This window comes from Schistocerca gregaria, unplaced genomic scaffold (assembly GCF_023897955.1).
Source record: "Schistocerca gregaria isolate iqSchGreg1 unplaced genomic scaffold, iqSchGreg1.2 ptg000405l, whole genome shotgun sequence".
Lineage (NCBI taxonomy): Eukaryota > Metazoa > Arthropoda > Insecta > Orthoptera > Acrididae > Schistocerca > Schistocerca gregaria.
In genome coordinates this window covers 18,393-90,481 of record NW_026061842.1, presented here as the reverse complement: position 1 = coordinate 90,481, position 72,089 = coordinate 18,393, and positions in this window count along the sequence as shown.

Here is a 72,089-nt window from a genome sequence, read left to right as displayed (position 1 = left end):
AACACAGAAGAAGCTTCTAAGTTGAAGCAATAGCCAGTAAGAAGTAGTACAATTCAAGTTTTAGTTGTCGATTATTCACTTTTTAGCCGGCTTTATTGGCTTGGACATGACCTAGTACCTTCAGATTTTGCATGAAAAGAGGACTAGCAGCCGCGTTGCACGGGAGAATGTGAAAAGTGTTCATATGTAGTAAAAACCTGAGAAATCCGTCCGTTTTCGTCATTTGTCATCGAATCTACTTGAAGCCAGATCGTCACATTGGCCGCTCTTCGCTCTGAATCGGTTACATTTATAGTCTGCAAAGCTATGTCGCGTGCTGCGGTATGCAGAGACACTAAAAGCACCATAGTAGAACACAGAAGAAGCTTCTAAGTTGAAGCAATAGCCAGTAAGAAGTAGTACAATTCAAGTTTTAGTTGTGGATTCTTCACATTTTAGCCGTCTTTAGTGGCTTGGACATGACGTAGGACCTTAATATTTCGCATGAAAGGAGGACTAGCAGCCGCGGTGCACGGGAGAATGAGAAAAGTGTTCATATGTAGTAGAAACCTGAGAAATCCATCCGTTTTCGTAATTTGTTATCGAATCGACTTAAAGCCAGATCGACACATTTGCCGGTTTTCTTTCTGAAACAGTTACATTTATCGTTTGCAAAGCTATGTCACGTGCTGCGGTATGCGGAGCCACTAAAAGCACCATAGTAGAACACAGAAGAAGCTCCTAAGTTGAAGCAATAGCCAGTAAGAAGTAGTACAATTCAAGTTTTAGTTGTCGATTATTCACTTTTTAGCCGGCTTTATTGGCTTGGACATGACCTAGTACCTTAAGATTTTGCATGAAAGGAGGACTAGCAGCCGCGTTTCACGGGTGAATGTGAAAAGGGTTCATGTGTAGTAAAAACCTGAGAAATCCGTCAGTTTTCGTCATTTGTTATCGAATCGACTTAAAGCCAGATCGTCAAATTGGCCGTTTTTCTTTCTGAAACAGTTTCATTTATCGTCTGCAAAGCTATGTCACGTGCTGCGGTATGCGGAGACACTAAAAGCACCATAGTGGAACGCAGAAGAAGCTTCTTAGTTGAAGCAATAGCCAGTAAGAAGTAGTACAATTCAAGTTTTAGTTGTCAATTATTCACTTTTTAGCCGGCTTTATTGGCTTGGACATGACCTAGTACCTTAAGATTTTGCATGAAAGGAGGACTAGCAGCCGCGTTGCACGGGAGAATGTGAAAAGTGTTCATATGTAGTAAAAACCTGAGAAATCCGTCCGTTTTCGTCATTTGTTATCGAATCGACTTAAAGCCAGATCGTCACATTGGCCGCTTTTCTCTCTGAGACGGTTACATTTATAGTCTGCAAAGCTATGTCGCGTGCTGCGGTATGCGGAGACACTAAAAGCACCATAGTAGAACACAGAAGAAGCTTCTGAGTTGAAGCAATAGCCAGGAAGAAGTAGTACAATTCAAGTTTTAGTTGTGGATTCTTCACATTTTAGCCGTCTTTAGTGGCTTGGACCTGACGTAGGACCTTAATATTTTGCATGAAAGGAGGACTAGCAGCCGCGGTGCACGGGAGAATGAGAAAAGTGTTCATATGTAGTAGAAACCTGAGAAATCCGTCCGTTTTCGTAATTTGTTATCGAATCGACTTAAAGCCAGATCGTCACATTTGCCGGTTTTCTTTCCGAAACAGTTACATTTATCGTCTGCAAAGCTATGTCACGTGCTGCGGTATGCGGAGCCACTAAAAGCACCATAGTAGAACACAGAAGAAGCTCCTAAGTTGAAGCAATAGCCAGTAAGAAGTAGTACAATTCAAGTTTTAGTTGTCGATTATTCACTTTTTAGCCGGCTTTATTGGCTTGGACATGACCTAGTACCTTAAGATTTTGCATGAAAGGAGGACTAGAAGCCGCGTTGCACAGGAGAATGTGAAAAGGGTTCATGTGTAGTAAAAACCTGAGAAATCCGTCCGTTTTCGTCATTTGTTATCGAATCTACTTAAAGCCAGATCATCACATTGGCCGCTCTTCTCTCTGAATCGGTTACATTTATCGTCTGCAAAGCTATGTCGCGTGCTGCGGTATGCGGAGACACTAAAAGCACCATAGTAGAACACAGAAGAAGCTTCTAAGTTGAAGCAATAGCCACTAAGAAGTAGTACAATTCCAGTTTTAGTTGTGGATTCTTCACATTATAGCCGTCTTTGGTGGCTTGGACATGACCTAGGACCTTAATATATTGCATGAAAAGAGGACTAGCAGCCGCGGTGCACGGGAGAATGAGAAAAGTGTTCATATGTAGTAGAAACCTGAAAAATCCTACCGTTTTCGTAATTTGTTATCGAATCGTTTTAAAGCCAGATCGTCACATTGGCCGCTTTTCTCTCTGAGACGGTTACATTTATCGTCTGCAAAGCTATGTCGCGTGCTGCGGTATTCGGAGACACTAAAAGCACCATAGTACAACACAGAAGAAGCTTCTAAGTTGAAGCAATAGCCAGTAAGAAGTAGTACAATTCAAGTTTTAGTTGTCGATTATTGATTTTTAGCCGGCTTTGGTACCTTGGACATGAGGTGGGACCTTAAGATTTTGCATGAAAGGAGGACTAGCAGCTGCGTTGCACGGTAGAATGTGAAAAGTGTTCATATGTAGTAAAAACCTGAGAAATCCGACCGTTTTCGTCATTTGTTATCGAATCGACATAAAGCCAGATCATCACATTCGCCGTTTTTCTTTCTGAAACAGTTACATTTATCGTCTGCAAAGCTATGTCACGTGCTGCGGTATTCGGAGACACTAAAAGCACCATAGTACAACACAGAAGAAGCTTCTAAGTTGAAGCAATAGCCAGTTAGAAGTAGTACAATTCAAGTTTTAGTTGCCGATTATTCCCTTTTTAGTCGGCTTTATTGGCTTGGACATGACCTAGTACCTTAAGATTTTGCATGAAAGGAGGACTAGCAGCCGCGTTGCACGGGAGAATGTGAAAAGTGTTCATATGTAGTAAAAACCGGAGAAATCCGTCCGTTTTCGTCTTTTGTTATCAAATCTACTTAAAGCCAGATCGTCACATGGGCCGCTCTTCTCTCTGAATCGGTTACATTTATCGTCTGCAAAGCTATGTCGCGTGCAGCGGTATGCGGAGACACTAAAAGCACCATAGTAGAACACAGAAGAAGCTTCTAAGTTGAAGGAATAACCAGTAACAAGTAGTACATTTTAAGTTTTAGTTGTCGATTATTCACTTTTTACCCGGCTTTATTGGCTTGGACATGACCTAGAAGAATACTGAAGATAAGGTGGATAGATCACGTAACTAATGAGGAGGTATTGAATAGGATTGGGGAGAAGAGAAGTTTGTGGCACAACTTGACTAGAAGAAGGGATCGGTTGGTAGGACATGTTTTGAGGCATCAAGGGATCACAAATTTAGCGTTGGAGGGCAGTGTGAAGGGTAAAAATCGTAGAGAGAGACCGAGGGATGAGTACACTAAGCAGATTCCGAAGGATGTAGGTTGCAGTAGGTACTAAGAGATGAAGAAGCTTGCACAGGATAGAGTAGCATGGAGAGCTGCATCAAACCAGTCTCAGGACTGAAGACCACAACAACAATATGACCTAGTACCTTAAGATTTTGCATGAAAGGAGGACTAGCAGCCGCGTTGCACGGGAGAATGTGAAAAGTGTTCATACGTACTAAAAACCTGAGAAATCCGTCCGTTTCCGTCATTTGTTATCGAATCGACTTAAAGCCAGTCGGTCACATTGGCCGCTTTTCTCCCTGAAACGGTTACATTTATAGTCTGCAAAGCTATGTCGCGTGCTGTGGTATGCGGAGACACTACAAGCACCATAGTAGAACACAGAAGAAGCTTCTAAGTTGAAGTAATAGCCAGTAAGAAGTAGTACAATTCAAGTTTTAGTTGTGGATTCTTCACATTTTAGCCGTCTTTAGTGGCTTGGACATGACGTAGGACCTTAATATTTTGCATGAAAGGAGGACTAGCAGCCGCGGTGCACGGGAGAATGAGAAAAGTGTTCATATGTAGTAGAAACCTGAGAAATCCGTCCGTTTTCGTCATTTGTTATCGAATCGACTTAAAGCTAGATCGTCACATTTGCCGGTTTTCTTTCTGAAACAGTTACATTTATCGTCTGCAAAGCTATGTCACGTGCTGCGGTATGCGGAGCCACTAAAAGCACCATAGTAGAACACAGAAGAAGCTCCTAAGTTGAAGCAATAGCCAGTAAGAAGTAGTACAATTCAAGTTTTAGTTGTCGATTATTCACTTTATAGCCGGCTTTATTGGCTTGGACATGACCTAGTACCTTAAGATTTTGCATGAAAGGAGGACTAGCAGCCGCGTTGCACAGGAGAATGTGAAAAGGGTTTATGTGTAGTAAAAACCTGAGAAATCCGTCCGTTTTCGTAATTTGTTATCGAATCGACTTAAAGCCAGATCGTCACATTGGCCGTTTTTCTTTCTGAAACAGTTACATTTATCGTCTGCAAAGCTATGTCACGTGCTGCGGTATGCGGAGACACTAAAAGCACCATAGTGGAACGCAGGAGAAGCTTCTAAGTTGAAGCAATAGCCAGTAAGAAGTAGTACAATTCAAGTTTTAGTTGTCGATTATTCACTTTTTAGCCGGCTTTATTGGCTTGGACATGACCTAGTACCTTAAGATTTTGCATGAAAGGAGGACTAGCAGCCGCGTTGCACGGGAGAATGTGAAAAGTGTTCATATGTAGTAAAAACCTGAGAAATCCGTCCGTTTTCGTAATTTGTTATCGAATCGACTTAAAGCCAGATCGTCACATTGGCCGCTTTTCTCTCTGAGACGGTTACATTTATAGTCTGATAAGCTATGTCGCGTGCTGCGGTATGCGGAGACACTAAAAGCACCATAGTAGAACACAGAAGAAGCTTCTAAGTTGAAGCAATAGCCAGTAAGAAGTAGTACAATTCAAGTTTTAGTTGTGGATTCTTCACATTTTAGCCGTCTTTAGTGGCTTGGACATGACGTAGGAACTTAATATTTTGCATGAAAGGAGGACTAGCAGCCGCGGTGCACGGGAGAATGACAAAAGTGTTCATATGTAGTAGAAACCTGAGAAATCCGTCCGTTTTCGTCATTTGTTATCGAATCGACTTAAAGCCAGATCGTCACATTGGCCGTTTTTCTTTCTGAAACATTTACATTTATCGTCTGCAAAGCTATGTCACGTGCTGCGGTATGCGGAGACACTAAAAGCACCATAGTGGAATGCAGAAGAAGCTTCTAAGTTGAAGCAATAGCCAGTAAGAAGTAGTACAATTCAAGTTTTAGTTGTCGATTATTCACTTTTTAGCCGGCTTTATTGGCTTGGACATGACCTAGTACCTTAAGATTTTGCATGAAAGGAGGACTAGCAGCCGCGTTGCACAGGAGAATGTGAAAAGGGTTTATGTGTAGTAAAAACCTGAGAAATCCGTCCGTTTTCGTCATTTGTTATCGAATCGACTTAAAGCCAGATCGTCACATTGGCCGTTTTTCTTTCTGAAACAGTTACATTTATCGTCTGCAAAGCTATGTCACGTGCTGCGGTATGCGGAGACACTAAAAGCACCATAGTGGAACGCAGAAGAAACTTCTAAGTTGAAGCAATAGCCAGTAAGAAGTAGTACAATTCAAGTTTTAGTTATCGATTATTCACTTTTAAGCCGGCTTTGATGGCTTGGACATGACCTAGGACCTTAAGATTTTGCATGAAAGGAGGACTAGAAGCCGCGTTGCACGGGAGAATGTGAAAAGTGTTCATATGTAGTAAAAACCTGAGAAATCCGTCCGTTTTCGTCATTTGTTATCGAATCGACTTAAAGCCAGATCGTCACATTGGCCGCTTTTCTCTCTGAGACGGTTACATTTATAGTCTGCAAAGCTATGTCGCGTGCTGCGGTATGCGGAGACACTAAAAGCACCATAGTAGAACACAGAAGAAGCTTCTAAGTTGAAGTAATAGCCGGTAAGAAGTAGTACAATTCAAGTTTTAGTTGTGGATTCTTCACATTTTAGCCGTCTTTAGTGGCTTGGACATGACGTAGGACCTTAATATTTTGCATGAAAGGAGGACTAGCAGCCGCGGTGCACGGGAGAATGAGAAAAGTGTTCATATGTAGTAGAAACCTGAGAAATCCGTCCGTTTTCGTAATTTGTTATCGAATCGACTTAAAGCCAGATCGTCACATTTGCCGGTTTTCTTTCTGAAACAGTTACATTTATCGTCTGCAAAGCTATGTCACGTGCTGCGGTATGCGGAGCCACTAAAAGCACCATAGTAGAACACAGAAGAAGCTCCTAAGTTGAAGCAATAGCCAGTAAGAAGTAGTACAATTCAAGTTTTAGTTGTCGATTATTCACTTTTTAGCCGGCTTTATTGGCTTGGACATGACCTAGTACCTTAAGATTTTGCATGAAAGGAGGACTAGAAGCCGCGTTGCACAGGAGAATGTGAAAAGGGTTCATGTGTAGTAAAAACCTGAGAAATCCGTCCGTTTTCGTCATTTGTTATCGAATCTACTTAAAGCCAGATCATCACATTGGCCGCTCTTCTCTCTGAACCGGTTACATTTATCGTCTGCAAAGCTATGTCGCGTGCTGCGGTATGCGGAGACACTAAAAGCACCATAGTAGAACACAGAAGAAGCTTCTAAGTTGAAGCAATGGCCAGTAAGAAGTAGTACAATTCAAGTTTTGGTTATCGATTATTGATTTTTAGCCGGCTTTGGTACCTTGGACATGAGGTGGGACCTTAAGATTTTGCATGAAAGGAGGACTAGCAGCTGCGCTGCACGGTAGAATGTGAAAAGTGTTCATATGTAGTAAAAACCTGAGAAATCCGTCCGTTTCCGTCATGTGTTATCAAATCGACATAAAGCCAGATCGTCACATTGGCCGTTTTTCTTTCTGAAACAGTTACATTTATCGTCTGCAAAGCTATGTCACGTGCTGCGGTATTCGGAGACACTAAAAGCACCATAGTACAACACAGAAGAAGCTTCTAAGTTGAAGCAATAGCCAGTTAGAAGTAGTACAATTCAAGTTTTAGTTGCCGATTATTCCCTTTTTAGTCGGCTTTATTGGCTTGGACATGACCTAGTACCTTAAGATTTTGCATGAAAGGAGGACTAGCAGCCGCGTTGCACGGGAGAATGTGAAAAGTGTTCATATGTAGTAAAAACCGGAGAAATCCGTCCGTTTTCGTCTTTTGTTATCAAATCTACTTAAAGCCAGATCGTCACATTGGCCGCTCTTCTCTCTGAATCGGTTACATTTATCGTCTGCAAAGCTATGTCGCGTGCAGCGGTATGCGGAGACACTAAAAGCACCATAGTAGAACACAGAAGAAGCTTCTAAGTTGAAGGAATAACCAGTAACAAGTAGTACATTTTAAGTTTTAGTTGTCGATTATTCACTTTTTACCCGGCTTTATTGGCTTGGACATGACCTAGAAGAATACTGAAGATAAGGTGGATAGATCACGTAACTAATGAGGAGGTATTGAATAGGATTGGGGAGAAGAGAAGTTTGTGGCACAACTTGACTAGAAGAAGGGATCGGTTGGTAGGACATGTTTTGAGGCATCAAGGGATCACAAATTTAGCGTTGGAGGGCAGTGTGAAGGGTAAAAATCGTAGAGAGAGACCGAGGGATGAGTACACTAAGCAGATTCAGAAGGATGTAGGTTGCAGTAGGTACTAAGAGATGAAGAAGCTTGCACAGGATAGAGTAGCATGGAGAGCTGCATCAAACCAGTCTCAGGACTGAAGACCACAACAACAATATGACCTAGTACCTTAAGATTTTGCATGAAAGGAGGACTAGCAGCCGCGTTGCACGGGAGAATGTGAAAAGTGTTCATACGTACTAAAAACCTGAGAAATCCGTCCGTTTCCGTCATTTGTTATCGAATCGACTTAAAGCCAGTCGGTCACATTGGCCGCTTTTCTCCCTGAAACGGTTACATTTATAGTCTGCAAAGCTATGTCGCGTGCTGTGGTATGCGGAGACACTACAAGCACCATAGTAGAACACAGAAGAAGCTTCTAAGTTGAAGTAATAGCCAGTAAGAAGTAGTACAATTCAAGTTTTAGTTGTGGATTCTTCACATTTTAGCCGTCTTTAGTGGCTTGGACATGACGTAGGACCTTAATATTTTGCATGAAAGGAGGACTAGCAGCCGCGGTGCACGGGAGAATGAGAAAAGTGTTCATATGTAGTAGAAACCTGAGAAATCCGTCCGTTTTCGTCATTTGTTATCGAATCGACTTAAAGCTAGATCGTCACATTTGCCGGTTTTCTTTCTGAAACAGTTACATTTATCGTCTGCAAAGCTATGTCACGTGCTGCGGTATGCGGAGCCACTAAAAGCACCATAGTAGAACACAGAAGAAGCTCCTAAGTTGAAGCAATAGCCAGTAAGAAGTAGTACAATTCAAGTTTTAGTTGTCGATTATTCACTTTATAGCCGGCTTTATTGGCTTGGACATGACCTAGTACCTTAAGATTTTGCATGAAAGGAGGACTAGCAGCCGCGTTGCACAGGAGAATGTGAAAAGGGTTTATGTGTAGTAAAAACCTGAGAAATCCGTCCGTTTTCGTAATTTGTTATCGAATCGACTTAAAGCCAGATCGTCACATTGGCCGTTTTTCTTTCTGAAACAGTTACATTTATCGTCTGCAAAGCTATGTCACGTGCTGCGGTATGCGGAGACACTAAAAGCACCATAGTGGAACGCAGGAGAAGCTTCTAAGTTGAAGCAATAGCCAGTAAGAAGTAGTACAATTCAAGTTTTAGTTGTCGATTATTCACTTTTTAGCCGGCTTTATTGGCTTGGACATGACCTAGTACCTTAAGATTTTGCATGAAAGGAGGACTAGCAGCCGCGTTGCACGGGAGAATGTGAAAAGTGTTCATATGTAGTAAAAACCTGAGAAATCCGTCCGTTTTCGTAATTTGTTATCGAATCGACTTAAAGCCAGATCGTCACATTGGCCGCTTTTCTCTCTGAGACGGTTACATTTATAGTCTGATAAGCTATGTCGCGTGCTGCGGTATGCGGAGACACTAAAAGCACCATAGTAGAACACAGAAGAAGCTTCTAAGTTGAAGCAATAGCCAGTAAGAAGTAGTACAATTCAAGTTTTAGTTGTGGATTCTTCACATTTTAGCCGTCTTTAGTGGCTTGGACATGACGTAGGAACTTAATATTTTGCATGAAAGGAGGACTAGCAGCCGCGGTGCACGGGAGAATGACAAAAGTGTTCATATGTAGTAGAAACCTGAGAAATCCGTCCGTTTTCGTCATTTGTTATCGAATCGACTTAAAGCCAGATCGTCACATTGGCCGTTTTTCTTTCTGAAACATTTACATTTATCGTCTGCAAAGCTATGTCACGTGCTGCGGTATGCGGAGACACTAAAAGCACCATAGTGGAATGCAGAAGAAGCTTCTAAGTTGAAGCAATAGCCAGTAAGAAGTAGTACAATTCAAGTTTTAGTTGTCGATTATTCACTTTTTAGCCGGCTTTATTGGCTTGGACATGACCTAGTACCTTAAGATTTTGCATGAAAGGAGGACTAGCAGCCGCGTTGCACAGGAGAATGTGAAAAGGGTTTATGTGTAGTAAAAACCTGAGAAATCCGTCCGTTTTCGTCATTTGTTATCGAATCGACTTAAAGCCAGATCGTCACATTGGCCGTTTTTCTTTCTGAAACAGTTACATTTATCGTCTGCAAAGCTATGTCACGTGCTGCGGTATGCGGAGACACTAAAAGCACCATAGTGGAACGCAGAAGAAACTTCTAAGTTGAAGCAATAGCCAGTAAGAAGTAGTACAATTCAAGTTTTAGTTATCGATTATTCACTTTTAAGCCGGCTTTGATGGCTTGGACATGACCTAGGACCTTAAGATTTTGCATGAAAGGAGGACTAGAAGCCGCGTTGCACGGGAGAATGTGAAAAGTGTTCATATGTAGTAAAAACCTGAGAAATCCGTCCGTTTTCGTCATTTGTTATCGAATCGACTTAAAGCCAGATCGTCACATTGGCCGCTTTTCTCTCTGAGACGGTTACATTTATAGTCTGCAAAGCTATGTCGCGTGCTGCGGTATGCGGAGACACTAAAAGCACCATAGTAGAACACAGAAGAAGCTTCTAAGTTGAAGTAATAGCCGGTAAGAAGTAGTACAATTCAAGTTTTAGTTGTGGATTCTTCACATTTTAGCCGTCTTTAGTGGCTTGGACATGACGTAGGACCTTAATATTTTGCATGAAAGGAGGACTAGCAGCCGCGGTGCACGGGAGAATGAGAAAAGTGTTCATATGTAGTAGAAACCTGAGAAATCCGTCCGTTTTCGTAATTTGTTATCGAATCGACTTAAAGCCAGATCGTCACATTTGCCGGTTTTCTTTCTGAAACAGTTACATTTATCGTCTGCAAAGCTATGTCACGTGCTGCGGTATGCGGAGCCACTAAAAGCACCATAGTAGAACACAGAAGAAGCTCCTAAGTTGAAGCAATAGCCAGTAAGAAGTAGTACAATTCAAGTTTTAGTTGTCGATTATTCACTTTTTAGCCGGCTTTATTGGCTTGGACATGACCTAGTACCTTAAGATTTTGCATGAAAGGAGGACTAGAAGCCGCGTTGCACAGGAGAATGTGAAAAGGGTTCATGTGTAGTAAAAACCTGAGAAATCCGTCCGTTTTCGTCATTTGTTATCGAATCTACTTAAAGCCAGATCATCACATTGGCCGCTCTTCTCTCTGAACCGGTTACATTTATCGTCTGCAAAGCTATGTCGCGTGCTGCGGTATGCGGAGACACTAAAAGCACCATAGTAGAACACAGAAGAAGCTTCTAAGTTGAAGCAATGGCCAGTAAGAAGTAGTACAATTCAAGTTTTGGTTATCGATTATTGATTTTTAGCCGGCTTTGGTACCTTGGACATGAGGTGGGACCTTAAGATTTTGCATGAAAGGAGGACTAGCAGCTGCGCTGCACGGTAGAATGTGAAAAGTGTTCATATGTAGTAAAAACCTGAGAAATCCGTCCGTTTCCGTCATGTGTTATCAAATCGACATAAAGCCAGATCGTCACATTGGCCGTTTTTCTTTCTGAAACAGTTACATTTATCGTCTGCAAAGCTATGTCACGTGCTGCGGTATTCGGAGACACTAAAAGCACCATAGTAGAACACAGAAGAAGCTTCTAAGTTGAAGCAATAGCCAGTAAGAAGTAGTACAATTCAAGTTTTAGTTGCCGATTATTCACTTTTTAGCCGTCTTTATTGGCTTGGACATGACCTAGTACCTTAAGATTTTGCATGAAAGGAGGACTAGCAGCCGCGTTGCACGGGAGAATGTGAAAAGTGTTCATATGTAGTAAAAACCTGAGAAATCCGTCCGTTTTCGTCATTTGTTATCGAATCGACTTAAAGCCAGATCGTCACATTGGCCGCTTTTCTCTCTGAGACGGTTACATTTATAGTCTGCAAAGCTATGTCGCGTGCTGCGGTATGCGGAGACACTAAAAGCACCATAGTAGAACACAGAAGAAGCTTCTAAGTTGAAGTAATAGCCGGTAAGAAGTAGTACAATTCAAGTTTTAGTTGTGGATTCTTCACATTTTAGCCGTCTTTAGTGGCTTGGACATGACGTAGGACCTTAATATTTTGCATGAAAGGAGGACTAGCAGCCGCGGTGCACGGGAGAATGAGAAAAGTGTTCATATGTAGTAGAAACCTGAGAAATCCGTCCGTTTTCGTCATTTGTTATCGAATCGACTTAAAGCTAGATCGTCACATTTGCCGGTTTTCTTTCTGAAACAGTTACATTTATCGTCTGCAAAGCTATGTCACGTGCTGCGGTATGCGGAGCCACTAAAAGCACCATAGTAGAACACAGAAGAAGCTCCTAAGTTGAAGCAATAGCCAGTAAGAAGTAGTACAATTCAAGTTTTAGTTGTCGATTATTCACTTTTTAGCCGGCTTTATTGGCTTGGACATGACCTAGTACCTTAAGATTTTGCATGAAAGGAGGACTAGCAGCCGCGTTGCACAGGAGAATGTGAAAAGGGTTTATGTGTAGTAAAAACCTGAGAAATCCGTCCGTTTTCGTCATTTGTTATCGAATCGACTTAAAGCCAGATCGTCACATTGGCCGTTTTTCTTTCTGAAACAGTTACATTTATCGTCTGCAAAGCTATGTCACGTGCTGCGGTATGCGGAGACACTAAAAGCACCATAGTGGAACGCAGAAGAAGCTTCTAAGTTGAAGCAATAGCCAGTAAGAAGTAGTACAATTCAAGTTTTAGTTGTCGATTATTCACTTTTTAGCCGGCTTTATTGGCATGGACATGACCTAGTACCTTAAGATTTTGCATGAAAGGAGGACTAGCAGCCGCGTTGCACGGGAGAATGTGAAAAGTGTTCATATGTAGTAAAAACCTGAGAAATCCGTCCGTTTTCGTCATTTGTTATCGAATCTACTTAAAGCCAGATCGTCACATTGGCCGCTTTTCTCTCTGAGACGGTTACATTTATAGTCTGATAAGCTATGTCGCGTGCTGCGGTATGCGGAGACACTAAAAGCACCATAGTAGAACACAGAAGAAGCTTCTAAGTTGAAGCAATAGCCAGTAAGAAGTAGTACAATTCAAGTTTTAGTTGTGGATTCTTCACATTTTAGCCGTCTTTAGTGGCTTGGACATGACGTAGGACCTTAATATTTTGCATGAAAGGAGGACTAGCAGCCGCGGTGCACGGGAGAATGAGAAAAATGTTCATATGTAGTAGAAACCTGAGAAATCCGTCCGTTTTCGTCATTTGTTATCGAATCGACTTAAAGCCAGATCGTCACATTGGCCGTTTTTCTTTCTGAAACAGTTACATTTATCGTCTGCAAAGCTATGTCACGTGCTGCGGTATGCGGAGACACTAAAAGCACCATAGTGGAATGCAGAAGAAGCTTCTAAGTTGAAGCAATAGCCAGTAAGAAGTAGTACAATTCAAGTTTTAGTTGTCGATTATTCACTTTTTAGCCGGCTTTATTGGCTTGGACATGACCTAGTACCTTAAGATTTTGCATGAAAGGAGGACTAGCAGCCGCGTTGCACAGGAGAATGTGAAAAGGGTTTATGTGTAGTAAAAACCTGAGAAATCCGTCCGTTTTCGTCATTTGTTATCGAATCGACTTAAAGCCAGATCGTCACATTGGCCGTTTTTCTTTCTGAAACAGTTACATTTATCGTCTGCAAAGCTATGTCACGTGCTGCGGTATTCGGAGACACTAAAAGCACCATAGTAGAACACAGAAGAAGCTTCTAAGTTGAAGCAATAGCCAGTAAGAAGTAGTACAATTCAAGTTTTAGTTGCCGATTATTCACTTTTTAGCCGTCTTTATTGGCTTGGACATGACCTAGTACCTTAAGATTTTGCATGAAAGGAGGACTAGCAGCCGCGTTGCACGGGAGAATGTGAAAAGTGTTCATATGTAGTAAAAACCTGAGAAATCCGTCCGTTTTCGTCTTTTGTTATCGAATCTTCTTAAAGCCAGATCGTCACATTGGCCGTTCTTCTCTCTGAATCGGTTACATTTATCGTCTGCAAAGCTATGTCGCGTGCAGCGGTATGCGGAGATACTAAAAGCACCATAGTAGAACACAGAAGAAGCTTCTAAGTTGAAGGAATAACCAGTAACAAGTAGTACATTTTAAGTTTTAGTTGTCGATTATTCACTTTTTACCCGGCTTTATTGGCTTGGACATGACCTAGAAGAATACTGAAGATAAGGTGGATAGATCACGTAACTAATGAGGAGGTATTGAATAGGATTGGGGAGAAGAGAAGTTTGTGGCACAACTTGACTAGAAGAAGGGATCGGTTGGTAGGACATGTTTTGAGGCATCAAGGGATCACAAATTTAGCATTGGAGGGCAGTGTGGAGGGTAAAAATCGTAGAGGGAGACCGAGAGATGAGTACACTAAGCAGATTCAGAAGGATGTAGGTTGCAGTAGGTACTGGGAGATGAAGAAGCTTGCACAGGATAGAGTAGCATGGAGAGCTGCATCAAACCAGTCTCAGGACTGAAGACCACAACAACAATATGACCTAGTACCTTAAGATTTTGCATGATCGTCACATTGGCCGCTTTTCTCTCTGAATCGGTTACATTTATCGTCTGCAAAGCTATGTCGCGTGCTGCGGTATGTGGACACACTAAAAGCGCCATAGTAGAACACAGATGAAGCTTCTAAGTTGATGATATAGCCAGTAAGAAGTAGTACAATTCAAGTTTTAGGGATCGATTATTGACTTTTCACCCTTCTTTGGTGCCTTGGACATGAGCTAGGAACTTAAGATTTTGCATGAAGTGAGGACTAGCAGCCGCGTTGCACGGGAGAATGTGAAAAGTGTTCATATGTAGTAAAAACATGAGAAATCCGTCCGTTTTCGAAATTTTTTATCGAATCGACTTAAAGCCAGATCGTCACATTGTCCGCTCTTCTGTCTGAAACGGTTACATTATTCGTCTGCAAAGCTATGTCGCGTGCTGCGGTATGCGAAGACACTAAAAGCACCATAGTAGAACACAGAAGAAGCTTCTAAGTTGAAGTAATAGCCAGTAAGAAGTAGTACAATTCAAGTTTTAGTTGTGGATTCTTCACATTTTAGCCGTCTTTAGTGGCTTGGACATGACGTAGGACCTTAATATTTTGCATGAAAGGAGGACTAGCAGCCGCGGTGCACGGGAGAATGAGAAAAGTGTTCATATGTAGTAGAAACCTGAGAAATCCGTCCGTTTTCGTCATTTGTTATCGAATCGACTTAAAGCTAGATCGTCACATTTGCCGGTTTTCTTTCTGAAACAGTTACATTTATCGTCTGCAAAGCTATGTCACGTGCTGCGGTATGCGGAGCCACTAAAAGCACCATAGTAGAACACAGAAGAAGCTCCTAAGTTGAAGCAATAGCCAGTAAGAAGTAGTACAATTCAAGTTTTAGTTGTCGATTATTCACTTTTTAGCCGGCTTTATTGGCTTGGACATGACCTAGTACCTTAAGATTTTGCATGAAAGGAGGACTAGCAGCCGCGTTGCACAGGAGAATGTGAAAAGGGTTTATGTGTAGTAAAAACCTGAGAAATCCGTCCGTTTTCGTCATTTGTTATCGAATCGACTTAAAGCCAGATCGTCACATTGGCCGTTTTTCTTTCTGAAACAGTTACATTTATCGTCTGCAAAGCTATGTCACGTGCTGCGGTATGCGGAGACACTAAAAGCACCATAGTGGAACGCAGAAGAAGCTTCTAAGTTGAAGCAATAGCCAGTAAGAAGTAGTACAATTCAAGTTTTAGTTGTCGATTATTCACTTTTTAGCCGGCTTTATTGGCATGGACATGACCTAGTACCTTAAGATTTTGCATGAAAGGAGGACTAGCAGCCGCGTTGCACGGGAGAATGTGAAAAGTGTTCATATGTAGTAAAAACCTGAGAAATCCGTCCGTTTTCGTCATTTGTTATCGAATCTACTTAAAGCCAGATCGTCACATTGGCCGCTTTTCTCTCTGAGACGGTTACATTTATAGTCTGATAAGCTATGTCGCGTGCTGCGGTATGCGGAGACACTAAAAGCACCATAGTAGAACACAGAAGAAGCTTCTAAGTTGAAGCAATAGCCAGTAAGAAGTAGTACAATTCAAGTTTTAGTTGTGGATTCTTCACATTTTAGCCGTCTTTAGTGGCTTGGACATGACGTAGGACCTTAATATTTTGCATGAAAGGAGGACTAGCAGCCGCGGTGCACGGGAGAATGAGAAAAATGTTCATATGTAGTAGAAACCTGAGAAATCCGTCCGTTTTCGTCATTTGTTATCGAATCGACTTAAAGCCAGATCGTCACATTGGCCGTTTTTCTTTCTGAAACAGTTACATTTATCGTCTGCAAAGCTATGTCACGTGCTGCGGTATGCGGAGACACTAAAAGCACCATAGTGGAATGCAGAAGAAGCTTCTAAGTTGAAGCAATAGCCAGTAAGAAGTAGTACAATTCAAGTTTTAGTTGTCGATTATTCACTTTTTAGCCGGCTTTATTGGCTTGGACATGACCTAGTACCTTAAGATTTTGCATGAAAGGAGGACTAGCAGCCGCGTTGCACAGGAGAATGTGAAAAGGGTTTATGTGTAGTAAAAACCTGAGAAATCCGTCCGTTTTCGTCATTTGTTATCGAATCGACTTAAAGCCAGATCGTCACATTGGCCGTTTTTCTTTCTGAAACAGTTACATTTATCGTCTGCAAAGCTATGTCACGTGCTGCGGTATGCGGAGACACTAAAAGCACCATAGTGGAACGCAGAAGAAGCTTCTAAGTTGAAGCAATAGCCAGTAAGAAGTAGTACAATTCAAGTTTTAGTTATCGATTATTCACTTTTAAGCGGGCTTTGATGGCTTGGACATGACCTAGGACCTTAAGATTTTGCATGAAAGGACGACTAGAAGCCGCGTTGCACGGGAGAATGTGAAAAGTGTTCATATGTAGTAAAAACCTGAGAAATCCGTCCGTTTTCGTCATTTGTTATCGAATCTACTTAAAGCCAGATCGTCACATTGGCCGCTTTTCTCTCTGAGACGGTTACATTTATAGTCTGATAAGCTATGTCGCGTGCTGCGGTATGCGGAGACACTAAAAGCACCATAGTAGAACACAGAAGAAGCTTCTAAGTTGAAGCAATAGCCAGTAAGAAGTAGTACAATTCAAGTTTTAGTTGTGGATTCTTCACATTTTAGCCGTCTTTAGTGGCTTGGACATGACGTAGGACCTTAATATTTTGCATGAAAGGAGGACTAGCAGCCGCGGTGCACGGGAGAATGAGAAAAATGTTCATATGTAGTAGAAACCTGAGAAATCCGTCCGTTTTCGTCATTTGTTATCGAATCGACTTAAAGCCAGATCGTCACATTGGCCGTTTTTCTTTCTGAAACAGTTACATTTATCGTCTGCAAAGCTATGTCACGTGCTGCGGTATGCGGAGACACTAAAAGCACCATAGTGGAATGCAGAAGAAGCTTCTAAGTTGAAGCAATAGCCAGTAAGAAGTAGTACAATTCAAGTTTTAGTTGTCGATTATTCACTTTTTAGCCGGCTTTATTGGCTTGGACATGACCTAGTACCTTAAGATTTTGCATGAAAGGAGGACTAGCAGCCGCGTTGCACAGGAGAATGTGAAAAGGGTTTATGTGTAGTAAAAACCTGAGAAATCCGTCCGTTTTTGTCATTTGTTATCGAATCGACTTAAAGCCAGATCGTCACATTGGCCGTTTTTCTTTCTGAAACAGTTACATTTATCGTCTGCAAAGCTATGTCACGTGCTGCGGTATGCGGAGACACTAAAAGCACCATAGTGGAACGCAGAAGAAGCTTCTAAGTTGAAGCAATAGCCAGTAAGAAGTAGTACAATTCAAGTTTTAGTTATCGATTATTCACTTTTAAGCGGGCTTTGATGGCTTGGACATGACCTAGGACCTTAAGATTTTGCATGAAAGGAGGACTAGAAGCCGCGTTGCACGGGAGAATGTGAAAAGTGTTCATATGTAGTAAAAACCTGAGAAATCCGTCCGTTTTCGTCATTTGTTATCGAATCTACTTAAAGCCAGATCGTCACATTGGCCGCTTTTCTCTCTGAGACGGTTACATTTATAGTCTGATAAGCTATGTCGCGTGCTGCGGTATGCGGAGACACTAAAAGCACCATAGTAGAACACAGAAGAAGCTTCTAAGTTGAAGCAATAGCCAGTAAGAAGTAGTACAATTCAAGTTTTAGTTGTGGATTCTTCACATTTTAGCCGTCTTTAGTGGCTTGGACATGACGTAGGACCTTAATATTTTGCATGAAAGGAGGACTAGCAGCCGCGGTGCACGGGAGAATGAGAAAAATGTTCATATGTAGTAGAAACCTGAGAAATCCGTCCGTTTTCGTCATTTGTTATCGAATCGACTTAAAGCCAGATCGTCACATTGGCCGTTTTTCTTTCTGAAACAGTTACATTTATCGTCTGCAAAGCTATGTCACGTGCTGCGGTATGCGGAGACACTAAAAGCACCATAGTGGAATGCAGAAGAAGCTTCTAAGTTGAAGCAATAGCCAGTAAGAAGTAGTACAATTCAAGTTTTAGTTGTCGATTATTCACTTTTTAGCCGGCTTTATTGGCTTGGACATGACCTAGTACCTTAAGATTTTGCATGAAAGGAGGACTAGCAGCCGCGTTGCACAGGAGAATGTGAAAAGGGTTTATGTGTAGTAAAAACCTGAGAAATCCGTCCGTTTTCGTCATTTGTTATCGAATCGACTTAAAGCCAGATCGTCACATTGGCCGTTTTTCTTTCTGAAACAGTTACATTTATCGTCTGCAAAGCTATGTCACGTGCTGCGGTATGCGGAGACACTAAAAGCACCATAGTGGAACGCAGAAGAAGCTTCTAAGTTGAAGCAATAGCCAGTAAGAAGTAGTACAATTCAAGTTTTAGTTATCGATTATTCACTTTTAAGCGGGCTTTGATGGCTTGGACATGACCTAGGACCTTAAGATTTTGCATGAAAGGACGACTAGAAGCCGCGTTGCACGGGAGAATGTGAAAAGTGTTCATATGTAGTAAAAACCTGAGAAATCCGTCCGTTTTCGTCATTTGTTATCGAATCGACTTAAAGCCAGATCGTCACATTGGCCGCTTTTCTCTCTGAGACGGTTACATTTATAGTCTGCAAAGCTATGTCGCGTGCTGCGGTATGCGGAGACACTAAAAGCACCATAGTAGAACACAGAAGAAGCTTCTAAGTTGAAGTAATAGCCGGTAAGAAGTAGTACAATTCAAGTTTTAGTTGTGGATTCTTCACATTTTAGCCGTCTTTAGTGGCTTGGACATGACGTAGGACCTTAATATTTTGCATGAAAGGAGGACTAGCAGCCGCGGTGCACGGGAGAATGAGAAAAGTGTTCATATGTAGTAGAAACCTGAGAAATCCGTCCGTTTTCGTCATTTGTTATCGAATCGACTTAAAGCCAGATCGTCACATTGGCCGTTTTTCTTTCTGAAACAGTTACATTTATCGTCTGCAAAGCTATGTCACGTGCTGCGGTATGCGGAGCCACTAAAAGCACCATAGTAGAACACAGAAGAAGCTCCTAAGTTGAAGCAATAGCCAGTAAGAAGTAGTACAATTCAAGTTTTAGTTGTCGATTATTCACTTTTTAGCCGGCTTTATTGGCTTGGACATGACCTAGTACCTTAAGATTTTGCATGAAAGGAGGACTAGAAGCCGCGTTGCACAGGAGAATGTGAAAAGGGTTCATGTGTAGTAAAAACCTGAGAAATCCGTCCGTTTTCGTCATTTGTTATCGAATCTACTTAAAGCCAGATCATCACATTGGCCGCTCTTCTCTCTGAATCGGTTACATTTATCGTCTGCAAAGCTATGTCGCGTGCTGCGGTATGCGGAGACACTAAAAGCACCATAGTAGAACACAGAAGAAGCTTCTAAGTTGAAGCAATGGCCAGTAAGAAGTAGTACAATTCAAGTTTTGGTTATCGATTATTGATTTTTAGCCGGCTTTGGTCCCTTGGACATGAGGTGGGACCTTAAGATTTTGCATGAAAGGAGGACTAGCAGCTGCGCTGCACGGTAGAATGTGAAAAGTGTTCATATGTAGTAAAAACCTGAGAAATCCGTCCGTTTCCGTCATGTGTTATCAAATCGACATAAAGCCAGATAGTCACATTTGCCGGTTTTCTTTCTGAAACAGTTACATTTATCGTCTGCAAAGCTATGTCACGTGCTGCGGTACGCGGAGCCACTAAAAGCACCATAGTAGAACACAGAAGAAGCTCCTAAGTTGAAGCAATAGCCAGTAAGAAGTAGTACAATTCAAGTTTTAGTTGTCGATTATTCACTTTTTAGCCGGCTTTATTGGCTTGGACATGACCTAGTACCTTAAGATTTTGCATGAAAGGAGGACTAGCAGCCGCGTTGCACGGGAGAATGTGAAAAGTGTTCATATGTAGTAAAAACCTGAGAAATCCGTCCGTTTTCGTCTTTTGTTATCGAATCTACTTAAAGCCAGATCGTCACATTGGCCGCTTTTCTCTCTGAATCGGTTACATTTATCGTCTGCAAAGCTATGTCGCGTGCTGCGGTATGTGGACACACTAAAAGCGCCATAGTAGAACACAGATGAAGCTTCTAAGTTGATGATATAGCCAGTAAGAAGTAGTACAATTCAAGTTTTAGGGATCGATTATTGACTTTTCACCCTTCTTTGGTGCCTTGGACATGAGCTAGGAACTTAAGATTTTGCATGAAGTGAGGACTAGCAGCCGCGTTGCACGCGAGAATGTGAAAAGTGTTCATATGTAGTAAAAACATGAGAAATCCGTCCGTTTTCGAAATTTTTTATCGAATCGACTTAAAGCCAGATCGTCACATTGTCCGCTCTTCTGTCTGAAACGGTTACATTATTCGTCTGCAAAGCTATGTCGCGTGCTGCGGTATGCGGAGACACTAAAAGCACCATAGTAGAACACAGATGAAGCTTCTAAGTTGATGGAAAAGCCAGTAAGATGTAGTACAATTCAAGTTTTAGGTATCGATTATTGACTTTTTACCCTTCTTTGGTGCCTTGGACATGAGCTAGGAAATTAAGATTTTGCATGAAAGGAGGACTAGCAGCCAAGTTGCACGGGAGAATGTGAAAAGTGTTCATATGTAGAAAAAAACCTGAGAAATCCGTCCGTTTTCGTCATTTGTTATCGAATCGACTTAAAGCCAGATCGTCACATTGGCCGCTCTTCTCCCTGAATCGGTTACATTTATCGTCTGCAAAGCTATGTCGCGTGCTGCGGTATGCGAAGACACTAAAAGCACCATAGTAGAACACAGAAGAAGCTTCTAAGTTGAAGTAATAGCCAGTAAGAAGTAGTACAATTCAAGTTTTAGTTGTGGATTCTTCACATTTTAGCCGTCTTTAGTGGCTTGGACATGACGTAGGACCTTAATATTTTGCATGAAAGGAGGACTAGCAGCCGCGGTGCACGGGAGAATGAGAAAAGTGTTCATATGTAGTAGAAACCTGAGAAATCCGTCCGTTTTCGTCATTTGTTATCGAATCGACTTAAAGCTAGATCGTCACATTTGCCGGTTTTCTTTCTGAAACAGTTACATTTATCGTCTGCAAAGCTATGTCACGTGCTGCGGTATGCGGAGACACTAAAAGCACCATAGTAGAACACAGAAGAAGCTCCTAAGTTGAAGCAATAGCCAGTAAGAAGTAGTACAATTCAAGTTTTAGTTGTCGATTATTCACTTTTTAGCCGGCTTTATTGGCTTGGACATGACCTAGTACCTTAAGATTTTGTATGAAAGGAGGACTAGCAGCCGCGTTGCACAGGAGAATGTGAAAAGGGTTTATGTGTAGTAAAAACCTGAGAAATCCGTCCGTTTTCGTCACTTGTTATCGAATCGACTTTAAGCCAGATCGTCACATTGGCCGTTTTTCTTTCTGAAACAGTTACATTTATCGTCTGCAAAGCTATGTCACGTGCTGCGGTATGCGGAGACACTAAAAGCACCATAGTGGAACGCAGAAGAAGCTTCTAAGTTGAAGCAATAGCCAGTAAGAAGTAGTACAATTCAAGTTTTAGTTGTCGATTAATCACTTTTTAGCCGGCTTCATTGGCATGGACATGACCTAGTACCTTAAGATTTTACATGAAAGGAGGACTAGCAGCCGCGTTGCACGGGAGAATGTGAAAAGTGTTCATATGTAGTAAAAACCTGAGAAATCCGTCCGTTTTCGTCATTTGTTATCGAATCTACTTAAAGCCAGATCGTCACATTGGCCGCTTTTCTCTCTGAGACGGTTACATTTATAGTCTGATAAGCTATGTCGCGTGCTGCGGTATGCGGAGACACTAAAAGCACCATAGTAGAACACAGAAGAAGCTTCTAAGTTGAAGCAATAGCCAGTAAGAAGTAGTACAATTCAAGTTTTAGTTGTGGATTCTTCACATTTTAGCCGTCTTTAGTGGCTTGGACATGACGTAGGACCTTAATATTTTGCATGAAAGGAGGACTAGCAGCCGCGGTGCACGGGAGAATGAGAAAAGTGTTCATATGTAGTAGAAACCTGAGAAATCCGTCCGTTTTCGTCATTTGTTATCGAATCGACTTAAAGCCAGATCGTCACATTGGCCGTTTTTCTTTCTGAAACAGTTACATTTATCGTCTGCAAAGCTATGTCACGTGCTGCGGTATGCGGAGACACTAAAAGCACCATAGTGGAACGCAGAAGAAGCTTCTAAGTTGAAGCAATAGCCAGTAAGAAGTAGTACAATTCAAGTTTTAGTTGTCGATTATTCACTTTTTAGCCGGCTTTATTGGCTTGGACATGACCTAGTACCTTAAGATTTTGCATGAAAGGAGGACTAGCAGCCGCGTTGCACAGGAGAATGTGAAAAGGGTTTATGTGTAGTAAAAACCTGAGAAATCCGTCCGTTTTCGTCATTTGTTATCGAATCGACTTAAAGCCAGATCGTCACATTGGCCGTTTTTCTTTCTGAAACAGTTACATTTATCGTCTGCAAAGCTATGTCACGTGCTGCGGTATGCGGAGACACTAAAAGCACCATAGTGGAACGCAGAAGAAGCTTCTAAGTTGAAGCAATAGCCACTAAGAAGTAGTACAATTCCAGTTTTAGTTGTGGATTCTTCACATTTTAGCCGTCTTTGGTGGCTTGGACATGACCTACCACCTTAATATATTGCATGAAAAGAGGACTAGCAGCCGCGGTGCACGGGAGAATGAGAAAAGTGTTCATATGTAGTAGAAACCTGAAAAATCCTACCGTTTTCGTAATTTGTTATCGAATCGTTTTAAAGCCAGATCGTCACATTGGCCGCTTTTCTCTCTGAGACGGTTACATTTATCGTCTGCAAAGCTATGTCGCGTGCTGCGGTATGCGGAGACACTAAAAGCACCATAGTAGAACACAGAAGAGGCTTCTAAGTTGAAGCAATAGCCAGTAAGAAGTAGTACAATTCAAGTTTTAGTTGTGGATTCTTCACATTTTAGCCGTCTTTGGTGGCTTGGACATGACCTAGGACCTTAATATATTGCATGAAAAGAGGACTAGCAGCCGCGGTGCCCGGGAGAATGAGAAAAGTGTTCATATGTAGTAGAAACCTGAGAAATCCGTCCGTTTTCGTCATTTGTTATCGAATCGTTTTAAAGCCAGATCGTCACATTGGCCGTTTTTCTTTCTGAAACAGTTACATTTATCGTCTGCAAAGCTATGTCACGTGCTGCGGTATGCGGAGACACTAAAAGCACCATAGTGGAACGCAGAAGAAGCTTCTAAGTTGAAGCAATAGCCGGTAAGAAGTAGTACAATTCAAGTTTTATTTGTCGATTATTCACTTTTTAGCCGGCTTTATTGGCTTGGACATGACCTAGTACCTTAAGATTTTGCATGAAAGGAGGACTAGCAGCCGCGTTGCACGGGAGAATGTGAAAAGTGTTCATATGTAGAAAAAACCTGAGAAATCCGTCCGTTTTCGTCATTTGTTATCGAATCGACTTAAAGCCAGATCGTCACATTGGCCGCTTTTCTCTCTGAGACGGTTACATTTATAGTCTGATAAGCTATGTCGCGTGCTGCGGTATGCGGAGACACTAAAAGCACCATAGTAGAACACAGAAGAAGCTTCTATGTTGAAGCAATAGGCATAAGAAGCAGTACAATTCAAGTTTTGGTTATCGATTATTGATTTTTAGCCGGCTTTGGTGCCTTGGACATGAGGTGGAACCATAAGATTTTGCATGAATTGAGGACTAGCAGCTGCGTTGCACGGGAGAATGTGAAAAGTGCTCATATGTTGTAAAAACCTGAGAAATCCGTCCGTTTTCGTCATTTGTTATCGAATCTACTTAAAGCCAGATCATCACATTGGCCGCTCTTCTCTCTGAATCGGTTACATTTATCGTCTGCAAAGCTATGTCGCGCGCTGCGGTATGCGGAGACACTAAAAGCACCATAGTAGAACACAGAAGAAGCTTCTAAGTTGAAGCAATGGCCAGTAAGAAGTAGTACAATTCAAGTTTTGGTTATCGATTATTGATTTTTAGCCGGCTTTGGTACCTTGGACATGAGGTGGGACCTTAAGATTTTGCATGAAAGGAGGACTAGCAGCTGCGTTGCACGGTAGAATGTGAAAAGTGTTCATATGTAGTAAAAACCTGAGAAATCCGTCCGTTTTCGTCATTTGTTATCGAATCGACATAAAGCCAGATCGTCACATTGGCCGTTTTTCTTTCTGAAACAGTTACATTTATCGTCTGCAAAGCTATGTCACGTGCTGCGGTATTCGGAGACACTAAAAGCACCATAGTAGAACACAGAAGAAGCTTCTAAGTTGAAGCAATAGCCAGTAAGAAGTAGTACAATTCAAGTTTTAGTTGCCGATTATTCACTTTTTAGCCGGCTTTATTGGCTTGGACATGACCTAGTACCTTAAGATTTTGCATGAAAGGAGGACTAGCAGCCGCGTTGCACGGGAGAATGTGAAAAGTGTTCATATGTAGTAAAAACCTGAGAAATCCGTCCGTTTTCGTCTTTTGTTATCGAATCTACTTAAAGCCAGATCGTCACATTGGCCGCTCTTCTCTCTGAATCGGTTACATTTATCGTCTGCAAAGCTATGTCGCGTGCAGCGGTATGCGGAGGCACTAAAAGCACCATAGTAGAACACAGAAGAAGCTTCTAAGTTGAAGGAATAACCAGTAACAAGTAGTACATTTTAAGTTTTAGTTGTCGATTATTCAATTTTATCCGGCTTTATTGGCTTGGACATGACCTAGAAGAATACTGAAGATAAGGTGGATAGATCACGTAACTAATGAGGAGGTATTGAATAGGATTGGGGAGAAGAGAAGTTTGTGGCACAACTTGACTAGAAGAAGGGATCGGTTGGTAGGACATGTTTTGAGGCATCAAGGGATCACAAATTTAGCGTTGGAGGGCAGTGTGGAGGGTAAAAATCGTAGAGGGAGACCGAGAGATGAGTACACTAAGCAGATTCAGAAGGATGTAGGTTGCAGTAGGTACTGGGAGATGAAGAAGCTTGCACAGGATAGAGTAGCATGGAGAGCTGCATCAAACCAGTCTCAGGACTGAAGACCACAACAACAACATGACCTAGTACCTTAAGATTTTGCATGAAAGGAGGACTAGCAGCCGCCTTGCACGGGAGAATGTGAAAAGTGTTCATACGTACTAAAAACCTGAGAAATCCGTCCGTTTCCGTCATTTGTTATCGAATCGACTTAAAGCCAGTCGGTCACATTGGCCGCTTTTCTCCCTGAAACGGTTACATTTATAGTCTGCAAAGCTATGTCGCGTGCTGCGGTATGCGGAGACACTAAAAGCACCATAGTAGAACACAGAAGAAGCTTCTAAGTTGAAGTAATAGCCAGTAAGAAGTAGTACTATTCAAGTTTTAGTTGTGGATTCTTCACATTTTAGCCGTCTTTAGTGGCTTGGACATGACGTAGGGCCTTAATATTTTGCATGAAAGGAGGACTAGCAGCCGCGGTGCACGGGAGAATGAGAAAAGTGTTCATATGTAGTAGAAACCTGAGAAATCCGTCCGTTTCCGTAATTTGTTATCGAATCGACTTAAAGCCAGATCGTCACATTTGCCGGTTTTCTTTCTGAAACAGTTACATTTATCGTCTGCAAAGCTATGTCACGTGCTGCGGTATGCGGAGCCACTAAAAGCACCATAGTAGAACACAGAAGAAGCTCATAAGTTGAAGCAATAGCCAGTAAGAAGTAGTACAATTCAAGTTTTAGTTGTCGATTATTCACTTTTTAGCCGGCTTTATTGGCTTGGACATGACCTAGTACCTTAAGATTTTGCATGAAAGGAGGACTAGCAGCCGCGTTGCACAGGAGAATGTGAAAAGGGTTCATGTGTAGTAAAAACCTGAGAAATCCGTCCGTTTTCGTCATTTGTTATCGAATCGACTTAAAGCCAGATCGTCACATTGGCCGTTTTTCTTTCTGAAACAGTTACATTAATCGTCTGCAAAGCTATGTCACGTGCTGCGGTATGCGGAGCCACTAAAAGCACCATAGTAGAACACAGAAGAAGCTCATAAGTTGAAGCAATAGCCAGTAAGAAGTAGTACAATTCAAGTTTTAGTTGTCGATTATTCACTTTTTAGCCGGCTTTATTGGCTTGGACATGACCTAGTACCTTAAGATTGTGCATGAATGGAGGACTAGCAGCCGCGTTGCACAGGAGAATGTGAAAAGGGTTCATGTGTAGTAAAAACCTGAGAAATCCGTCCGTTTTCGTCATTTGTTATCGAATCGACTTAAAGCCAGATCGTCACATTGGCCGTTTTTCTTTCTGAAACAGTTACATTTATCGTCTGCAAAGCTATGTCACGTGCTGCGGTATGCGGAGACACTAAAAGCACCATAGTGGAACGCAGAAGAAGCTTCTAAGTTGAAGCAATAGCCAGTAAGAAGTAGTACAATTCAAGTTTTATTTGTCGATTATTCACTTTTTAGCCGGCTTTATTGGCTTGGACATGACCTAGTACCTTAAGATTTTGCATGAAAGGAGGACTAGCAGCCGCGTTGCACGGGAGAATGTGAAAAGTGTTCATATGTAGTAAAAACCTGAGAAATCCGTCCGTTTTCGTCATTTGTTATCGAATCGACTTAAAGCCAGATCGTCACATTGGCCGCTTTTCTCTCTGAGACGGTTACATTTATAGTCTGATAAGCTATGTCGCGTGCTGCGGTATGCGGAGACACTAAAAGCAACATAGTAGAACACAGAAGAAGCCTCTAAGTTGAAGCAATAACCAGTAAGAAGTAGTACATTTCAAGTTTTAGTTTTTGATTATTCACTTTTTAGCCGGCTTTATTGGCTTGGACATGACCTAGTACCTTTAGATTTTGCATGAAAGGAGGACTAGCAGCTGCGTTGCACGGGAGAATGTGAAAAGTGTTCATATGTACTAAAAACCTGAGAAATCCGTTCGTTTCCGTCATTTGTTATCGAATCGACTTAAAGCCAGTCGGTCACATTGGCCGCTTTTCTCAGTGAAACGGTTACATTTATCGTCTGCAAAGCTATGTCGCGTGCTGCGGTATGCGGAGACACTAAAACCACCATAGTGGAACGCAGAAGAAGCTTCTAAGTTGAAGCAATAACCAGTAAGAAGTAGTACATTTCAAGTTTTAGTTGTCGATTATTCACTTTTTAGCCGGCTTTATTGGCTTGGACATGACCTAGTACCTTAAGATTTTGCATGAAAGGATGACTAGCAGCTGCGTTGCACGGGAGAATGTGAAAAGGGTTCATATGTAGAAAAAACCTGAGAAATACGTCCGTTTTCGTCATTTGTTATCGAATCGACTTAAAGCCAGATCGTCACATTGGCCGTTTTTCTTTCTGAAACAGTTACATTTATCGTCTGCAAAGCTATGTCGCGTGCTGCGGTATGCGGAGACACTAAAAGCACCATAGTAGAACACAGAAGAAGCTTCTAAGTTGAAGTAATAGCCAGTAAGTAGTAGTACAATTCAAGTTTTAGTTGTCGATTATTCAAATTTTAGCCGGCTTTGGTGGCTTGGACATGTCCTAGGACCTTAATATTTTGAATGAAAGGAGGACTAGCAGCCGCGGTGCACGGGAGAATGAGAAAAGTGTTCATATGTAGTAAAAACCTAAGAAATCCGTCCGTTTTCGTAATTTGTTATCGAATCGACTTAAAGCCAAATCGTCACATTGGCCGCTTTTCTCTCTGAGACGGTTACATTTATCGTCTGCAAAGCTATGTCACGTGCTGCGGTATGCGGAGACACTAAAAGCACCATAGTGGAACGCAGAAGAAGCTTCTAAGTTGAAGCAATAAACAGTAAGAAGTAGTACATTTCAAGTTTTAGTTGTCGATTATTCACTTTTTAGCCGGCTTTATTGGCTTGGAAATGACCTAGTACCTTAAGATTTTGCATGAAAGGAGGACTAGCAGCCGCGTTGCACGGGAGAATGTGTAAAGTATTCATATGTACTAAAAACCTGAGAATTCCGTCCGTTTTCGTCATTTGTTGTCGAATCGACTTAAAGCCAGTTCGTCAGATTGTCCGCTCTTCTCTATGAAACGGTTACTTTTATCGTCTGTAAAGCTATGTCGCGTGCTGCGGTATGCGGAGACACTAAAAGCACCATAGGAGAACACAGAAGAAGCTTGTAAGTTGAAGTAATAGCCAGTAAGAAGTAGTACAATTCAAGTTTTAGTTGTCGATTATTCAAATTTTAGCCGGCTTTGGTGGCTTGGACATGACCTAGTACCTTAAGATTTTGCGTGAAAGGAGGACTAGCAGCCGCGTTGCACGGGAAAATGTGAAAAGTGTTCATATGTAGTAAAAACCTGAGAAATCCGTCCGTTTTCGTCATTCGTTATCGTATCGACTTAAAGCCAGATCGTCACATTGGTCGCTTTACTCTCTGAGACGGTTACATTTATCGTCTGCAAAGCTATGACGCGTGCTGCGGTATGCGGAGACACTAAAAGCACCATAGTAGAACACAGAAGAAGCTTCTAAGTTGAAGTAATAGCCAGTAAGTAGTAGTACAATTCAATTTTTAGGCGTTGATTATTCACTTTTTAGCCGGCTTTTGTGGCTTGGACATGACCTAGGACCTTAAGATTTTGCATGAAAGGAGGACTAGCAGCCGCGTTGCACGGGAGAATGTGAAAAGTGTTCATATGTAGTAAAAACCTGTGAAATCCGTCCGTTTTCGTCATTTGTTATCGAATCGACTTAAAGCCAGATCGTCACATTGGCCGCTTTTCTCTCTGAGACGGTTACATCTATCGTCTGCAAAGCTATGTCGCGTACTGCGGTATGCGGAGACACTAAAACCACCATAGTAGAACACAGAAGAAGCTTCTAGGTTGAAGCAATAGCCAGTAAGAAGTAGTAAAATTCACGTTTTAGTTGTCGATTATTCACATTTTAGCCGGCTTTGGTGGCTTGGACATGACCTAGGACCTTAAGATTTTGCATGAAAGGAGGACTGGCAGCTGCGGTGCACGGGAGAATGAGAAAAGTGATCATATGTAGTAAAAACCTGAGAAATCCGTCCGTTTCCGTCATTTGTTATCGAATCGACTTAAAGCCAGTCCGTCACATCGGCCGCTTTTCTCCCTGAAACGGTTACATTTATCGTCTGCAAAGCTATGTCGCGTGCTGCGGTATGCGGAGACACTAAAAGCACCATATTAGAACACAGAAGAAGCTTCTAAGTTGAAGCAATAGCCAGTAAGAAGTAGTACAATTCAAGTTTTAGTTGTCGATTATTCACTTTTTAACCGGCTTTATTGGCTTGGACTTGACCTAGTACCTTAAGATTTTGCATGAAAGGAGGACTAGCAGCCGCGTTGCACGGGAGAATGTGAAAAGGGTTCATATGTAGTAAAAACCTGAGAAATACGTCCGTTTTCGTCATTTGTTATCGAATCGACTTAAAGCCAGATCGTCACATTGGCCGTTTTTCTTTCTGAAACAGTTACATTTTTCGTCTGCAAAGCTATGTCACGTGCTGCGGTACGCGGAGACACTAAAAGCACCATAGTGGAACGCAGAAGAAGCTTCTAAGTTGAAGCAATAACCAGTAAGAAGTAGTACATTTCAAGTTTTATTTGTCGATTATTGACTTTTTAGCCGGCTTTATTGGCTTGGACATGACCTAGTACCTTAAGATTTTGCATGAAAGGAGGACTAGCAACCGCGTTGCACGAGAGAATGTGTAAAGTGTTCATATGTACTAAAAACCTGAGAATTCCGTCCGTTTTCGTCATTTGTTATCGAATCGACTTAAAGCCAGTTCGTCAGATTGTCCGCTCTTCTCTATGAAAAGGTTACTTCTATCGTATGTGAAGCTATGTCGCGTGCTGCGGTATGCGGAGACACTAAAAGCACCATAGGAGAACACAGAAGAAGCTTCTAAGTTGAAGTAATAGCCAGTAAGTACTAGTACAATTCAATTTTTAGGCGTTGATTATTCACTTTTTAGCCGGCTTTTGTGGCTTGGACATGACCTAGGACCTTAAGATTTTGCATGAAAGGAGGACTAGCAGCCGCGTTGCACGGGAGAATGTGAAAAGTGTTCATATGTAGTAAAAACCTGAGAAATCCGTCCGTTTTCGTCATTTGTTATCGAATCGACTTAAAGCCAGATCGTCACATTGGCCGCTTTTCTCTCTGAGACGGTTACATCTATCGTCTGCAAAGCTATGTCGCGTACTGCGGTATGCGGAGACACTAAAACCACCATAGTAGAACACAGAAGAAGCTTCTAAGTTGAAGCAATAGGCATAAGAAGCAGTACAATTCAAGTTTTTGTTATCGATTATTGATTTTTAGCCGGCTTTGGTGCCTTGGACATGAGGTGGAACCTTAAGATTTTGCATGAAGAGAGGACTAGCAGCTGCGTTGCACGGGAGAATGTGAAAAGTGTTCATATGTAGTAAAAACCTGAGAAATCCGTCCGTTTTCGTCATTTGTTATCGAATCGGCTTAAAGCCACATCGTCACATTGGCCGCTCTTCTCTCTGAATCGGTTACATTTATCGTCTGCAAAGCTATGTCGCGTGCTGCAGTATGCGGAGACACTAAAAGCACCAGAGTAGAACACAAAAGAAGCTTCTAGGTTGAAGCAATAGCCAGTAAGAAGTAGTAAAATTCACGTTTTAGTTGTCGATTATTCACATTTTAGCCGGCTTTGGTGGCTTGGACATGACCTAGGACCTTAAGATTTTGCATGAAAGGAGGACTGGCAGCTGCGGTGCACGGGAGAATGAGAAAAGTGATCATATGTAGTAAAAACCTGAGAAATCCGTCCGTTTCCGTCATTTGTTATCGAATCGACTTAAAGCCAGTCCGTCACATCGGCCGCTTTTCTCCCTGAAACGGTTACATTTATCGTCTGCAAAGCTATGTCGCGTGCTGCGGTATGCGGAGACACTAAAAGCACCATATTAGAACACAGAAGAAGCTTCTAAGTTGAAGCAATAGCCAGTAAGAAGTAGTACAATTCAAGTTTTAGTTGTCGATTATTCACTTTTTAACCGGCTTTATTGGCTTGGACTTGACCTAGTACCTTAAGATTTTGCATGAAAGGAGGACTAGCAGCCGCGTTGCACGGGAGAATGTGAAAAGGGTTCATATGTAGTAAAAACCTGAGAAATACGTCCGTTTTCGTCATTTGTTATCGAATCGACTTAAAGCCAGATCGTCACATTGGCCGTTTTTCTTTCTGAAACAGTTACATTTGTCGTCTGCAAAGCTATGTCACGTGCTGCGGTATGCGGAGACACTAAAAGCACCATAGTGGAACGCAGAAGAAGCTTCTAAGTTGAAGCAATAACCAGTAAGAAGTAGTACATTTCAAGTTTTATTTGTCGATTATTGACTTTTTAGCCGGCTTTATTGGCTTGGACATGACCTAGTACCTTAAGATTTTGCATGAAAGGAGGACTAGCAGCCGCGTTGCACGAGAGAATGTGTAAAGTGTTCATATGTACTAAAAACCTGAGAATTCCGTCCGTTTTCGTCATTTGTTATCGAATCGACTTAAAGCCAGTTCGTCAGATTGTCCGCTCTTCTCTATGAAAAGGTTACTTCTATCGTATGTGAAGCTATGTCGCGTGCTGCGGTATGCGGAGACACTAAAAGCACCATAGGAGAACACAGAAGAAGCTTCTAAGTTGAAGTAATAGCCAGTAAGAAGTAGTACAATTCAAGTTTTAGTTGTCGATTATTCACTTTTTAACCGGCTTTATTGGCTTGGACTTGACCTAGTACCTTAAGATTTTGCATGAAAGGAGGACTAGCAGCCGCGTTGCACGGGAGAATGTGAAAAGGGTTCATATGTAGTAAAAACCTGAGAAATACGTCCGTTTTCGTCATTTGTTATCGAATCGACTTAAAGCCAGATCGTCACATTGGCCGTTTTTCTTTCTGAAACAGTTACATTTTTCGTCTGCAAAGCTATGTCACGTGCTGCGGTATGCGGAGACACTAAAAGCACCATAGTGGAACGCAGAAGAAGCTTCTAAGTTGAAGCAATAACCAGTAAGAAGTAGTACATTTCAAGTTTTATTTGTCGATTATTGACTTTTTAGCCGGCTTTATTGGCTTGGACATGACCTAGTACCTTAAGATTTTGCATGAAAGGAGGACTAGCAACCGCGTTGCACGAGAGAATGTGTAAAGTGTTCATATGTACTAAAAACCTGAGAATTCCGTCCGTTTTCGTCATTTGTTATCGAATCGACTTAAAGCCAGTTCGTCAGATTGTCCGCTCTTCTCTATGAAAAGGTTACTTCTATCGTATGTGAAGCTATGTCGCGTGCTGCGGTATGCGGAGACACTAAAAGCACCATAGGAGAACACAGAAGAAGCTTCTAAGTTGAAGTAATAGCCAGTAAGTACTAGTACAATTCAATTTTTAGGCGTTGATTATTCACTTTTTAGCCGGCTTTTGTGGCTTGGACATGACCTAGGACCGTAAGATTTTGCATGAAAGGAGGACTAGCAGCCGCGTTGCACGGGAGAATGTGAAAAGTGTTCATATGTAGTAAAAACCTGAGAAATCCGTCCGTTTTCGTCATTTGTTATCGAATCGACTTAAAGCCAGATCGTCACATTGGCCGCTTTTCTCTCTGAGACGGTTACATCTATCGTCTGCAAAGCTATGTCGCGTACTGCGGTATGCGGAGACACTAAAACCACCATAGTAGAACACAGAAGAAGCTTCTAAGTTGAAGCAATAGGCATAAGAAGCAGTACAATTCAAGTTTTTGTTATCGATTATTGATTTTTAGCCGGCTTTGGTGCCTTGGACATGAGGTGGAACCTTAAGATTTTGCATGAAGAGAGGACTAGCAGCTGCGTTGCACGGGAGAATGTGAAAAGTGTTCATATGTCGTAAAAACGTGAGAAATCCGTCCGTTTTCGTCATTTGTTATCGAATCGGCTTAAAGCCACATCGTGACATTGGCCGCTCTTCTCTCTGAATCGGTTACATTTATCGTCTGCAAAGCTATGTCGCGTGCTAAGGTATGCGGAGACACTAAAAGCACCATAGTAGAACACAGAAGAAGCTTCTAGGTTGAAGCAATAGCCAGTAAGAAGTAGTAAAATTCACGTTTTAGTTGTCGATTATTCACATTTTAGCCGGCTTTGGTGGCTTGGACATGACCTAGGACCTTAAGATTTTGCATGAAAGGAGGACTGGCAGCTGCGGTGCACGGGAGAATGAGAAAAGTGATCATATGTAGTAAAAACCTGAGAAATCCGTCCGTTTCCGTCATTTGTTATCGAATCGACTTAAAGCCAGTCCGTCACATCGGCCGCTTTTCTCCCTGAAACGGTTACATTTATCGTCTGCAAAGCTATGTCGCGTGCTGCGGTATGCGGAGACACTAAAAGCACCATATTAGAACACAGAAGAAGCTTCTAAGTTGAAGCAATAGCCAGTAAGAAGTAGTACAATTCAAGTTTTAGTTGTCGATTATTCACTTTTAACCGGCTTTATTGGCTTGGACTTGACCTAGTACCTTAAGATTTTGCATGAAAGGAGGACTAGCAGCCGCGTTGCACGGGAGAATGTGAAAAGGGTTCATATGTAGTAAAAACCTGAGAAATACGTCCGTTTTCGTCAATTGTTATCGAATCGACTTAAAGCCAGATCGACACATTGGCCGTTTTTCTTTCTGAAACAGTTACATTTGTCGTCTGCAAAGCTATGTCACGTGCTGCGGTATGCGGAGACACTAAAAGCACCATAGTGGAACGCAGAAGAAGCTTCTAAGTTGATGCAATAACCAGTAAGAAGTAGTACATTTCAAGTTTTATTTGTCGATTATTGACTTTTTAGCCGGCTTTATTGGCTTGGACATGACCTAGTACCTTAAGATTTTGCATGAAAGGAGGACTAGCAGCCGCGTTGCACGAGAGAATGTGTAAAGTGTTCATATGTACTAAAAACCTGAGAATTCCGTCCGTTTTCGTCATTTGTTATCGAATCGACTTAAAGCCAGTTCGTCAGATTGTCCGCTCTTCTCTATGAAAAGGTTACTTCTATCGTATGTGAAGCTATGTCGCGTGCTGCGGTATGCGGAGACACTAAAAGCACCATAGGAGAACACAGAAGAAGCTTCTAAGTTGAAGTAATAGCCAGTAAGTACTAGTACAATTCAATTTTTAGGCGTTGATTATTCACTTTTTAGCCGGCTTTTGTGGCTTGGACATGACCTAGGACCTTAAGATTTTGCATGAAAGGAGGACTAGCAGCCGCGTTGCACGGGAGAATGTGAAAAGTGTTCATATGTAGTAAAAACCTGAGAAATCCGTCCGTTTTCGTCATTTGTTATCGAATCGACTTAAAGCCAGATCGTCACATTGGCCGCTTTTCTCTCTGAGACGGTTACATCTATCGTCTGCAAAGCTATGTCGCGTACTGCGGTATGCGGAGACACTAAAACCACCATAGTAGAACACAGAAGAAGCTTCTAAGTTGAAGCAATAGGCATAAGAAGCAGTACAATTCAAGTTTTTGTTATCGATTATTGATTTTTAGCCGGCTTTGGTGCCTTGGACATGAGGTGGAACCTTAAGATTTTGCATGAAGAGAGGACTAGCAGCTGCGTTGCACGGGAGAATGTGAAAAGTGTTCATATGTAGTAAAAACCTGAGAAATCCGTCCGTTTTCGTCATTTGTTATCGAATCGGCTTAAAGCCACATCGTCACATTGGCCGCTCTTCTCTCTGAATCGGTTACATTTATCGTCTGCAAAGCTATGTCGCGTGCTGCAGTATGCGGAGACACTAAAAGCACCAGAGTAGAACACAAAAGAAGCTTCTAGGTTGAAGCAATAGCCAGTAAGAAGTAGTAAAATTCACGTTTTAGTTGTCGATTATTCACATTTTAGCCGGCTTTGGTGGCTTGGACATGACCTAGGACCTTAAGATTTTGCATGAAAGGAGGACTGGCAGCTGCGGTGCACGGGAGAATGAGAAAAGTGATCATATGTAGTAAAAACCTGAGAAATCCGTCCGTTTCCGTCATTTGTTATCGAATCGACTTAAAGCCAGTCCGTCACATCGGCCGCTTTTCTCCCTGAAACGGTTACATTTATCGTCTGCAAAGCTATGTCGCGTGCTGCGGTATGCGGAGACACTAAAAGCACCATATTAGAACACAGAAGAAGCTTCTAAGTTGAAGCAATAGCCAGTAAGAAGTAGTACAATTCAAGTTTTAGTTGTCGATTATTCACTTTTTAACCGGCTTTATTGGCTTGGACTTGACCTAGTACCTTAAGATTTTGCATGAAAGGAGGACTAGCAGCCGCGTTGCACGGGAGAATGTGAAAAGGGTTCATATGTAGTAAAAACCTGAGAAATACGTCCGTTTTCGTCATTTGTTATCGAATCGACTTAAAGCCAGATCGTCACATTGGCCGTTTTTCTTTCTGAAACAGTTACATTTGTCGTCTGCAAAGCTATGTCACGTGCTGCGGTATGCGGAGACACTAAAAGCACCATAGTGGAACGCAGAAGAAGCTTCTAAGTTGAAGCAATAACCAGTAAGAAGTAGTACATTTCAAGTTTTATTTGTCGATTATTGACTTTTTAGCCGGCTTTATTGGCTTGGACATGACCTAGTACCTTAAGATTTTGCATGAAAGGAGGACTAGCAGCCGCGTTGCACGAGAGAATGTGTAAAGTGTTCATATGTACTAAAAACCTGAGAATTCCGTCCGTTTTCGTCATTTGTTATCGAATCGACTTAAAGCCAGTTCGTCAGATTGTCCGCTCTTCTCTATGAAAAGGTTACTTCTATCGTATGTGAAGCTATGTCGCGTGCTGCGGTATGCGGAGACACTAAAAGCACCATAGGAGAACACAGAAGAAGCTTCTAAGTTGAAGTAATAGCCAGTAAGTACTAGTACAATTCAATTTTTAGGCGTTGATTATTCACTTTTTAGCCGGCTTTTGTGGCTTGGACATGACCTAGGACCTTAAGATTTTGCATGAAAGGAGGACTAGCAGCCGCGTTGCACGGGAGAATGTGAAAAGTGTTCATATGTAGTAAAAACCTGAGAAATCCGTCCGTTTTCGTCATTTGTTATCGAATCGACTTAAAGCCAGATCGTCACATTGGCCGCATTTCTCTCTGAGACGGTTACATTTATCGTCTGCAAAGCTATGTCGCGTACTGCGGTATGCGGAGACACTAAAACCACCATAGTAGAACACAGAAGAAGCTTCTAAGTTGAAGCAATAGGCATAAGAAGCAGTGCAATTCAAGTTTTTGTTATCGATTATTGATTTTTAGCCGGCTTTGGTGCCTTGGACATGAGGTGGAACCTTAAGATTTTGCATGAAGAGAGGACTAGCAGCTGCGTTGCACGGGAGAATGTGAAAAGTGTTCATATGTACTAAAAACCTGAGAAATCCGTACGTTTTCGTCATTTGTTATCGAATCTACTTAAAGCCAGATCGTCAAATTGGCCGCTCTTCTCTCTGAGACGGTTACATTTATCGTCTGCAAAGCTATGTCGCGTGCTGCGGTATGCGGAGACATTAAAAGCACCATAGTAGAACACAGAAGAAGCTTCTAAGTTGAAGCAATAGCCAGTAAGAAGTAGTAAAATTCACGTTTTAGTTGTCGATTATTCACATTTTAGCCGACTTTGGTGGCTTGGACATGACCTAGGACCTTAAGATTTTGCATGAAAGGAGGACTGGCAGCCGCGGTGCACGGGAGAATGAGAAAAGTGATCATATGTAGTAAATACCTGAGCAATCCGTCCGTTTTCGTAATTTGTTATCGAATCGACTTAAAGCCAGATCGTCACATTGGCCGCTTTTCTCTTTGAGCCGGTTACATTTATCGTCTGCAAAGCTATGTCGCGTGCTGCGGTATGCGGAGACACTAAAAGCACCATAGTACAACACAGAAGAAGCCTCTAAGTTAAAGCAATGGCCAGAAAGATGTAGTACAATTCAAATTTTAGTTGTCGATTATTCACTTTTTAGCCGGCTTTATTGGCTTGGACATGACCAAGGACTTTAAGATTTTGCATGGAAGGAGGACTAGCAGCCGCGTTGCACGGGAGAATGTGAAAAGTGTTCATATGAACTAAAAACCTGAGAAATCCGTCCGTTTTCGTCATTTGTTATCGAATCGACTTAAAGCCAGTTCGTCAGATTGGCCGCTCTTCTCTATGAAATGGTTACTTTTATCGTCTGCAACGCTATGTCGCGTGCTGCGGTATGTGGAGAACCTAAAAGCACAATAGGAGAACACAGAAGAAGCTTCTAAGTTGAAGTAATAGCTAGTAAGAAGTAGTACAATTCAATTTTTAGGCGTCGATTATTCACTTTTAGCCGGCTTTGGTGGCTTGGACATGACCAAGGACCTTAAGTTTTTGCACGAAAGGAGGACTTGCAGCCGCGTTGCACGGGAGAATGTGAAAAGTGTTCATATGTAATAAAAACCTGAGAAATCCGTCCGTTTTCCTCATTTGTTATCGAATCGACTTAAAGCCAGATCGTCACATTATCCGTTTTTCTTTCTGAAACAGTTACATTTATCGTCTGCAAAGCTATGTCACGTGCTGCGGTATGCGGAGACACTAAAAGCACCATAGTAGAACACAGAAGAAGCTTCTAAGTTGAAGCAATAGCCAGTAAGAAGTACTACAATTCAAGTTTTAGTTGTCGATTATTCACTTTTTAGCCGGCTTTATTAGCTTGGACATGACCTAGTACCTTAAGATTTTGCATGAAAGGAGGACTAGCAGTCGCGTTGCACGGGAGAATGTGAAAAGTGTTCATATGTAGTAAAAACCTGAGAAATCCGTCCGTTTTCGTCATTTGTTATAGAATCGACTTAAAGCCAGATCGTCACATTGGCCGCTTTTCTCTCTGAGACGGTTACATTTTTCGTCTGAAAAGCTATGTCGCGTGCTGCGGTATGCGGAGACACTAAAAGCACCATAGTAGAACACAGAAGCAGCTTCTAAGTTGAAGCAATAGCCATAAGAAGCAGTACAATTCAAGTTTTGGTTATCGATTGTTGATTTTTAGCCTGCTTTGGTGCCTTGGACATGAGGTGGAACCTTAAGATTTTGCATGAAAGGAGGACTAGCAGCTGCGTTGCACGGGAGAATGTGAAAAGGGTTCATATGTAGTAAAAACCTAGGAAATCCGTCCATTTTCATCATTTGTTATCGAATCGATTTAAAGCCAGATCGTCACAATGGCCGCTCTTCTCTCTGAAACGGTTACATTTATCGTCTGCAAAGCTATGTCGCGTGCTGCGGTAAGCGGAAACACTAAAAGCACCATAGTAGAACACAGAAGAAGCTTCTAAGTTGAAGCAATAGCCAGTAAGAAGTATTACAATTCAAGTTTTAGTTGTCGATTATTCACTTTTTAGCCGGCTTTAATGGCTTGGACATCACCTAGTATCTTAAGATTTTGCATGAAAGGAGGACTAGCAGCCGCGTTGCAAGGGAGAATGTGAAAAGTATTCATATGTACTAAAAACCTGAGAAATCCGTCCTGTTTCCTCATTTGTTATCGAATCGACTTAAAGCCAGATCGTCAGATTGGCCTCTCTTCTCTATGAAACGGTTAATTTATCGTCTGCAAAGCTATGTCGCGTGCTGCGGTATGCGGAGACACTAAAAGCACCATAGGAGAACACAGAAGAAGCTTCTAAGTTCAAGTAATAGCCAGTAAAAAGTAGTACAATTCAAGTTTTAGTTGTCGATTATTCACTTTTCAGCCGGCTTTAGTGGCTTAGAGATGACCTAGGACCTTAAGGTTTTCCATGAAAGGAGGACTTGCAGCCGCGTTGCACGGGAGAATGTGAAAAGTGTTCATATGTAGTAAAAACCTGAGAAATCCGTCCGTTTTCGTCATTTGTTATCGAATCGACTTAAAGCCAGATCGTCACATTGGCCGTTTTGCTCTCTGAGACGGTTACCTTTATCGTCTGCAAAGCTATGTCGCGCGCTGCGGTATGCGGAGACACTAAAAGCACCATAGTAGAACACAGAAGAAGCTTCTAAGTTGAAGTAATAGCCAGTAAGAAGTAGAAGAATTCAAGTTTTAGGCGTCGATTATTCACTTTTCAGCCGGCTTTGGTGGCTTAGACAAGACCTAGGACCTTAAGATTTTGCATGAAAGGAGGACTTGCAGCCGCGTTGCACGGGAGAATGTGAAAAGTGTTCATATGTATTAAAAACCTGAGAAGTCCGTCCGTTTTCGTCATTTGTTATCGAATCGACTTAAAGCCAGATCGTCACATTGGCCGCTTTTCTTTCTGAAACGGTTACATTTATCGTCTGCAAAAATTTGTCACGTGCTGCGGTATGCGGGTACACTAAAAGCACCATAGGAGAACACAGAATAAGCTTCTAAGTTCAAGTAATAGCCAGTAAGAAGTAGTACAATTCAAGTTTTAGTTGTCGATTATTCACTTTTCAGCCGGCTTTGGTGGCTTAGACATAACCTAGGACCTTAAGGTTTTCCATGAAAGGAGGACTTGCAGCCGCGTTGCACGCGAGAATGGGAAAAGTGTTCATATGTAGTAAAAACCTGAGATATCCGTCCGTTATCGTCATTTGTTATCGAATCGACTTAAAGCCAGATCGTCACATTGGCCGCTTTTCTCTCTGAGACGGTTACATTTATCGTCTGCAAAGCTATGTCGCGTGCTGCGGTATGCGGAGACACTAAAAGCACCATAGGAGAACACAGAAGAAGCTTCTAAGTTGAAGTAATAGCCAGTAAGAAGTAGTACAATTCAAGTTTTAGGCGTCGATTATTCACTTTTTAGCCGGCTTTGGTGGCTTGGACATGACCTAGGACCTTAAGATTTTGCATGAAAGGAGGACTTGCAGCCGCGTTGCACGGGAGAATGTGAAAAGTGTTCATATGTAGTAAAAACCTGAGAAATCCGTCCGTTTTCCTCATTTGTTATCGAATCGACTTAAAGCCAGATCGTCACATTGGCCGCTTTTCTCTCTGAGACGGTTACATTTATCGTCTGCAAAGCTATGTCGCGTGCTGCGGTATGCGGAGACACTAAAAGCACCATAGTAGAACACAGAAGAAGCTTCTAAGTTGAAGCAATAGGCATAAGAAGCAGTACAATTCAAGTTTTGGTTATCGATTATTGATTTTTAGCCGGCTTTGGTGCCTTGGACATTAGGTGGAACCTTAAGACTTTGCATGAAGAGAGGACTAGCAGCTGCGTTGCACGGGAGAATGTGAAAAGTGTTCATATGTAGTAAAAACCTGAGAAATCCGTCCGTTTTCGTCATTTTTTATCGAATCGACTTAAAGCAAGTTCGTCAGATTGTCCGCTCTTCTCTATGAAACGGTTACTTTTATCGTCTGCAAAGGTATGTCACGTGCTGCGGTATGCGGAGACACTAAAAGCACCATAGGAGAACACAGAAGAAGCTTCTAAGTTGAAGCAATAACCAGTAAGAAGTAGTACAATTCAAGTTTTGGTTATCGATTATTGATTTTTAGCCGGCTTTGGTGCCTTGTACATGACCTAGGACCTTAAGATTTTGCATGAAAGGAGGACTAGCAGCCGCGTTGCACGGGAGAATGTGAAAAGGGTTCATATGTAGTAAAAACCTGAGAAATCTGTCCGTTTTCCTCATTTGTTATCGAATCGACTTAAACCCAGATCGTCACATTGGCCGCTCTTCTCACTGAATCGGTTACATTTATCGTCTGCAAAGATATGTCGCGTGCTGCGGTATGCGGAGACACTAAAAGCACCATAGTAGAACACAGAAGAAGCTTCTAAGTTGAAGCAATAGCCAGTAAGATGTAGTACAATTCAAGTTTTAGTTGTCGATTATTCACATTTTAGCCGGCTTTGGTGGCTTGGACATGACCTAGGACCTTAATATTTTGAATGAAAGGAGGACTAGCAGCCGCGGTGCACGGGAGAATGAGAAAAGTGTTCATATGTAGTGAAAACCTAAGAAACCCGTCCGTTTTCCTCATTTGTTATCGAATCGACTTAAAGCCAGATCGTCACATTGGCCGCTTTTCTCTCTGAGACGGTTACATTTGTCTGCAAAGCTATGTCGCGTGCTGCGGTATGCGGAGACACTAATAGCACCATAGTAGAAAACAGAAGAAGCTTCTAAGTTGAAGTAATAGTCAGTAAGAAGTAGTACAATTCAAGTTTTAGTTGTCGGTTATTCACTTTTTAGCCGCCTTTGGTGGCTTGCACATGACCTAGGAGATTAAGATTTTGCATGAAAGGAGGACTAGCAGCCGCGTTGCACGGGAGAATGTGAAAAGTGTTCATATGTAGTAAAAACCTGAGAAATCCGTCCGTTTTCGTCATTTGTTATCGAATCGACTTAAAGCCAGATCGTCACATTGGCCGCTTTTCTTTTTGAAACAGTTACAATTATCGTCTGCAAAGCTATGTCACGTGCTGCGGTATGCGGAGACACTAAAAGCACCATAGTAGAACACAGAAGAAGCTTCTAAGTTGAAGCAATAGCCAGTAAGAAGTAGTACAATTCAAGTTTTAGTTGTCCATTATTCACTTTTTAGCCGGCTTTGGTGGCTTGGACATGACCTAGGACCTTAAGATTTTGCATGAAAGGAGGAGTACCAGCCGCGTTGCACGGGAGAATGTGAAAATTGTTCACATGTAGTAAAAACCTGAGAAATCCGTCCGTTTTCGTCATTTGTTATCGAATCGACTTAAAGCCAGATCGTCACATTGGCCGCTCTTCTGTCTGAAACGGTTACATTTATCGTCTGCAAAACTATGTCGCGCGCTGCGGTATGCGGAGACACTAATAGCACCATAGTAGAACACAGAAGAAGATTCTAAGTTGAAGCAATAGCCAGTAAGAAACAGTACAATTCAAGTTTTGGTTATCGATTATTGATTTTTAGCCGGCTATGGTGCCCTGGACATGAGGTGGAACCTTAAGATTTTGCATGAAAGGAGGAGTACCAGCCGCGTTGCACGGGAGAATGTGAAAATTGTTCACATGTAGTAAAAAACCTGAGAAATCCGTCCGTTTTCGTCATTTGTTATCGAATCGACTTAAAGCCAGATCGTCACATTGGCCGCTTTTCTCTCTGAGACGGTTACATTTATCGTCTGCAAAGCTATGTCACGTGCTGCGGTATGCGGTGACACTAAAAGCACCATAGTAGAACACAGAAGAAGCTTCTAAGTTGAAGCAATAGCCAGTAAGAAGTAGTACAATTCAAGTTTTAGTTGTCGATTATTCACTTTGTAGCCGGCTTTGGTGGCTTGCACATGACCTAGGACCTTAAGATTTTGCATGAAAGAAGGACTAGCAGCCGCGTTGCACGGGAGAATGTGAAAAGTTTTCATATGTAGTAAAAACCTGAGAAATCCGTCCGTTTTCGTCATTTGTTATCGAATCGACTTAAAGCCAGATTGTCACATTGGTTGCTTTTCTCTCTGAGACGGTTACATTTATCGTCTGCAAAGCTATGTCGCGTGCTGCGGTATGCGGAGACACTAAAAGCACCATAGTAGAACACAGAAGAAGATTCTAAGTTGAAGCAATAGCCAGTAAGAAACAGTACAATTCAAGTTTTGGTTATCGATTATTGATTTTTAGCCGGCTATGGTGCCCTGGACATGAGGTGGAACCTTAAGATTTTGCATGAAAGGAGGAGTACCAGCCGCGTTGCACGGGAGAATGTGAAAATTGTTCACATGTAGTAAAAACCTGAGAAATCCGTCCGTTTTCGTCATTTGTTATCGAATCGACTTAAAGCCAGATCGTCACATTGGCCGCTTTTCTCTCTGAGACGGTTACATTTATCGTCTGCAAAGGTATGTCGCGTGCTGCGGTATGCGGAGACACTAAAAGCACCATAGTAGAACACAGAAGAAGCTTCTAAGTTGAAGCAATAGCCAGTAAGAAGTAGTACAATTCAAGTTTTAGTTGTCGATTATTCACTTTTCAGCCGGCTTTGATGGCTTGGACATGACCTACGACCTTAAGATTTTGCATGAAAGGAGGACTAGCAGCCGCGTTCCACGGGAGAATGTGAAAAGGGTTCATATGTAGTAAAAACCTGAGAAACCCGTCCGTTTTCCTCATTTGTTATCGAATCGACTTAAAGCCAGATCGTCACATTGGCCACTCTTCTGTCTGTAACGGTTACATTTATCGTCTGCAAAACTATGTCGCGCGCTGCGGTATGCGGAGACACTAATAGCACCATAGTAGAAAACAGAAGAAGCTTCTAAGTTGAAGTAATAGTCAGTAACAAGTAGTACAATTCAAGTTTTAGTTGTCGATTATTCACTTTTTAGCCGGCTTTGGTGGCTTGCACATGACCTAGGACCTTAAGATTTTGCATGAAAGAAGGACTAGCAGCCGCGTTGCACGGGAGAATGTGAAAAGTTTTCATATGTAGTAAAAACCTGAGAAATCCGTCCGTTTTCGTCATTTGTTATCGAATCGACTTAAAGCCAGATCGTCACATTGGTTGCTTTTCTCTCTGAGACGGTTACATTTATCGTCTGCAAAGCTATGTCGCGTGTTGCGGTATGCGGAGACACTAAAAGCACCATAGTAGTACACAGAAGAAGCTTCTAAGTTGAAGCAATAGCCAGTAAGAAGTAGTACAATTCAAGTTTTAGTTGTCGATTATTCACTTTTTAGCCGGCTTTGGTGGCTTGGACATGACCTAGGACCTTAAGATTTTGCATGAAACGAGGACTAGCAGCCGCGTTACACGGGAGAATGTGAAAAGTGTTCATATGTAGTAAAAACCTGAGAAATCCGTCCGTTTTCGTCATTTGTTATCGAATCGACTTAAAGCCAGAGCGTCACATTGGCCGCTTTTCTCTCTGAGACGGTTACATTTATCGTCTGCAAAGCTATGTCGCGTGTTGCGGTATGTGGAGACACTAAAAGCACCATAGTAGTACACAGAAGAAGCTTCTAAGTTGAAGCAATAGCCAGTAAGAAGTAGTACAATTCAAGTTTTAGTTGTCGATTATTCACTTTTTAGCCGGCTTTGGTGGCTTGGACATGACCTAGGACCTTACGATTTTGCATGAAACGAGGACTAGCAGCCGCGTTGCACGGGAGAATGTGAAAAGTGTTCATATGTAGTAAAAACCTGAGAAATCCGTCCGTTTTCGTCATTTGTTATCGAATCGACTTAAAGCCAGATCGTCACTTTGGTTGCTTTTCTCTCTGAGACGGTTACATTTATCGTCTGCAAAGCTATGTCGCGTGTTGCGGTATGTGGAGACACTAAAAGCACCATAGTAGTACACAGAAGAAGCTTCTAAGTTGAAGCAATAGCCAGTAAGAAGTAGTACAATTCAAGTTTTAGTTGTCGATTATTCACTTTTTAGCCGGTTTTGGTGGCTTGAACATGACCTAGGAGCTTACGATTTTGCATGAAAGGAGGACTAGCAGCCGCGTTGCACGGGAGAATGTAAAAAGTGTTCACATGTAGTAAAAACCTGAGAAATCTGTCTGTTTTCGTCATTTGTTATCATGTCGACTTAGAGCCAGATCGTCACATTGGCCGCTCTTCTCTCTGAGACGGTTACATTTATCGTCTGCAAAGCTATGTCGCGTGCTGCGGTATGCGGAGACACTAAAAGCTTGATAGTAGAACACAGAAGAAGCTTCTAAGTTGAAGCAATAGCCATAAGAAGTAGTACAATTCAAGTTTTGGTTATCGATTTTTGATTTTTAGCCGGCTTTGGTGCCTTGGACATGAGGTGGAACCTTAAGATTTTGTATGAAAGGAGGACTAGCAGCTGCGTTGCACGGAAGAATGTGAAAAGTGTTCATTTGAAGTAAAAACCTGAGAAATCCGTCCGTTTTCGTCATTTGTTATTGAATCTACTTAAAGCCAGATCGTCACATAGGCCGCTCTTCTCTCTGAAACGGTTTTTATTTATCGTCTGCAAAGCTATGTCGCTTGCTGCGGTATGCGGAGACACTAAAAGCACCATAGTAGAACACAGAAAAAGCTTCTAAGTTGAAGTAGTAGCCAGTAAGAAGTAGTACAATTCAAGTTTTAGTTATCGAATATTAACATTTCAGCCGGCATTGGTGGCTTGGACATGACCTAGGACCTTAAGATTTTGCATGAAAGGAGGACTTGCAGCCGCGTTGCACGGGAGAATGAGAAAAGTGTTCATATGTAGTAAAAACCTGAGAAATCCGTCCGTTTTCGTCATTTGTTATCGAATCGACTTAAAGCCAGATCGTCACATTGGCCGCTTTTCTTTCTGAAACAGTTACAATTATCGTCTGCAAAGCTATGTCACGTGCTGCGGTATGCGGAGACACTAAAAGCACCATAGTAGAACACAGAAGAAGCTCCTAAGTTGAAGCAATAGCAAGTAAGAAGTAGTACAATTCAAGCTTTAGTTGTCGATTATTCACTTTTTAGCCGGCTTTATTGGCTTGGACATGAAATAGTACCTTAAGATTTTGCATGAAAGGAGGACTAGCAGCCGCGTTGCACGGGAGAATGTGAAAAGGGTTCATATGTAGTAAAAACCTGAGAAATCCGTCCGTTTTCCTCATTTGTTATCGAATCGACTTAAAGCCAGATCGTCACATTGGCCGCTCTTCTCACTGAATCGGTTACATTTATCGTCTGCAAAGCTATGTCGCGTGCTGCGGTATGCGGAGACACTAAAAGCAACATAGTAGAACACAGAAGAAGCTTCTAAGTTGAAGCAATAGCCAGTAACAAGTACTACAATTCAAGTTGTAGTTGTCGATTATTTACTTTTTAGCCGGCTTTGGTGGCTTGGACATGACGTAGGACCTAAATATTTTGCATGAAAGGAGGACTAGCAGCCTCGTTGCACGGGAGAATGTGAAAAGTGTTCATATGTAGTAAAAACCTGAGAAATCCGTCCGTTTTCGTCATTTGTTATCGAATCGACTTAAAGCCAGATCGTCACATTGGCCACTCTTCTGTCTGTAACGGTTACATTTATCGTCTGCAAAACTATGTCGCGCGCTGCGGTATGCGGAGACACTAATAGCACCATAGTAGAAAACAGAAGAAGCTTCTAAGTTGAAGTAATAGTCAGTAAGAAGTAGTACAATTCAAGTTTTAGTTGTCGATTATTCACTTTTTAGCCGGCTTTGGTGGCTTGCACATGACCTAGGACCTTAAGATTTTGCATGAAAGAAGGACTAGCAGCCGCGTTGCACGGGAGAATGTGAAAAGTTTTCATATGTAGTAAAAACCTGAGAAATCCGTCCGTTTTCGTCATTTGTTATCGAATCGACTTAAAGCCAGATCGTCACATTGGCCGCTTTTCTTTCTGATACAGTTACAATTATCGTCTGCAAAGCTATGTCACGTGCTGCGGTATGCGGAGACACTAAAAGCACCATAGTAGAACACAGAAGAAGCTTCTAAGTTGAAGCAATAGCCAGTAAGAAGTAGTACAATTCAAGTTTTAGTTGTCCATTATTCACTGTTTAGCCGGCTTTGGTGGCTTGGACATGACCTAGGACCTTAAGATTTTGCATGAATGGAGGAGTACCAGCCGCGTTGCACGGGAGAATGTGAAAATTGTTCACATGTAGTAAAAACCTGAGAAATCCGTCCGTTTTCGTCATTTGTTATCGAATCGACTTAAAGCCAGATCGTCACATTGGCCGCTCTTCTGTCTGAAACGGTTACATTTATCGTCTGCAAAACTATGTCGCGCGCTGCGGTATGCGGAGACACTAATAGCACCATAGTAGAACACAGAAGAAGCTTCTAAGTTGAAGTAATAGTCAGTAAGAAGTAGTACAATTCAAGTTTTAGTTGTCGATTATTCACTTTGTAGCCGGCTTTGGTGGCTTGCACATGACCTAGGACCTTAAGATTTTGCATGAAAGAAGGACTAGCAGCCGCGTTGCACGGGAGAATGTGAAAAGTTTTCATATGTAGTAAAAACCTGAGAAATCCGTCCGTTTTCGTCATTTGTTATCGAATCGACTTAAAGCCAGATTGTCACATTGGTTGCTTTTCTCTCTGAGACGGTTACATTTATCGTCTGCAAAGCTATGTCGCGTGCTGCGGTATGCGGAGACACTAAAAGCACCATAGTAGAACACAGAAGAAGATTCTAAGTTGAAGCAATAGCCAGTAAGAAACAGTACAATTCAAGTTTTGGTTATCGATTATTGATTTTTAGCCGGCTATGGTGCCATGGACATGAGGTGGAACCTTAAGATTTTGCATGAAAGGAGGAGTACCAGCCGCGTTGCACGGGAGAATGTGAAAATTGTTCACATGTAGTAAAAACCTGAGAAATCCGTCCGTTTTCGTCATTTGTTATCGAATCGACTTAAAGCCAGATCGTCACATTGGCCGCTTTTCTCTCTGAGACGGTTACATTTATCGTCTGCAAAGCTATGTCGCGTGCTGCGGTATGCGGAGACACTAAAAGCACCATAGTAGAACACAGAAGAAGCTTCTAAGTTGAAGCAATAGCCAGTAAGAAGTAGTACAATTCAAGTTTTAGTTGTCGATTATTCACTTTTCAGCCGGCTTTGATGGCTTGGACATGACCTACGACCTTAAGACTTTGCATGAAAGGAGGACTAGCAGCCGCGTTCCACGGGAGAATGTGAAAAGGGTTCATATGTAGTAAAAACCTGAGAAACCCGTCCGTTTTCCTCATTTGTTATCGAATCGACTTAAAGCCAGATCGTCACATTGGCCACTCTTCTGTCTGTAACGGTTACATTTATCGTCTGCAAAACTATGTCGCGCGCTGCGGTATGCGGAGACACTAATAGCACCATAGTAGAAAACAGAAGAAGCTTCTAAGTTGAAGTAATAGTCAGTAAGAAGTAGTACAATTCAAGTTTTAGTTGTCGATTATTCACTTTTTAGCCGGCTTTGGTGGCTTGCACATGACCTAGGACCTTAAGATTTTGCATGAAAGAACGACTAGCAGCCGCGTTGCACGGGAGAATGTGAAAAGTTTTCATATGTAGTAAAAACCTTAGAAATCCGTCCGTTTTCGTCATTTGTTATCGAATCGACTTAAAGCCAGATCGTCACATTGGTTGCTTTTCTCTCTGAGACGGTTACATTTATCGTCTGCAAAGCTATGTCGCGTGTTGCGGTATGCGGAGACATTAAAAGCACCATAGTAGTACACAGAAGAAGCTTCTAAGTTGAAGCAATAGCCAGTAAGAAGTAGTACAATTCAAGTTTTAGTTGTCGATTATTCACTTTTTAGCCGGCTTTGGTGGCTTGGACATGACCTAGGACCTTAAGATTTTGCATGAAACGAGGACTAGAAGCCGCGTTACACGGGAGAATGTGAAAAGTGTTCATATGTAGTAAAAACCTGAGAAATCCGTCCGTTTTCGTCATTTGTTATCGAATCGACTTAAAGCCAGATCGTCACATTGGCCGCTTTTCTCTCTGAGACGGTTACATTTATCGTCTGCAAAGCTATGTCGCGTGTTGCGGAATGTGGAGACACTAAAAGCACCATAGTAGTACACAGAAGAAGCTTCTAAGTTGAAGCAATAGCCAGTAAGAAGTAGTACAATTCAAGTTTTAGTTGTCGATTATTCACTTTTTAGCCGGCTTTGGTGGCTTGGACATGACCTAGGACCTTAAGATTTTGCATGAAACGAGGACTAGCAGCCGCGTTGCACGGGAGAATGTGAAAAGTGTTCATATGTAGTAAAAACCTGAGAAATCCGTCCGTTTTCGTCATTTTTTATCGAATCGACTTAAAGCCAGATCGTCACTTTGGTTGCTTTTCTCTCTGAGACGGTTACATTTATCGTCTGCAAAGCTATGTCGCGTGTTGCGGTATGCGGAGACACTAAAAGCACCATAGTAGAACACAGAAGAAGCTTCTAAGTTGAAGCAATAGCCAGTAAGAAGTAGTACAATTCAAGTTTTAGTTGTCGATTATTCACTTTTCAGCCGGCTTTGATGGCTTGGACATGACCTACGACCTTAAGACTTTGCATGAAAGGAGGACTAGCAGCCGCGTTCCACGGGAGAATGTGAAAAGTGTTCATATGTAGTAAAAACCTGAGAAATCTGTCTGTTTTCGTCATTTGTTATCATGTCGACTTAGAGCCAGATCGTCACATTGGCCGCTCTTCTCTCTGAGACGGTTACATTTATCGTCTGCAAAGCTATGTCGCGTGCTGCGGTATGCGGAGACACTAAAAGCTTGATAGTAGAACACAGAGGAAGCTTCTAAGTTGAAGCAATAGCCATAAGAAGTAGTACAATTCAAGTTTTGGTTATCGATTTTTGATTTTTAGCCGGCTTTGGTGCCTTGGACATGAGGTGGAACCTTAAGATTTTGCATGAAAGGAGGACTAGCAGCTGCGTTGCACGGAAGAATGTGAAAAGTGTTCATTTGTAGTAAAAACCTGAGAAATCCGTCCGTTTTCGTCATTTGTTATTGAATCTACTTAAAGCCAGATCGTCACATAGGCCGCTCTTCTCTCTGAAACGGTTTTTATTTATCGTCTGCAAAGCTATGTCGCTTGCTGCGGTATGCGGAGACACTAAAAGCACCATAGTAGAACACAGAAAAAGCTTCTAAGTTGAAGTAGTAGCCAGTAAGAAGTAGTACAATTCAAGTTTTAGTTGTCGAATATTCACATTTCAGCCGGCTTTGGTGGCTTGGACATGACCTAGGACCTTAAGATTTTGCATGAAAGGAGGACTTGCAGCCGCGTTGCACGGGAGAATGAGAAAAGTGTTCATATGTAGTAAAAACCTGAGAAATCCGTCCGTTTTCGTCATTTGTTATCGAATCGACTTAAAGCCAGATCGTCACATTGGCCGCTTTTCTTTCTGAAACAGTTACAATTATCGTCTGCAAAGCTATGTCACGTGCTGCGGTATGCGGAGACACTAAAAGCACCATAGTAGAACACAGAAGAAGCTCCTAAGTTGAAGCAATAGCCAGTAAGAAGTAGTACAATTCAAGTTTTAGTTGTCGATTATTCACTTTTTAGCCGGCTTTATTGGCTTGGACATGAAATAGTACCTTAAGATTTTGCATGAAAGGAGGACTAGCAGCCGCGTTGCACGGGAGAATGTGAAAAGGGTTCATATGTAGTAAAAACCTGAGAAATCCGTCCGTTTTCCTCATTTGTTATCGAATCGACTTAAAGCCAGATCGTCACATTGGCCGCTCTTCTCACTGAATCGGTTACATTTATCGTCTGCAAAGCTATGTCGCGTGCTGCGGTATGCGGAGACACTAAAAGCTTGATAGTAGAACACAGAGGAAGCTTCTAAGTTGAAGCAATAGCCATAAGAAGTAGTACAATTCAAGTTTTGGTTATCGATTTTTGATTTTTAGCCGGCTTTGGTGCCTTGGACATGAGGTGGAACCTTAAGATTTTGCATGAAAGGAGGACTAGCAGCTGCGTTGCACGGAAGAATGTGAAAAGTGTTCATTTGTAGTAAAAACCTGAGAAATCCGTCCGTTTTCGTCATTTGTTATTGAATCTACTTAAAGCCAGATCGTCACATAGGCCGCTCTTCTCTCTGAAACGGTTTTTATTTATCGTCTGCAAAGCTATGTCGCTTGCTGCGGTATGCGGAGACACTAAAAGCACCATAGTAGAACACAGAAAAAGCTTCTAAGTTGAAGTAGTAGCCAGTAAGAAGTAGTACAATTCAAGTTTTAGTTGTCGAATATTCACATTTCAGCCGGCTTTGGTGGCTTGGACATGACCTAGGACCTTAAGATTTTGCATGAAAGGAGGAGTAGCAGCCGCGTTGCACGGGAGAATGTGAAAATTGTTCATATGTAGTAAAAACCTGAGAAATCCGTCCGTTTTCGTCATTTGTTATCGAATCGACTTATAGCCAGATCGTCACATTGGCCGCTTTTCTCTTTGAGACGGTTACATTTATCGTCTGCAAAGCTATGTCGCGTGCTGCGGTATGCGGAGACATTAAAAGCACCATAGTAGAACACAGAAGAAGCTTCTAAGTTGAAGCAATAACCAGTAAGAAGTAGTACAATTCAAGTTTTAGTTGTGGATTATTCAAATTTTAGCCGGCTTTGGTGGCTTGGACATGAAATAGTACCTTAAGATTTTGCATGAAAGGAGGACTAGCAGCCGCGTTGCACGGGAGAATGTGAAAAGGGTTCATATGTAGTAAAAACCTGAGAAATCCGTCCGTTTTCGTAATTTGTTATCGAATCGACTTAAAGCCAGATCGTCACATTAACCTCTCTTCTCACTGAATCGGTTACATTTATCGTCTGCAAAGCTATGTCGCGTGCTGCGGTGCGCGGAGACACTAAAAGCAACATAGTAGAACACAGAAGAAGCTTCTAAGTTGAAGCAATAGCCATAAGAAGCAGTACAATTCAAGTTTTCGTTATCGATTTTTGATTTTTAGCCGGCTTTGGTGCCTTGGACATGACCTATTACGTTAAGATTTTGCATGAAAGGAGGACTAGCAGCCGCGTTGCACGGGAGAATGTGAAAAGTGTTCATATGTAGTAAAAACCTGAGAAATCTGTCCGTTTTCCTCATTTGTTATCGAATCGACTTAAACCCAGATCGTCACATTGGCCGCTCTTCTCACTGAATCGGTTACATTTATCGTCTGCAAAGATATGTCGCGTGCTGCGGTATGCGGAGACACTAAAAGCACCATAGTAGAACACAGAAGAAGCTTTCTAAGTTGAAGCAATAGCCAGTAAGAAGTAGTACAATTCAAGTTGTAGTTGTCGATTATTTACTTTTTAGCCGGCTTTGGTGGCTTGGACATGACGTAGGACCTAAATATTTTGCATGAAAGGAGGACTAGCAGCCGCGTTGCACGGGAGAATGTGAAAAGTGTTCATATGTAGTAAAAACCTGAGAAATCCGTCCGTTTTCGTCATTTGTTATCGAATCGACTTAAAGCCAGATCGTCACATTGGCCGCTTTTCTTTCTGAAGCAGTTACAATTATCGTCTGCAAAGCTATGTCACGTGCTGCGGTATGCGGAGACACTAAAAGCACCATAGTAGAACACAGAAGAAGCTCCTAAGTTGAAGCAATAGCCAGTAAGAAGTAGTACAATTCAAGTTTTAGTTGTCGATTATTCACTTTTTAGCCGGCTTTATTGGCTTGGACATGAAATAGTACCTTAAGATTTTGCATGAAAGGAGGACTAGCAGCCGCGTTGCACGGGAGAATGTGAAAAGGGTTCATATGTAGTAAAAACCTGAGAAATCCGTCGGTTTTCCTCATTTGTTATCGAATCGACTTAAAGCCAGATCGTCACATTGGCCGCTCTTCTCACTGAATCGGTTACATTTTTCGTCTGCAAAGCTATGTCGCGTGCTGCGGTATGCGGAGACACTAAAAGCAACATAGTAGAACACAGAAGAAGCTTCTAAGTTGAAGCAATAGCCAGTAACAAGTACTACAATTCAAGTTGTAGTTGTCGATTATTTACTTTTTAGCCGGCTTTGGTGGCTTGGACATGACGTAGGACCTAAATATTTTGCATGAAAGGAGGACTAGCAGCCTCGTTGCACGGGAGAATGTGAAAAGTGTTCATATGTAGTAAAAACCTGAGAAATCCGTCCGTTTTCGTCATTTGTTATCGAATCGACTTAAAGCCAGATCGTCACATTGGCCGCTTTTCTCTCTGAGACGGTTACATTTATCGTCTGCAAAGCTATGTCGCGTGCTGCGGTATGCGGAGACATTAAAAGCACCATAGTAGAACACAGAAGAAGCTTCTAAGTTGAAGCAATAGCCAGTAAGAAGTAGTACAATTCAAGTTTTAGTTGTCCATTATTCACTTTTTAGCCGGCTTTGGTGGCTTGGACATGACCTAGGACCTTAAGATTTTGCATGAAAGGAGGAGTAGCAGCCGCGTAGCACGGGAGAATGTGAAAATTGTTCATATGTAGTAAAAACCTGAGAAATCCATCCGTTTTCGTCATTTGTTATCGAATCGACTTAAAAATAGATCGTCACATTGGCCGCTGTTCTGTCTGAAACGGTTACATTAATCGTCTGCAAAACCATGTCGCGCGCTGCGGTATGCGGAGACACTAATAGCACCATAGTAGAACACAGAAGAAGCTTCTAAGTTGAAGTAATAGTCAGTAATAAGTAGTACAATTCAAGTTTTAGCTGTCGATTATTCACTTTTTAGCCGGCTTTGGTGGCTTGAACATGACCTAGGACCTTAATATTTTGAATGAAAGGAGGACTAGCAGCCGCGGTGCACGGGAGAATGAGAAAAGTGTTCATATGTAGTAAAAACCTAAGAATCCGTCCGTTTTCGTAATTTGTTATCGAATCGACTTAAAGCCAGATCGTCACATTGGCCGCTTTTCTCTCTGCGACGGTTACATTTATCGTCTGCAAAGCTATGTCGCGTGCTGCGGTATGCGGAGACACTAAAAGCACCATAGGAGAACACAGAAAAAGCTTCTAAGTTGAAGTAGTAGCCAGTAAGAAGTAGTACAATTCAAGTTTTAGTTGTCGATTATTCACTTTTCAGCCGGCTTTGGTGGCCTCGACATGCCCTAGGACCTTAAGATTTTGCAAGAAAGGAGGACTTGCAGCCGCGTTGCACGGGAGAATGAGAAAAGTGTTCATATGTAGTAAAAACCTGAGAAATCCGCCCGTTTTCGTCATTTGTTATCGAATCGACTTAAAGCCAGATCGTCACATTGGCCGCTTTTCTTTCTGAAACAGTTACAATTATCGTCTGCAAAGCTATGTCACGTGCTGCGGTATGCGGAGACACTAAAAGCACCATAGTAGAACACAGAAGAAGCTTCTAAGTTGAAGCAATAACCAGTAAGAAGTAGTACAATTCAAGTTTTAGTTGTGGATTATTCAAATTTTAGCCGGCTTTGGTGGCTTGGACATGAAATAGTACCATAAGATTTTGCATGAAAGGAGGACTAGCAGCCGCGTTGCACGGGAGAATGTGAAAAGGGTTCATATGTAGTAAAAACCTGAGAAATCCGTCCGTTTTCCTCATTTGTTATCGAATCTACTTAACGCCAGATCGTCACATTGGCCGCTCTTCTCTCTGAATCGGTTACATTTATCGTCTGCAAACTCTATGTCGCGTGCTGCGGTATGCGGAGACACTAAAAGCACCATAGTAGAACACAGAAGAAGCTTTCTAAGTTGAAGCAATAGCCAGTAAGAAGTAGTACAATTCAAGTTGTAGTTGTCGATTATTTACTTTTTAGCCGGCTTTGGTGGCTTGGACATGACGTAGGACCTAAATATTTTGCATGAAAGGAGGACTAGCAGCCGCGTTGCACGGGAGAATGTGAAAAGTGTTCATATGTAGTAAAAACCTGAGAAATCCGTCCGTTTTCGTCATTTGTTATCGAATCGACTTAAAGCCAGATCGTCACATTGGTCGCTTTTCTCTCTGAGACGGTTACATTTATCGTCTGCAAAGCTATGTCGCGTGCTGCGGTATGCGGAGGCACTAAATGCACCATAGTAGAACACAGAAGAAGCTTCTAAGTTGAAGCAATAGCCAGTAAGAAGTAGTACAATTCAAGTTTTAGTTGTCGATTATTCACTTTTTAGCCGGCTATGGTGCCCTGGACATGAGGTGGAACCTTAAGATTTTGCATGAAAGGAGGACTAGCAGCCGCGTTGCATGGGAGAATGTGAAAAGTGTTCATATGTAGTAAAAACGAGAGAAATCTGTCTGTTTTCGTCATTTGTTATCATGTCGACTTAGAGCCAGATCGTCACATTGGCCGCTCTTCTCTCTGAAACGGTTACATTTATCGTCTGAAAATCTATGTCGCCTGCTGCGGTATGCGGAGACCTTAAAAGCACCATAGTAGTACACAGAAGAAGCTTCTAAGTTGAAAGAATAGCCAGTAAGAAGTAGTACAATTCAAGTTTTAGTTGTCGATTATTCACTTTGTAGCCGGCTTTGGTGGCTTGGACATGACCTAGGACCTTAAGATTTTGCATGAAAGGAGGACTAGCAGCCGCGTTGCACGGGAGAATGTGAAAAGTGTTCATATGTAGTAAAAACCTGGGAAATCCGTCCGTTTTCGTCATGTGTTATTGAATCGACTTAAAGCCAGATCGTCACATTGGCCGCTTTTCTCTCTGAGACGGTTACATTTATCGTCTGCAAAGCTATGTCGCGTGCTGAGGTATGCGGAGACACTAAAAGCACCATACTAGAACACAGAAGAAGCTTCTAGGTTGAAGCAATAGCCAGTAAGAAGTAGTACAATTCTAGTTTTAGTTGTCGATTATTCACTTTTTAGCCGGCTTTGGTGGCTTGGACATGACCTAGGACCTTAAGATTTTGCATGAAAGGAGGACTAGCAGCCGCGTTGCACGGGAGAATGTGAAAAGTGTTCATATGTAGTAAAAACCTGAGAAATCCGTCCGTTTTCGTCATTTGTTATCGAATCGACTTAAAGCCAGAACGTCACATTGGCCGCTCTTCTCTCTGAAACGGTTACATTTATCGTCTGCAAAACTATGTCGGCGCTGCGGTATGCGGAGACACTAAAAGCACCATAGTAGAACACAGAAGAAGCTTCTAAGTTAAAGTAATAGCCAGTAAGAAGTAGTACAATTCAAGTTTTAGTTGTCGATTATTCACTTTTTAGCCGGCTTTGGTGGCTTGGACATGAACTAGGACCTTAAGATTTTGCATGAAAGGAGGACTAGCAGCTGCGTTGCACGGGAGAATGTGAAAAGTGTTCATATGTAGTAAAAACCTGAGAATTCCGTCTGTTTTCGTCATTTGTTATCATGTCGACTTAGAGCCAGATCGTCACATTGGTGGCTCTTCTCTCTGAAAAGGTTACATTTATCGTCTGCAAAACTATGTCAGCGCTGCGGTATGCGGAGACACTAAAAGCACCATAGTAGAACACAGAAGAAGCTTCTAAGTTGAAGCAATAGCCAGTAAGAAGTAGTACAATTCAAGTTTTAGTTGTCGATTATTCACTTTTTAGCCGGATTTGGTGGCTTGGACATGAGCTAGGACCTTAAGGTTTTGCATGAAAGGAGGACTTGCAGCAGCGTTGCACGGGAGAATGTGAAAAGTGTTCATATGTAGTAAAAACCTGAGAAATCCGTCCGTTTTCGTCAATTGTTATCGAATCGACTTAAAGCCAGATCGTCACATTGGTCGCTTTTCTCTCTGAGACGGTTACATTTATCGTCTGCAAAGCTATGTCGCGTGCTGCGGTATGCGGAGGCACTAAAAGCACCATAGTAGAACACAGAAGATGCTTCTAAGTTGAAGCAATAGCCAGTAAGAAGTAGCACAATTCAAGTTTTAGTTGTCGATTATTCACTTTTTAGCCGGCTTTGATGGCTGGGACATGACCTAGGACCTTAAGATTTTGCATGAAACGAGGACTTGCAGCCGCGTTGCACGGGAGAATGTGCAAAGTGTTCATATGTAGTAAAAACCTGAGAAACCCGTCCGTTTACGTCATTTGTTATCGAATCGACTTAAAGCCAGATCGTCACATTGGCCGCTCGTCTGTCTGTAACGGTTACATTTATCGTCTGCAAAGCTATGTCGCGTGCTGCGGTATGCGGAGACACTAAAAGCACCATAGTAGAACACAGAAGAAGCTTCTAAGTTGAAGAATAGCCAGTAAGAAGTAGTACAATTCAAGTTTTAGTTGTCGATTATTCACTATTTAGCCGGCATTGGTGGCTTGGACATGACCTAGGACCTTAAGATTTTGCATGAAAGGAGGACTTGCAGCCGCATTGCACGGGAGAATGTGAAAAGTGTTCATATGTAGTAAAAACATGAGAAATCCGTCCGTTTTCGTCATTTGTTATTAATCAACTTAAAGCCAGTTCGTCACTTTGGCCACTCTTCTGTCTGAAAGGGTTACATTTATCGTCTGCAAAGCTATGTCGCGTGATGCGGTATACGGAGACACTAAAAGCATTATAGTAGAATACAGGAAAAGCTTCTAAGATGAAGCAATAGCCAGTAAGAAGTAGTACAATTCAAGTTTTAGTTGTCGATTATTCACTTTTTAGCCGGCTTTGGTGGCTTGGACATGACCTAGGACCTTAAGATTTTGCATGAAAGGAGGACTAGCAGCCGCGTTGCACGGGAGAATGTGCAAAGTGTTCATATGTATTAAAAACCTGAGAAATCCGTCCGTTTACGTCATTTGTTATCGAATCGACTTAAAGCCAGATCGTCACATTGGCCGCTTTTCTCTCTGAGACGGTTACATTTATCGTCTGCAAAGCTATTTCGCGTGCTGCGGTATGCGGAGACACTAAAAGCACCATAGTAGAACACAGAAGAAGCTTCTACGTTCAAGCGATAGCCAGTAAGAAGCAGTAAAATTCAAGTTTTAGTTGTCGATTATTCACTTTTTAGCCGGCTTTGGTGGCTTAGACATTACCTACGACCTTAAGATTTTGCATGAAGGAAGGACCTGCAGCCGCGTTGCACGGGAGATTGTGGAAAGTGTTCATATGTAGTAAAAACCTGAGAAATCCGTCCGTTTTCGTCATTTGTTATCGAATCGGCATAAAGCCACATCGTCACATTGGCCGCTCTTCTGTCTGAAACGGTTACATTTATCGTCTGCAAAGCTATGTCGCGTGCTGCGGTATGCGCAGACACTAAAAGCATCATAGTAGAACACAGGAGAAGCTTCTAAGTTGAAGCAATAGCCAGTAAGAAGTAGTACAATTCAAGTTTTAGTTGTCGGTTATTCACATTTTAGCCGGCTTTGGTGGCTTGGACATGACCTGGGACCATAAGAATTTGCATGAAAGGAGGACTAGCAGCCGCGTTGCACGGGAGAATGTGAAAAGTGTTCATATGTAGTACAAACCTGGGAAATCCGTCCGTTTTCGTCATTTGTTATCGAATCGACTTAAAGCCAGATCGTCACATTGGCCGCTTTTCTCTCTGAGACGGTTACATTTATCGTCTGCAAAGCTATGTCGCGTGCTGCGGTATGCGGACACTAAAAGCACCTTAGTAGAACACAGAAGATGCTTCTAAGTTGAAGCAATAGCCAGTAAGAAGTAGTACAATTCAAGTTTTAGTTGTCGATTATTCACTTTTAAGCCGGCTTTGATGGCTTGGACATGACCTAGGACCTTAAGATTTTGCATGAAAGGAGGACTTGCAGCCGCGTTGCACGGGAGAATGTGCAAAGTGTTCATATGTAGTAAAAACCTGAGAAATCCGTCCGTTTACGTCATTTGTTATCGAATCGACTTAATGCCAGATCGTCACATTGGCCGCTCTTCTGTCTGAAACGGTTACATTTATCGTCTGCAAAGCTATGTCGCGTGCTGCGGTATGCGGAGATACTAAAAGCACCATAGTAGAACACAGAAGAAGCTTCTAAGTAGAAGGAATAGCCAGTAAGAAGTAGTACAATTCAAGTTTTAGTTGTCGATCATTCACTATTTAGCCGGCTTTGGTGGCTTGGACATGACCTAGGACCTTAAGATTTTGCATGAAAGGAGGACTTGCAGCCGCGTTGCACGGGAGAAAGTGCAAAGTGTTCATATGTAGTAAAAACCTGAGAAATCCGTCCGTTTACGTCATTTGTTATCGAATCGACTTAAAGCCAGATCGCCACATTGGCCGCTCTTCTGTCTGAAACGGTTACATTTATCGTCTGCAAAGCTATGTCGCGTGCTGCGGTATGTGGAGACACTAAAAGCACCATAGTAGAACACAGAAGAAGCTTCTAAGTTGAAGCAATAGCCAGTAAGAAGTAGTACAATTCAAGGTTTAGTTGTCGATTATTCACTATGTAGCCGGCTTTGGTGGCTTGGACATGACCTAGGACCTTAAGATTTTGCATGAAAGGAGGACTTGCAGCCGCGTTGCACGGGAGAATGTGCAAAGTGTTCATATGTAGTGAAAACCTGAGAAATCCGTCCGTTTACGTCATTTGTTATCGAATCGACTTATAGCCAGATCGGCACATTAGCCGCTCTTCTGTCTGAAACGGTTACATTTATCGTCTGCAAAGCTATGTCGCGTGCTGCGGTATGCGGAGACACTAAAAGCACCATAGTAGAACACAGAAGAAGCTTCTAAGTTGAAGCAATAGCCAGTAAGAAGTAGTACAATTCAAGTTTTAGTTGTCGATTATTCACTAGTTAGCCGGCTTTGGTGGCTTGAACATGACCTAGGACCTTAAGATTTGGCATGAAAGGAGGTCTTGCAGCCGCGTTGCACGGGAGAATGTGAAAAGTGTTCCTATGTAGTAAAAACCTGAGAAATCCGTCCGTTTTCGTCATTAGTTATTGAATCGACTTAAAGCCAGATCGTCACTTTGGCCGCTCTTCTGTCTGAAACGGTTACATTTATCGTCTGCAAAGCTATGTCGCGTGCTACGGTATGCGGAGACACTAAAAGCACCATAGTAGAATACAGGAGAAGCTTCTAAGTTGAAGCAATAGCCAGTAAGAAGTAGTATAATTCAAGTTTTAGTTGTCGATTATTCACTGTTTGGCGGGCTTTGGTGGCTTGGACATGACCTAGGACCTTAAGATTTTGCATGAAAGGAGGACTAGCAGCCGCGTTGGACGGGAGAATGTGAAATGTGTTCATGTGTAGTAAAAACCTGAGAAATCCGTCCGTTTTCGTCATTTGTTATCGAATCGACTTAAAGCCAGATCGTCACATTCGCCGCTCTTCTGTCTGAAACGGTTACATTTATCGTCTGCAAAGCTATGTCGCGTGCTGCGGTATGCGGAGACACTAAAAGCACCATAGTAGTACACAGAAGAAGCTTCTAAGTTGAAGCAATATCCAGTAAGAAGTAGTACAATTCAAGTTTTAGTTGTCGATTATTCACTATTTAGCCGGCTTTGGTGGCTAGGACATGACCTAGGACCTTAAGATTTTGCATGAAAGGAGGACTTACAGCCGCGTTGCACGGGAGAATGTGAAAAGTGTTCATATGTAGTAAAAACCTGAGGAATCCGTCCGTTTACGTCATTTGTTATCGAATCGACTTAAAGCCAGATTGTCACATTGGCCGCTCTTCTGCCTGAAGCGGTTACATTTATCGTCTGCAAAGCTATGTCGCGTGCTGCGGTATGCGGAGACACTAAAAGCACCATAGTAGAACACAGAAGAAGCTTCTAAGTTGAAGCAATAGCCAGTAAGAAGTAGTACAATTCAAGTTTTAGTTGTCGATTATTCACTATTTAGCCGGCTTTGGTGGCTTGGACATGACCTAGGACCTTAAGATTTTGCATGAAAGGAGGACTTGCAGCCGCATTGCACGGGAGAATGTGAAAAGTGTTCATATGTAGTAAAAACATGAGAAATCCGTCCGTTTTCGTCATTTGTTATTAATCAACTTAAAGCCAGTTCGTCACTTTGGCCACTCTTCTGTCTGAAACGGTTACATTTATCGTCTGCAAAGCTATGTCGCGTGATGCGGTATACGGAGACACTAAAAGCATTATAGTAGAATACAGGAAAAGCTTCTAAGTTGAAGCAATAGCCAGTAAGAAGTAGTACAATTCAAGTTTTAGTTGTCGATTATTCACTTTTTAGCCGGCTTTGGTGGCTTGGACATGACCTAGGACCTTAAGATTTTGCATGAAAGGAGGACTAGCAGCCGCGTTGCACGGGAGAATGTGCAAAGTGTTCATATGTATTAAAAACCTGAGAAATCCGTCCGTTTACGTCATTTGTTATCGAATCGACTTAAAGCCAGATCGTCACATTGGCCGCTTTTCTCTCTGAGACGGTTACATTTATCGTCTGCAAAGCTATTTCGCGTGCTGCGGTATGCGGAGACACTAAAAGCACCATAGTAGAACACAGAAGAAGCTTCTACGTTCAAGCGATAGCCAGTAAGAAGCAGTAAAATTCAAGTTTTAGTTGTCGATTATTCACTTTTTAGCCGGCTTTGGTGGCTTAGACATTACCTACGACCTTAAGATTTTGCATGAAGGGAGGACCTGCAGCCGCGTTGCACGGGAGATTGTGGAAAGTGTTCATATGTAGTAAAAACCTGAGAAATCCGTCCGTTTTCGTCATTTGTTATCGAATCGGCATAAAGCCACATCGTCACATTGGCCGCTCTTCTGTCTGAAACGGTTACATTTATCGTCTGCAAAGCTATGTCGCGTGCTGCGGTATGCGCAGACACTAAAAGCATCATAGTAGAACACAGGAGAAGCTTCTAAGTTGAAGCAATAGCCAGTAAGAAGTAGTACAATTCAAGTTTTAGTTGTCGGTTATTCACATTTTAGCCGGCTTTGGTGGCTTGGACATGACCTGGGACCATAAGAATTTGTATGAAAGGAGGACTAGCAGCCGCGTTGCACGGGAGAATGTGAAAAGTGTTCATATGTAGTACAAACCTGGGAAATCCGTCCGTTTTCGTCATTTGTTATCGAATCGACTTAAAGCCAGATCGTCACATTGGCCGCTTTTCTCTCTGAGACGGTTACATTTATCGTCTGCAAAGCTATGTCGCGTGCTGCGGTATGCGGAGACACTAAAAGCACCTTAGTAGAACACAGAAGATGCTTCTAAGTTGAAGCAATAGCCAGTAAGAAGTAGTACAATTCAAGTTTTAGTTGTCGATTATTCACTTTTAAGCCGGCTTTGATGGCTTGGACATGACCTAGGACCTTAAGATTTTGCATGAAAGGAGGACTTGCAGCCGCGTTGCACGGGAGAATGTGCAAAGTGTTCATATGTAGTAAAAACCTGAGAAATCCGTCCGTTTACGTCATTTGTTATCGAATCGACTTAAAGCCAGATCGTCACATTGGCCGCTCTTCTGTCTGAAACGGTTACATTTATCGTCTGCAAAGCTATGTCGCGTGCTGCGGTATGCGGAGATACTAAAAGCACCATAGTAGAACACAGAAGAAGCTTCTAAGTAGAAGGAATAGCCAGTAAGAAGTAGTACAATTCAAGTTTTAGTTGTCGATCATTCACTATTTAGCCGGCTTTGGTGGCTTGGACATGACCTAGGACCTTAAGATATTGCATGAAAGGAGGACTTGCAGCCGCGTTGCACGGGAGAAAGTGCAAAGTGTTCATATGTAGTAAAAACCTGAGAAATCCGTCCGTTTACGTCATTTGTTATCGAATCGACTTAAAGCCAGATCGCCACATTGGCCGCTCTTCTGTCTGAAACGGTTACATTTATCGTCTGCAAAGCTATGTCGCGTGCTGCGGTATGCGGAGACACTAAAAGCACCATAGTAGAACACAGAAGAAGCTTCTAAGTTGAAGCAATAGCCAGTAAGAAGTAGTACAATTCAAGGTTTAGTTGTCGATTATTCACTATGTAGCCGGCTTTGGTGGCTTGGACATGACCTAGGACCTTAAGATTTTGCATGAAAGGAGGACTTGCAGCCGCGTTGCACGGGAGAATGTGCAAAGTGTTCATATGTAGTGAAAACCTGAGAAATCCGTCCGTTTACGTCATTTGTTATCGAATCGACTTATAGCCAGATCGGCACATTAGCCGCTCTTCTGTCTGAAACGGTTACATTTATCGTCTGCAAAGCTATGTCGCGTGCTGCGGTATGCGGAGACACTAAAAGCACCATAGTAGAACACAGAAGAAGCTTCTAAGTTGAAGCAATAGCCAGTAAGAAGTAGTACAATTCAAGTTTTAGTTGTCAATTATTCACTAGTTAGCCGGCTTTGGTGGCTTGAACAAGAAGTAGGACCTTAAGATTTGGCATGAAAGGAGGTCTTGCAGCCGCGTTGCACGGGAGAATGTGAAAAGTGTTCCTATGTAGTAAAAACCTGAGAAATCCGTCCGTTTTCGTCATTAGTTATTGAATCGACTTAAAGCCAGATCGTCACTTTGGCCGCTCTTCTGTCTGAAACGGTTACATTTATCGTCTGCAAAGCTATGTCGCGTGCTACGGTATGCGGAGACACTAAAAGCACCATAGTAGAATACAGGAGAAGCTTCTAAGTTGAAGCAATAGCCAGTAAGAAGTAGTACAATTCAAGTTTTAGTTGTCGATTATTCACTGTTTAGCGGGCTTTGGTGGCTTGGACATGACCTAGGACCTTAAGATTTTGCATGAAAGGAGGACTAGCAGCCGCGTTGGACGGGAGAATGTGAAATGTGTTCATGTGTAGTAAAAACCTGAGAAATCCGTCCGTTTTCGTCATTTGTTATCGAATCGACTTAAAGCCAGATCGTCACATTCGCCGCTCTTCTGTCTGAAACGGTTACATTTATCGTCTGCAAAGCTATGTCGCGTGCTGCGGTATACGGAGACACTAAAAGCACCATAGTAGTACACAGAAGAAGCTTCTAAGTTGAAGCAATATCCAGTAAGAAGGAGTACAATTCAAGTTTTAGTTGTCGATTATTCACTATTTAGCCGGCTTTGGTGGCTAGGACATGACCTAGGACCTTAAGATTTTGCATGAAAGGAGGACTTACAGCCGCGTTGCACGGGAGAATGTGAAAAGTGTTCATATGTAGTAAAAACCTGAGGAATCCGTCCGTTTACGTCATTTGTTATCGAATCGACTTAAAGCCAGATTGTCACATTGGCCGCTCTTCTGCCTGAAGCGGTTACATTTATCGTCTGCAAAGCTATGTCGCGTGCTGCGGTATGCGGAGACACTAAAAGCACCATAGTAGAACACAGAAGAAGCTTCTAAGTTGAAGCAATAGCCAGTAAGAAGTAGTACAATTCAAGTTTTAGTTGTCGATTATTCACTATTTAGCCGGCTTTGGTGGCTTGGACATGACCTAGGACCTTAAGATTTTGCATGAGAGGAGGACTTGCAGCCGCGTTGCACGGGAGAATGTGCAAAGTGTTCATATGTAGTAAAAACCTGAGAAATCCGTCCGTTTACGTCATTTGTTATCGAATCGACTTAAAGCCAGATCGTCACATTGGCCGCTCTTCTGTCTGAGACATTTACATTTATCGTCTGCAAAGCTATGTCGCGTGCTGCGGTATGCGGAGACACTAAAAGCACCATAGTAGAACACAGAAGAAGCTTCTAAGTTGAAGCAATAGCCAGTAAGAAGTAGTACAATTCAAGTTTTAGTAGTCGATTATTCACTTTTTAGCCGGCTTTGGTGGCTTGGAAATGACCTAGGACCTTAAGATTTTGCATGAAAGGAGGACTAGCAGCCGCGTTGCACGGGAGATTGTGAAAAGTGGTCATATGTAGTAAAAACCTGAGAAATCCGTCCGTTTTCGTAATTTGTTATCGAATCGACTTAAAGCCAGATCGTCACATTGGTCGCTTTTCTCTCTGAGACGGTTACATTTATCGTCTGCAAAGCTATGTCGTGTGCTGCGGTATACGGAGACACAAAAAGCACCATAGTAGAACACAGAAGAAGCTTCTAAGTTGAAGCAATAGCCAGTAAGAAGTAGTACAATTCAAGTTTTAGTTGTCGATTATTCACTTTTTAGCCGGCTTTGGTGGCTTGGACATGTCCTAGGACCTTAAGAGTTTGCGTGAAAGGAGGACTTGCAGCCGCGTTGCACGGGAGAATGTGAAAAGTGTTCATATGTTGTAAAAACCTGAGAAACCCGTCTGTTTTCAACATTTGTTATCATGTCGACTTAGAGCCAGATCGTCACTTTGGCCGCTCTTCTGTCTGAAACGGTTACATTTACCGTGTGCAAAGCTATGTTGCGTGCTGCGGTATGCGGAGACACTAAAAGCACCATAGTAGTACACAGAAGAAGCTCCTAAGTTGAAGCAATAGCCAGTAAGAAGTAGTACAATTCAAGTTTTAGTTGTCGATTATTCACTGTTTTCCGGCTTTGGTGGCTTGGACATGACCTAGGACCTTAAAATTTTGCATGAAAGGAGGACTAGCTGCCGCGTTGCATGGGAGAATGTGAAAAGTGTTCATATGTAGTAAAAACCTGAGAATTCCGTCTGTTTTCGTCATTTGTTATCATGTCGACTTAGAGCCAGATCGTCACATTAGAGGCTCTTCTCTCTGAAACGGTTACATTTATCGTCTGAAAAGCTATGTCACGTGCTGCGGTATTCGGAGACACTAAAAGCACCATAGTAGTACACAGAAGAAGCTTCTAAGTTGAAGCAATACCCAGTAAGAAGTAGTACTATTCAAGTTTTTGTTGTCGATTATTCACTATTTAGCCGGCTTTGGTGGCTTGGACATGACCTAGGACCTTAAGATTTTGCATGAAAGGATTACTTGCAGCCGCGTTGCACGGGAGAATGTGGAAAGTGTTCATATGTAGTAAAAACCTAAGGAATCCGTCCGTTTACGTCATTTGTTATCGAATCGACTTAAAGCCAGATTGTCACATTGGCCGCTCTTCTGTCTGAAACGGTTACATTTATCGTCTGCAAAGCTATGTCGCGTGCTGCGGTATGCGGGGACACTAAAAGCACCATAGTAGAACACAGAAGAAGCTTCTAAGTTGAAGCAATAGCCAGTAAGAAGTAGTACAATTCAAGTTTTAGTTGTCGATTATTCACTATTTAGCCGGCTTTGGTGGCTACGACATGACCTAGGACCTTAAGATTTTGCATGAAAGGAGGACTTGCAGCCGCGTTGCACGGGAGAATGTGCAAAGTGTTCATATGTAGTAAAAACCTGAGAAATCCGTCCGTTTACGTCATTTGTTATCGAATCGACTTAAAGCCAGATCGTCACATTGGCCGCTCTTCTGTCTGGAACGGTTACATTTATCGTCTGCAAAGCTATGTCGCGTGCTGCGGTATGCGGAGACACTAAAAGCACCATAGTAGAACACAGAAGAAGCTTCTAAGTTGAAGCAATAGCCAGTAAGAAGTAGTATAATTCAAGTTTTAGTTGTCGATTATTCACTTTTTAGCTGGCTTTGGTGGCTTGGACATGACCTAGGACCTTAAGATTTTGCATGAAAGCAGGACTAGCAGCCGCGTTGCACGGGAGAATGTGCAAAGTGTTCATATGTAGTAAAAACCTGAGAAATCCGTCCGTTTTCGTCATTTGTTATCGAATCGACTTAAAGCCAGATCGCCACATTGGCCGCTCTTCTGTCTGAAACGGTTACATTTATCGTCTGCAAAGCTATGTCGCGTGCTGCGGTATGCGGAGACACTAAAAGCACCATAGTAGAACACAGAAGAAGCTTCTAAGTTGAAGCAATAGCCAGTAAGAAGTAGTACAATTCAAGTTTTAGTTGTCGATTATTCACTATTTAGCCGGCTTTGGTGGCTTGGACATGTCCTAGGACCTTAAGATTTTGCATGAAAGGAGGACTTGCAGCCGCGTTGCACGGGAGAATGTGTAAAGTGTTCATATGTAGTAAAAACCTGAGAAATCCGTCCGTTTACGTCATTTGTTATCGAATCGACTTATAGCCAGATCGGCACATTAGCCGCTCTTCTGTCTGAAACGGTCACATTTATCGTCTGCAAAGCTATGTCGCGTGCTGCGGTATGCGGAGACACTAAAAGCACCATAGTAGAACACAGAAGAAGCTTCTATGTTGAAGCAATAGCCAGTAAGAAGTAGTACAATTCAAGTTTTAGTTGTCGATTATTCACTAGTTAGCCGGCTTTGGAGGCTTGGACATGACCTAGGACCTTAAGATTTTGCATGAAAGGAGGACTTGCAGCCGCGTTGCACGGGAGAATGTGAAAAGTGTTCATATGTAGTAAAAACCTGAGAAATCCGTCCGTTTTCGTCATTAGTTATTGAATCGACTTAAAGCCAGATCGTCACTTTGGCCGCTCTTCTGTCTGAAACGGTTACATTTATCGTCTGCAAAGCTATGTCGCGTGCTGCGGTATGCGGAGACACTAAAAGCACCATAGTAGAATACAGGAGAAGCTTCTAAGTTGAAGCAATAGCCAGTAAGAAGTAGTACAATTCAAGTTTTAGTTGTCGATTATTCACTATTTAGCCGGCTTTGGTGGCTTGGACATGACCTAGGACCTTAAGATTTTGCATGAAAGGAGGACTTGCAGCCGCGTTGCACGGGAGAATGTGCAAAGTGTTCATATGTAGTAAAAACCTGAGAAATCCGTCCGTTTACGTCATTTGTTATCGAATCGACTTAAAGCCAGATCGTCACATTGGCCGCTCTTCTGTCTGAGACATTTACATTTATCGTCTGCAAAGCTATGTCGCGTGCTGCGGTATGCGGAGACACTAAAAGCACCATAGTAGAACACAGAAGAAGCTTCTAAGTTGAAGCAATAGCCAGTAAGAAGTAGTACAATTCAAGTTTTAGTTGTCGATTATTCACTATTTAGCCGGCTTTGGTGGCTTGGACATGACCTAGGACCTTAAGATTTTGCATGAAAGGAGGACTTGCAGCCGCGTTGAATGGGAGAATGTGCAAAGTGTTCATATGTAGTAAAAACCTGAGAAATCCGTCCGTTTACGTCATTTGTTATCGAATCGACTTAAAGCCAGATCGTCACATTGGCCGCTCTTCTGTCTGAGACATTTACATTTATCGTCTGCAAAGCTATGTCGCGTGCTGCGGTATGCGGAGACACTAAAAGCACCATAGTAGAACACAGAAGAAGCTTCTAAGTTGAAGCAATAGCCAGTAAGAAGTAGTACAATTCAAGTTTTAGTTGTCGATTATTCACTATTTAGCCGGCTTTGGTGGCTTGGACATGACCTAGGACCTTAAGATTTTGCATGAAAGGAGGACTTGCAGCCGCGTTGAATGGGAGAATGTGCAAAGTGTTCATATGTAGTAAAAACCTGAGAAATCCGTCCGTTTACGTCATTTGTTATCGAATCGACTTAAAGCCAGATCGTCACATTGGCCGCTCTTCTGTCTGAGACATTTACATTTATCGTCTGCAAAGCTATGTCGCGTGCTGCGGTATGCGGAGACACTAAAAGCACCATAGTAGAACACAGAAGAAGCTTCTAAGTTGAAGCAATAGCCAGTAAGAAGTAGTACAATTCAAGTTTTAGTTGTCGATTATTCACTATTTAGCCGGCTTTGGTGGCTTGGACATGACCTAGGACCTTAAGATTTTGCATGAAAGGAGGACTTGCAGCCGCGTTGCACGGGAGAATGTGCAAAGTGTTCATATGTAGTAAAAACCTGAGAAATCCGTCCGTTTACGTCATTTGTTATCGAATCGACTTAAAGCCAGATCGTCACATTGGCCGCTCTTCTCTCTGGAACGGTTACATTTATCGTCTGCAAAGCTATGTCGCGTGCTGCGGTATGCGGAGACACTAAAAGCACCATAGTAGAACACAGAAGAAGCTTCTAAGTTGAAGCAATAGCCAGTAAGAAGTAGTATAATTCAAGTTTTAGTTGTCGATTATTCACTTTTTAGCTGGCTTTGGTGGCTTGGACATGACCTAGGACCTTAAGATTTTGCATGAAAGCAGGACTAGCAGCCGCGTTGCACGGGAGAATGTGCAAAGTGTTCATATGTAGTAAAAACCTGAGAAATCCGTCCGTTTTCGTCATTTGTTATCGAATCGACTTAAAGCCAGATCGTCACATTGGCCGCTCTTCTGTCTGAAAGGGTTACATTTATCGTCTGCAAAGCTATGTCGCGTGCTGCGGTATGCGGAGACAGTAAAAGCACCATAGTAGAACACAGAAGAAGCTTCTAAGTTGACGCAATAGCCAGTAAGAAGTAGTACAATTCAAGTTTTAGTTGTCGATTATTCACTATTTAGCCGGCTTTGGTGGCTTGGACATGACCTAGGACCTTAAGATTTTGCATGAAAGGAGGACTTGCAGCCGCATTGCACGGGAGAATGTGCAAAGTGTTCATATGTAGTAAAAACCTGAGAAATCCGTCCGTTTACGTCATTTGTTATCGAATCGACTTAAAGCCAGATCGCCACATTGGCCGCTCTTCTGTCTGAAACGGTTACATTTATCGTCTGCAAAGCTATGTCGCGTGCTGCGGTATGCGGAGACACTAAAAGCACCATAGTAGAACACAGAAGAAGCTTCTAAGTTGAAGCAATAGCCAGTAAGAAGTAGTACAATTCAAGTTTTAGTTGTCGATTATTCACTATTTAGCCGGCTTTGGTGGCTTGGACATGTCCTAGGACCTTAAGATTTTGCATGAAAGGAGGACTTGCAGCCGCGTTGCACGGGAGAATGTGTAAAGTGTTCATATGTAGTAAAAACCTGAGAAATCCGTCCGTTTACGTCATTTGTTATCGAATCGACTTATAGCCAGATCGGCACATTAGCCGCTCTTCTGTCTGAAACGGTCACATTTATCGTCTGCAAAGCTATGTCGCGTGCTGCGGTATGCGGAGACACTAAAAGCACCATAGTAGAACACAGAAGAAGCTTCTATGTTGAAGCAATAGCCAGTAAGAAGTAGTACAATTCAAGTTTTAGTTGTCGATTATTCACTAGTTAGCCGGCTTTGGAGGCTTGGACATGACCTAGGACCTTAAGATTTTGCATGAAAGGAGGACTTGCAGCCGCGTTGCACGGGAGAATGTGAAAAGTGTTCATATGTAGTAAAAACCTGAGAAATCCGTCCGTTTTCGTCATTAGTTATTGAATCGACTTAAAGCCAGATCGTCACTTTGGCCGCTCTTCTGTCTGAAACGGTTACATTTATCGTCTGCAAAGCTATGTCGCGTGCTGCGGTATGCGGAGACACTAAAAGCACCATAGTAGAATACAGGAGAAGCTTCTAAGTTGAAGCAATAGCCAGTAAGAAGTAGTATAATTCAAGTTTTAGTTGTCGATTATTCACTTTTTAGCCGGCTTTGGTGGCTTGGACATGACCTAGGACCTTAAGATTTTGCATGAAAGGAGGACTAGCTGCCGCGTTGCACGGGAGAATGTGAAGAGTGTTCATATGTAGTAAAAACCTGAGAAATCCGTCCGTTTTCGTCATTAGTTATTGAATCGACTTAAAGCCAGATCGTCACTTTGGCTGCTCTTCTGTCTGAAACGGTTACATTTATCGTCTGCAAAGCTATGTCGCGTGCTACGGTATGCGGAGACACTAAAAGCACCATAGTAGAATACAGGAGAAGCTTCTAAGTTAAAGCAATAGCCAGTAAGAAGGAGTATAATTCAAGTTTTAGTTGTCGATTATTCACTGTTTAGCGGGCTTTGGTGGCTTGGACATGACCTAGGACCTTAAGATTTTGCATGAAGGGAGGACCTGCAGCCGCGTTGGACGGGAGAATGTGAAATGTGTTCATGTGTAGTAAAAACCTGAGAAATCCGTCCGTTTTCGTCATTTGTTATCGAATCGACTTAAAGCCAGATCGTCACATTCGCCGCTCTTCTGTCTGAAACGGTTACATTTATCGTCTGCAAAGCTATGTCGCGTGCTGCGGTATGCGGAGACACTAAAAGCACCATAGTAGTACACAGAAGAAGCTTCTAAGTTGAAGCAATATCCAGTAAGAAGTAGTACAATTCAAGTTTTAGTTGTCGATTATTCACTATTTAGCCGGCTTTGGTGGCTACGACATGACCTAGGACCTTAAGATTTTGCATGAAAGGAGGACTTACAGCCGCGTTGCACGGGAGAATGTGAAAAATGTTTATATGTAGTAAAAACCTGAGGAATCCGTCCGTTTACGTCATTTGTTATCGAATCGACTTAAAGCCAGATTGTCACATTGGCCGCTCTTCTGCCTGAAGCGGTTACATTTATCGTCTGCAAAGCTATGTCGCGTGCTGCGGTATGCGGAGACACTAAAAGCACCATAGTAGAACACAGAAGAAGCTTCTAAGTTGAAGCAATAGCCAGTAAGAAGTAGTACAATTCAAGTTTTAGTTGTCGATTATTCACTATTTAGCCGGCTTTGGTGGCTTGGACATGACCTAGGACCTTAAGATTTTGCATGAAAGGAGGACTTGCAGCCGCGTTGCACGGGAGAATGTGCAAAGTGTTCATATGTAGTAAAAACCTGAGAAATCCGTCCGTTTACGTCATTTGTTATCGAATCGACTTAAAGCCAGATCGTCACATTGGCCGCTCTTCTGTCTGAGACATTTACATTTATCGTCTGCAAAGCTATGTCGCGTGCTGCGGTATGCGGAGACACTAAAAGCACCATAGTAGAACACAGAAGAAGCTTCTAAGTTGAAGCAATAGCCAGTAAGAAGTAGTACAATTCAAGTTTTAGTTGTCGATTATTCACTATTTAGCCGGCTTTGGTGGCTTGGACATGACCTAGGACCTTAAGATTTTGCATGAAAGGAGGACTTGCAGCCGCGTTGCAAGGGAGAATGTGCAAAGTGTTCATATGTAGTAAAAACCTGAGAAATCCGTCCGTTTACGTCATTTGTTATCGAATCGACTTAAAGCCAGATCGTCACATTGGCCGCTCTTCTCTCTGGAACGGTTACATTTATCGTCTGCAAAGCTATGTCGCGTGCTGCGGTATGCGGAGACACTAAAAGCACCATAGTAGAACACAGAAGAAGCTTCTAAGTTGAAGCAATAGCCAGTAAGAAGTAGTATAATTCAAGTTTTAGTTGTCGATTATTCACTTTTTAGCTGGCTTTGGTGGCTTGGACATGACCTAGGACCTTAAGATTTTGCATGAAAGCAGGACTAGCAGCCGCGTTGCACGGGAGAATGTGCAAAGTGTTCATATGTAGTAAAAACCTGAGAAATCCGTCCGTTTTCGTCATTTGTTATCGAATCGACTTAAAGCCAGATCGTCACATTGGCCGCTCTTCTGTCTGAAAGGGTTACATTTATCGTCTGCAAAGCTATGTCGCGTGCTGCGGTATGCGGAGACACTAAAAGCACCATAGTAGAACACAGAAGAAGCTTCTAAGTTGACGCAATAGCCAGTAAGAAGTAGTACAATTCAAGTTTTAGTTGTCGATTATTCACTATTTAGCCGGCTTTGGTGGCTTGGACATGACCTAGGACCTTAAGATT